Source organism: Colletotrichum siamense (genome assembly GCF_013390195.1).
Source record: "Colletotrichum siamense strain Cg363 chromosome Unknown KSG_Cg363_contig10, whole genome shotgun sequence".
Lineage (NCBI taxonomy): Eukaryota > Fungi > Ascomycota > Sordariomycetes > Glomerellales > Glomerellaceae > Colletotrichum > Colletotrichum siamense.
Window position 1 is genome coordinate 38,807 of NW_023501023.1, and position 53,681 is coordinate 92,487.

Genomic DNA, 53,681 nt, shown 5'->3' on the forward strand with positions numbered 1-53,681 from the left:
GCATGTGTCCTAATAATTACAAACCTGCTAATTAATGTTACGGGTCCCCTGCTACGCGGGCTCGGCATGCAAAACTACTCAACACGGAAAGCAAACGAGAATCTAAAGATCAAGACGGAGTCACTACACGACGAAGATTCTTAGTTGCGGGTAGAAGATTTATTCAATTGTTGGCCAAATCTGGGCACAAGCAAAGCAGGTATGGCCGATACGACCACCTCAGCCGGGCATGTGAGGACGAACCAGTTCATTTTCCGGGGACCTTCAGTATTCCGTATTCAGTGGTAAGATGCCGGTTCCATACACAATTCCCCGGGTTTGTTTCATTCATCATGTATTCGGGTGCTCATGTGCATGGCAAACGTCGTGGCTATGCTGCAAATGGCCCAACGAGGCCAGGTTCACTAATTTTCTTACAACTCTAGCCGGGATTCCTTCCACACCAAATGGCTTTAGCACTCAACGCAGTTGCAGGGCTTCGCCTCAAATTAGGTTGGGTCTAGGAAACGGTGGCCGTGATCACAAGCTAAATAGAATTGGCAATTGGACACACACTCCGCGTTTGTTGCCTTCTAGGTTGGTTGTTCAATACGGCAGCTTTAGGTCCAGATGCGTCTGAAAGTCGTTGCCTGTCATCTGACCACTGCATATTACGAGACGTCAGCGTCAGCGTCAACGTCAACGACGTCGGGTACGCATTTTAGGCATCAGGATCTGGCGATCAGATCCCAATGTGTTTGACTGCTGCCTAATCAAATTGTTATAAAGACTAAAAGAAGACATCATTTCGACTATAGAAAAGCTTTCCCGCATGCCAGATACTCCATTAAATGAGTAGAAAACCGCAACCTCCCGAAGACTACCACAATGACAGTAACTGAAGTAGGGTGCATGGGTGTCAAGCCCGGTTTGAGCCCCATGGATGACTCTACACCAGAGGGTTCGTTTCTCTCAGGAGCGTACAGGGCTGTGACGGTTGCAGAGGGAGGGCCTTATCGTGCATTCTGGGGCACGGAGATTGAGAATCCATTGCTGTTGTGGGGATTCTTCGACTTTGACTCGGTTGAACACCATGAAGTGTTTGCGAAGCTGTAAGTTGCACTACAGGAAGCGGTGAACAATGTTTGAGACTGATAATATTGGGCCAATCCTAGCCACGGCGCCGAAATTGTGAAGGACTTGCCTGCTTTGCTTACCCATGGGGAGTTCGTTAAGCACTTGTCTTTCACGCCTTCGTCTTCAGTCGCGCTTCAATGCCCTGTTACCGAGCTCGTTCTCGTGCACTTCCCCGGAGACGTCTCTGCAGAGGCGAGGGCAGAGTCGACTATAAGTGTCAGACAAATTTTAGCAGACAACTTCCAAACGTGTGTTGAAGTTACTGCCGTCAGCTGGGGATGGAGCGTGGAGAACGACTTCCCTATAAGAGGTCAAAGCGGTAATACGGGTGCGGTTCTTGCAGCTATGATAGGTTGGGGCAGTGCTGACGGGCAACGAGTCTTCTACCAGACGGAGATAGGGGAGAAGGCGAGACTTGGTATGAACTCGATTCAGGGCGCTATCACGGTGACCGGAGTTTCTGTTCGCTGCCGGTACTCAGAGAGGAAATGAGAACGACAGAAGAGTAATGATACAATAAGGACCTCTCAAAAAGGTCTATCTGGCGCATTTCAATTCCACTAAGCCAGCTTATATGCCTGCTTAGAAAAGCTGATCCAGTCACTCACTTGATTAATTTTAACCTGGCGACTAAAACCAGTTGATCGAGTACCACTTCATGTTAGGTCAAATTACTCTCGCAAAGTATTACGATGGGTTTTGGTTATCAACCATTGCGTGTTCTCGAAGAGAGCCTGGACATTGAGAATCTGGAGTACCCCGAAGATAACGAAAACGTGAAGAGGTTGAGGAACCGGCAGAGCAAAGGGCCACGCTACCCTGGAGGCAAATATCCAGAAGACGTACTGAAAAGGGACAGTCGTGTGACCAGCCCCTAGTTATTACGCCTGGTCTGCCTTCGGGGTATTCCGTCCTAAACGTTAGTTGACAACCTGGCGCTGCTTACTAACGGGCTGCGGTTGGTCTAGTTATCTATCGAGAGTTGGAAGGGGTCAGAGAAATGCTGGTAATTACGGATGCAGCACTGAAACCGAGCGCCCTGACATAATTGAACTGTATCTACAATTCGTCGACGTAGCACGTATTGTGATAGGTGCCGGCGTAGATTGTCTTCATAACCTTACTGTCGCCCATTCAAACTGATACATTTCCCGATTACTAGATAACATCAGGTGGCCCATCTGTAGGTAAAACCCGAGGCACACTGTTGGGGCGGTGGTCCGTCAGGCAGGTTGGGACTTGGGCCGCGGCTAGAGTGGGAATCCACAATGTCAAAGATGTTCAAATTGCGGATAGAATGAAAGAGCAAAAAAACAGGATTTATCTAAACGACTTGTTTATCGCATAAGCCGTGACGATTGCTCCAGTCCGGCTCATACGTGGCCCAGTGTTCTTCATCTATGAAGACCAGTGCGTGGTAGGATGATTATCAAGCGAACTGATTTCAGCTTTGCACCTGTACGCGTGGCTTTTTGCTTGAGATCGAATGTTGTCTTTCAGATTCAGTCTGGCATGTATCGATTCACTGCCGGCCGTATGCACCACCAAACGACGTGTTACCGGTCCACAACACCCCTTTGATTGCCGGGCTTGCTGCACGAATTTCTTCTGGGAGATGGTGCCTCATGGTATCGTGCTGTACCACTCTGGGCCCAAGCATTTAGCACTCGTATAACCCATGAGACGAATGGCGCTGGCTGTTTGCGGCGCAAGCGAACAAACCCCCATGAAGCAAGTTTCCATCCATTGAAGCATACATGATCTTCCTTTTCTTTCTAATCCTTGCGGGTATATCCATACCATCGAGAAAAGATTTAAACCTAGACGTTGCGGTGGGTTTATTGACAGCTCAAGTTCTGAGCCAGACTTTGACTCATTTCCAATCATGCTTCTTATGATTGGTTTGTACGCAGTCATCTCCTTTTTCGTCGTTTCAATCACAGGAAAAAGTCCAGGCAATGGGGCTTCAACTAATGGGCATGCAACAATGGGTTCCCGAATGCAGACTCGAGCAGGCGGGCATCAACCCGACAACTTTACATCGCTTGGGACCACGGTCACCATAAGATCTCCCTCCCATGCCTCATCAGTCTCCCGCCCTATTCTTGTTCGCCAGACGGCTGTCACTCCGCCAACATACTTTCCGGGATCTGCCACGCCGCTACTGGAACAAGCGAGACGGTGCCATAACGAAGCCGACTTCCCAGGGCACGCTGATATTCGTTCCCGAAAGCAGGAGGATGGCGTCGCCGCCTTTTGCAGATCCGAGAAGGGCAGGACTATTCTGAGAAGGAGTGTACACGGCGCTCAGCCCTATCCGGCTATTCGATTTCGTCACTCGGATCGATGGAGAATCAAACATGATTTCAAAGTTGAATGGCAGCCGGGGTGCGACACGGGGGAAATTAGCCAAGACATACAGCGGCCGCTTGGTGATGAGAGTCCAACATGTTACAATCTCATGAGGGCAAATTACTTGAATTGTGAGTGTTTCAGGTGCGGCTTTCTCCAGAAACTCAGCTGACTTTGAATTTCAGGCAACAATGGCGGCGTAGGCGGCAGCGTCCAGGTCGGGTGTTTGATATACACGTATAATGGAGGCAAAGATGGCGCATATTATTAGCAAATGAATCAATCTGCCCACTGGTGATGGACTTGGCACTTCCTAACATTGGAAATTCTCTTCGTCAATTTTGGCTTCAAAAGTCATACTGTTAATTTCAACATTTGTATCAGAACTCCAGACCACGATGAGGTTTTAATGATTTGGCGATATGCAACGTACGATATAGAATCAAATCATACTCTCCCCCAGTAAAATAAGTCATAGCGAGCAAAAGAAAAATCTTTCAGCGACTGTTCAAGTCCGAAAAGCGTCTCATGAACAAGCCTTCAGAAGGGTGTAGCAAATCCACGCTGGGAACACTCTTAACCCCAGGTCTCTTCTCTATTTCCCATAACCGTCGAAGTCCTTGCCGCAAGCCACCGACGGTGCTATTTTCTGGCGAAACGATCATCGTCATAGCTGTCAGTATCATCCTTCTCACAGCCTTGATTCGTGCATCGTAAACACGATGACTGCCTTCAAAGCAAGCCGTGTCGTACTCAAGCCGTATTAAGAGCGTATCATCGTCATATGCCAGGCACTCCACCATCAACTTGAACTTTGCGCCGTCACTCCATACCAGCTGTGGTTCGACACCATCACCCCAAACTGCATTATCCCAAGGACCACATCTGCTCTGCTGCGTCTTATTGGATCCATTACAGCGAGCATCGTGGAATGAAGTGACACAGTCGAAGATTGGGTGATTGGGAATTTGGCTTCCGGAATCGATGCCCAAATATTCCAGCAGCTGGTCCCACGGGACTGCGTGGGCCAAAGCACCTTGAGATGAGTCTTGAACGGTATGAAGGTAAGACCTCAGAGTCGTCGTGGTATCATCATGATGTACACGAACTGGCAGCGGCTCCAGGAACAACCCCACAGCCTCCATGTCCGCTTCGGAATGCCGATTGAGGAAAGGCGCGCCCAATGTCACATCAATCTTTTCGTCCTCGATTGTGACGGCCGCAGCGACTGCAGCAATCAGCAACTGCTGTAGGGTCACCCGGCACTCTCGCACGCAGGCTTGCATGCGGTGCCATAGGGAGACAGACACGCGTCCCACAAGTGATTTACCCCGGTAATCAACTCGTTCAATGTCATTTCCCAGATAAGGATGGCGCTTGTTCTTCACTCCATCCAAGTAAGCCGACCAGAACGCAACACATGATTCGTCAGATGATATCTGCCTGCCGCACACTTCTGGCGGCGATTTTGGGGGGGAAGGAGGAACCAATGGTCCACGATGATATTCGGTGGCCACCTCTTTGAGGACGATACCCAGGGTGGTGTAATCACACACAATGTGCGACCAAATAGCAATTATTGCATTGTGCGTCATTGTGACCCGGACAGGGGGCGACGTGCTCAGGTCGAAATTCCGATTCAATTCCCTGCGGATGTTGAGACGGCGCCGTTTGTTTACACGCGGAGGAGACAAAGACAAGACTCGCTGCAAGCCGCCGTCATGTTGCACATACCGAGATCGGAAGATGAGATGTCGTGCCAGCACAGCGTTCCATGCTTTAGCTAATTTCGGGCCGTCGATACTTGCGGAGTATTGAGCAACCCAGCTTACGTTGAAAGCCGAAGTGCCAGATCTTAGCTGATATTTTCTCCACCATTCTCTTTCAATCGGGCGGGTGTCAAAGGCTCCAAGCCAGGCATCATTTCTTCCCTCGGCCGCCATAGGGGGCAGGGACGTCTTGTCCATCTTATCAATTGCGGCTGCAAACTCCCGCAGAGTTGGGATATTCATTATCATTCGAAGCGTGATGAGAACTCCGAAGACGGATTTCAACTTGGCTGCTAGTCGCAACTGCTGTAGGGAGTGCCCGCCTAGCTGTATGAAATTCGAGTCGGGGCCGATTCGAGGGGACAGAGCTTCGTTCTCCAGAATTTGAGCCCAGATGGCAGCGACAACAGCCTCTGTTCGAGTGGTTGAAGAAATTCTGTTTGTTTCCGTCCGACTTTGATGACAGATGCTTGAGTCATTGGCCAGTTGCACAATAGTATGATAGTCCACTTTCATGTTTGAGGTCATCGGAAGCTGACGGGTAACTAAGGTGTGCTTGGGTATCGCAAATGGGGGAAGAGCGTTACGAATAGCCATTCGCATTCCTGCGAGATCTTCAGAATTTGTTTGGATCATGCAAATCAGTTGATCGCCTTGAGTTGTCACAGCCACGGCGCTGGCTTCATGCTGCTGACCACAAGCACGTAGGATACGGGCTTCCAGGTCTTCAAGATCCAGTCTGAATCCTTGAAGCTTGGTCTGACGGTCCGCGCGACCCAGGAAGACGATATCGCCGGAATCGTCCCAATAGCCCCGATCTCCAGTCTGGTACATGGACTCTCCCAACTTCATGAATGGGTCAGGAAGGAAGCGCTCGGCAGTGATTTCTGGTTGCCCGATGTATCCGATGGCGACTTGGACGCCGGCGAGGTAAATGTCACCGACCGCACCTGGAGGAGCCAGTCGCTTGCATTTGTCCAAGATATATATCCTGGTGGTTGGATTCGGCTTCCCAATCGTGACTGTCTGGCCCGGTCGTAGTTGCTTGATCGTGGCGCCACAAGTTGCCTCTGTTGGCCCATACATGTTGTACACGGTCTTACTGGAAGCCCATGTGTCACACACCGTCTGCGGTACCATTTCGCCGACCAGATACACAGTCCTTAGCTGTGGGAAATCGTCCGGGTCCAGCACAGATGCCAGAGATGGGGTAAGAATAGCACAGTCAACAGCACAAAGGTGGTGTACACTTGCTGGACTGTCTGTCCCCCGCAGAACGAGTGTAGCTCCGTATGAAAGGGCTGAAAACAGTTCATGTATGGCACCGTCAAAAGCCAAGGACATGACTTGTGCAATCCTGACCCCAACGGATGCACCCAAGCGGACTTCCGAGTTTCTCTGGAAAGCGACAAGACCTCGATGTGTGCATATGACGCCTTTAGGGTTGCCGGTTGAGCCGGACGTGAAGCACAGGTAAGCCTTGTCTGCTGGTCGAGGCGCCGTTCTTATTGGAAAATGAAGATCGTAGCACAACGTCGCCTCCACATCTTCCATGGCGGCGGCAACGTTTATTACGATCTCAGCTGCAGCCGGTACACTCGCCATTGAGCGCTTGTCTGTAGATAGGAAAACCCGTGCAGTCGATGCTTCAAAAAGGGATTCACGGTATCTTTGAGGATGCGATCTGTCCAAGGGGCAATAGATGCCTCCAGCTCGTAGTACGCCATAAATGGACACAACCCAGTTGACGGAACCATCTGCGTGCACGGCAACTACCTCTTGAGGTTGTATCACTTGAATAAGTTTTGAAGCGACGCAGCCAGAAAGCCTCTCTAGCTCACGGTAGGTGATCGTTTTATCTCCGCACTCGACGGCGATCGCGCCAGGGTAATGTGTTGAAATGTCCTCAAATAACGTCACGAGATCGTCTCTAACGGATGGAATTGTCGTTTCGAATGAGTTCCAGTTGCCCATCAAGCTCAGACTCCGTCCGCACGTCTGCAGCACAGGTTGCAATGACTCCAGACTTGCCTCGGTGCGGGAAAGTGACAAGAGCGATTCCCTAAAAATGCTTGCAAGTGTTTCCATCGCCTTCGTGGTATAGCGTTCAGCAGAGTATTGGATGACCATGCCACCTCCATCTTCTTTGACGATGGCGTTGAGAGGCAAGTTCGTCGTGTGTTTGTAAAAGGACTGTTCAACCCCAGCACCCTTGACCCAGGATTCGGGATTGGGTGTGAAAGCCATCAGATTTCCCCTTACTCTAGAGAATCCGTTATTCGGCGTGGTCCATGAAAAATAAGATAACCGCTGGATTCGAGCAAAGACATCCTCCACCAGCTTTCGAGATGAAGATTGCCAGTCAAGATCGACCTGCAGTGGCAATGTGTTCACCATGGGGCCTATTGTGTCGAAAATACCGGCAAGCCCAATGTTGCGACCGGACACAACTGCGCCGATGACAACACTCTCCGAACTTGCGTAAAGCCCGAGGCAAACTGCCCAGGCAGCATAGAAGAAGGCGGCCGGAGTGACACCGCAGGACTGTGCTGCAACTTTGACAGCAGCATGATCGGCGGAAGCAAGTTCGACAGGAACCTGCATCTCGTCCCTCTTGCCCCAAACATTGTTGGTGAATGCAGGAGCGTTTGGTGCCTTTGCAATGAGGAGCTCATCGCAAGCTGTTGCTAACTTGATACTTTGCTCCGCCCAAAATAGGTCTCCCTCGGCCTTTCGACTCAATCTCAATTCTTGTTGAAATCGGCAGAGATCTACGTAGGCTGGCCCAGGGTGCGCGGGTACAGGTTTCCCAGACGCCATTCGGTGCACTTTCTGGACCAAGAGGCCTGCAGACCAGCCATCAATCAAAGCATGATGAATCGCCCAGATCACAGCGGCTTTACTATCAGCTGGTCGTCTCGTACGGTAGTGTAGAACGGTAAATCGCAGGCCGAAATCGACTCCATTGTTGTCGGGCCAAGGCATTCCTGGCCCAGTTGCTTGAAGCAACGCGTTCCTGTAGGCTGTTCGGCTCTTTGTTTTGAACTCTCGCCAGCAAAGTCGAGGACGAATCTCCTGTCCATCGTCTGGGATACGGTACGCTGTTTGGAAAATAGGTTCTGCTCTGCAAACTTTCATCCAGGCTTCTCTGAGACGGAAAATATGGCTCGGATTGTGGATCTCGCTGTAGTAGATTATGTTCGCTCCGGGTGATTCCAGACTCCCATGAACAAGAGATATTTGAATATCTGACATGTCGCATACCGTATGGTTGCCGGTGCAGAACTCGTCTGTGAAAGTCAGGATAGGACGTAGCCCGCCGGCGTTGGATTCCAAGGACTCGTCGATTGCGTTGCGTAAACTGGACTCGTTTCTGTTTTCGCGCCATAACGCAGCTTTTTCGTCAAGTCGAATTCTGCTGCCGACCTCCCGAAAGTGTTCTCTTGGTCTCGTGGGCTCGTTGTCGCGAATACTTGCATCGTGGCCGGTCCGACTTTGCGGGTGCTTGCCGTTGTTGTAGACAGATACTGGTCGACATTGCCGCAGCAATTCCGTAACAGAGCCGCTCGAGAGAACATGATCAACGGGAAGAAATATATCATTCCGCTTGCACTCCATACAAAATCGAAGAGCAGCCATGGAGTCTCCGCCATTGGTAGTGAAACTCTGGTCCTGGAGGATCGATTCCACACCCACTCGCAACACCGTTGCTAGTAGTTGTAGGCCTGTTGTATAATCCATTCTAAAAGTTTCTGGTAAGAAGAACTTCCTTCAGAGTCGTATTGCAACCTCGCGATATCAGCAATCGAGCCTTCGAAAACCAAAAGCATGTTTTCGAATGGCTTTTCTGACACTCTCGCAGTAATCCTACCCGATTTGAGTCGTTCACTTCCGGACGCCGCCATAATGACCACGAAACAGTGCTTTTTTACTGAATGTAGAAAGGGATGAAGGGACGATGACCGGCAGTCCGATGGTGCCACCGGAAGACTCTTCGACTGCCTAAACCGGTAGCCACGTTAGGTGGGTAAGCCATAAGGTTTATCAACTGGCCTTCGCCGTAATCGCGATCGCTCGACTCATGATTCCGCCTGTATGGGTGGGCTCGCGTGCTTGATCCCGTCCAAAAGATGCCAAATTCCCACATTAACATCTTGACGTCTAGAAGTCTGCACATCGTCCTATCTTTGACAACAAGTTGACAGAAACGTTTCATGTCGTTGACACTGCGGCGGATTCAGCTGAACCTCTCAAACAACACCACGAAACGGGTCTATACTTTTCGCCGCCTTCGGAATTGACTGCCGAGTTGAGTGGACTTCCCCACCGGGTCGCCCCTGAGGGTTGCCATCCTTGGAGCGCTAGTGTGGTCGTGGAAACTGGTAAAGGTCAGCCGTCTGGCCGTCAGGACTCCGGTAAGGTCAACAATTATCCGAAGCAGGCGCATACACTCGATATTACAAGATGCAAGGCTACATCAAATACACCAAAGACTGTGATGACAACAAGTCGGAATCCGCTCGTCTGCATGATCAGCACGATGTGCTCTTGCACGCCATGGGTGGCCGAGCCATTCTTGCTCCCGTCGACTTCTCTCGGCGATACTTGCGAATCTTAGATTCCGGCGCCGGCGATGGTCGCTGGTTATTTGACCTGCGACAGTACTTGGACGCAAATGGAGCCGACGCTGGCACCTACCATTATGTCGGGACCGACATCAATCCCAGTCTTTATCCCAAGTCACCACCCCCACACATTGAGTTTTTAAATCAGTCCATCCTTGAATCTTTCCCAACTAAGTGGCACGGGACCTTCGATATTGTACATCAGCGCCTAGTCATGGCGGCAGTGGCGCCTCCAGCGACAACCATTACCTCTGTCGTTGCCGAATTAGGAGGCTTGCTCCGTCCTGGGGGTTGGTTGCAACTTGTGGAGCTTGACAATGACTGTACTCCTGAGAATGGGCCGGCTTTACGGCGATTGTTGTATTATCACCAGCAGAATTCGGAAGCAGGCGGCCTCGGCCCAAATCTTTCGGTCCACCTCAAGACTGCCATGGAAAACATCGACCTTGAGAATATAAAGCAGCATTCGGTAGACGTCTTTTACGGGGCGAAGAATCAAGGAGGTGAGGACCTCAAGGCGAAGAGTACTAGGAGTCTATCGCAAGTCGTAGGACCAGTTTTGGCCCAAGCCAGGGGTATGAATACCATTTTCCTACGTCGCAACACCATGTCGAATTCATCTAACGAAAACAGTGGCTTTACCTAACACTTATATCAAGTCTGATGAGATAATATTGCCTTCCCAACTGCAGCAGGAAGTCGAGGAAGTCGGGGCTCGACTACGTTTTACTGTAGTCTACGGGCAGAGACGCATCACATCCTGACACATGTGGGCCCCAGGCAACCAAACCGAAGTTAATATCAACTATTATACATATAAAGTCATTGCTGTAGGCTGTCAAATTTGTTTTCAATTGAGGCTTCATGGCACGAACTCGTCCGTCACGACTTGAGAGAAATTTCCTCTCGGTTCGTCTGGTTGTAGCTACTCTCCCAGGTTCAGTTCTGGATATTCGGGTACTTTCCATCCGCCTTTATCCTCCGGCATCATTCTATTCATAATCTCATCTATCCTGAGGAAAGATAGAGCTCCAAGCAGTCGATTGGCCGTCCACACGCTCCATGGACTTTCCAAGTAAATCATCCCAGGCCCGCTCAATGGTAACTTCTGGGCCTCGCTGATAAAGGGTCGCAAAATCTTCTCATAAGATTGTAGGGCGGCACTGAGATTGTTCCCATGTTCGTGTCTGGTGATCTCACCGGCTAGGACGTAGGCGCCAACAATACCACATGCTGTACCCATGCCACTCATCGGACTTGGACAGTATGCAGCGTCTCCAAGCAAGGTGACTCTGCCCTGAGACCAACTTTTCATCTTGATTTGTCCTAGTCGTTGAGCATAAAAGTCATCAGTGTTCAAGAGTCCTCTAATCAGGCGTTCCGATTGCCATCCTGTATTTTTGAATGTTTCTGCCCAGAGCTGCTTTTGCATGTCGATGGTGCCAGTGGTTAAGCCTCGCCAGGATGAAGCATTTCCCATAATTCCGAGGTATCCTTGAGCGGAAGGCCTCCCTCCTGTACGTATGGACATAAATCGCCGGTTCGGTACCAAGCAGGCCTGTGCTGTGGGAGTGTCGTTCCGGTCCCCGGGCATGCTGAAAAACGCAAAGTTCACCCCGGAGAACTCGAAGACCTCGCTGCTTAAATCCTGGCCAAAGGCAAGTCGTCGAGTCTTGGAAGACTGGCCGTCCGCTCCGACTACCAAGTCAAATCTCTCCACCTTCCCGTCAGAGAGTGTCACGCTCACGCCGTCTTCGAACTGTTGTATATCTGTCGCATACGTGCCGAATTTGTATGTCAGACCTCCTTGAGCCCTTGCAATGCGTGCTTGCTGAAGAGTAGCTTGGTATATCACGTCCACAAGATCACCTCGCATGATTTCATACTCGCTGGTAAAGGCCTGTCGGCCCTTGCCTGAGTCGTTCTTTCCAAACACAGCCCACTGCTTGCCAGAGCGGGCGTCAACAAAGGCGATGCCGTCCTCGGCAACGGCGCGAGCCTTGATGGCATTCAAAAGTCCCAGCTTCTGCATAACCGGAATGCCCTGCCCACGCAAATCTATTTGTTGTCCTCCCTTGCGTAAAGTTGGCGATCGTTCGATAATCGTAACATGATGTAGTGGGTTTGCGCGAAGCAGAAAGAGCGAGAGAGATGGGCCGGCCACCCCGGCTCCTGAAATGAGTATTTTCAAAGGCATTTTGTCGGTTTTATGAGTTGGAGCTATGTTATGGATAACGATGCCCTCGATCTGCCGTGTTCGGGCTTGCTTCTACCAAATTCCGAACTTCAGGTTCATTTTGCTGCCCATATGTATAGCTCCATGGAGGTGCCCTTGCTTTGCTGTGAAATCTAGACTGTTTTCGTCATCCCATTTACGCAGCAGTTGAGACATGAAAAGTACGGGAAATAGCGTAATGCAGAGGTGCACAGTTGTCATCTGTACCTTTCGGCATGGACATCCGCACAATGTACTTTCGGGTAGACGGACGTTGTGAAACCTTTTAGCGCCGGCCGTTATGTTGGCTTGACACAGACGTCTTGAGCTTCATATCGCAGTAATCATCTGCTGTCTGACTGAGACCGCATTGCGTGATGGCGCACAGGTGACAGCGTGGCGAACCTTGATTGAGCATTTGAGTTCATCTGATGACTTCAAACGTGCGCAGGATTATACAACAAAGTGCAATTCGACGTAATTCGACAGTTGATAATGTTCACACCACGAACTCTCGTTCTTAATATTGTTGATTCTCCGCCTTAAACGTGCACGACTGGATTCTTGCAGTCGTCTCCACCAACAAATTTTGCTCAGCATGGCACCATCCGACTCCAATATGCCAAACGGCACCAGCGATCGAACCAATACGGTGGAAAAGCTTACGTCTCTGAAAGAAGCTCTGTCAGATCTAATCAGCACTTTGAAAGAGCCAGCGACGCAGGTAGAGCTCAATGCCACACTCCACGATCCGGAGGCTCTGCCGCATAGGGAGATTGGAATAATAGCGGCACAAGTGGTAGATATCCTAGATGACGCCAAACAGATGCTGCAACCATCGCAACTGGTTCTTGCAGATCACTTCATGGGTTTGTTCCTATCTTTGTCATTTACAAAGTCGTTACTGATCTGTCTTGCCTTAGGTTATTACTTGAGTAGTAAATCCCTCGTCGCTGCAGTCTCATTCAAGATTCCAGACATTCTTGGCCAGCGCCCCGGTTTGACAGTTTCTCAGCTAGCGGAGAGCGCTGGGGCTCGTGAGGACCGGTTGCGACCTGTGATGAGATTGCTATACAACAACGGCCTGTTCGTCTACGATGCCGCAAGTGATACTTATACCAACAATTCGCGGTCCAATCTCCTGAAATCCGATCACTGGACTCAGTGGCATACCTGGGTGGAGTTGTATGCTACTGAATTCTATGACATGGCACGCGGCATTCCAGACTCACTACGCACTGATTCCACCCGCACCGCAGCTCAAATCAACTACGACACTGATGACGATATTTTTACCTATTTTCAAAAGCGTGGTTGGTTACCGCGGGTCCACCGAGCCTTCAACGCAAGTCAAATTGCACAGGCAGCTGGGATTCTCGCCGACTACCCCTGGCATGACGTGGCCGACCGAGTGATACTGGACATTGGCGGCGGCGGTGGCGCACTTCTTGCTTCTTTACTACGAGAATATCCGACTAGTGAGTGGTCATCATGTTTTCCTTTCGCACGTTGGGGGCTAGTCCCGGCCAACTATGCCTCTCAACGGAAATGAGTTCCATCTGACCATGACCTTAGTGAGAGGCGGAATCTTGGACCTACCTGCGGTCATAGATCACACTCGACCATTTTTCCACTCTGATGATGGCCAATTCTCCGATGTCGGCGATCGTGTATCAGCAGAAGATCTTGTTGCAGGAGACTTTCTCGCCGGTCCGATTCCCCGTTATGAGGTCTACGTCATGAAGTGGTGTCTACATAACTGGCTCGATCCAGACGTCAAGAGAATTCTTCAAAACATACGCGATGCCATAGTAGTTCAGGAAAAGTCTAGATTAGTGGTGCTAGATGCGGTGTTGCAAGATGGGGCAATGGGGAGGTTGGCGCAGTATGGGGACGTACAGATGCTGATGACTGCTAAAGGACGTGAGCGGACTGAGAAAGAATGGAGGCAACTGGCTGAAACTTCTGGTTGGAAGGTGCAGAGCATATACACCCTGAGAAACGCCTGGGTTAGTGCGATTGAACTCAGGCCATGAACGAACTATGTCTGCGAGACTTTGAAATCTCGTTCCGCAGCAACAGTCTACAGTTATCACATTTGAATTTCCAGCATAAGTCATAATGTTTGTGTAAGTTCCCCATGTCTACCTGGAACTTCAACAGGCACCGACAACTGTGTGGGATGCAATTTGATTTCGGCATCCAGAGTGCGTCATGTTTGAAGCGGTGGTTGTCCCACAATGGTTGTTCAGACGATCTCGAACAGAACCTTATCCGCATGCGAAAATCTTAATTCGTCTAAAAAGAAACGGCACTCACACAAATTCTCTTCAATGCGGCAAGTATGGGGAATTCCGGACTTTCAGCGGCCATGGGGAATCCGTCAGTATTTTGACTTGCCCGAATAGGAAGCCTGGTCGTGAGATTGAGCCGGACTCACCTAGAAATGTCACGTTCTGTTTTTGAAGGCATAGCTCGGGAGTTCTGTGGGAAAAATTGTGGGTGGAGTCAAACAAGATATGTTCATTGACTACAATTGCGTCGATCATGATTATGAGCCTTTCAGTACAGAATGTTGCAATCATATGCGCCCTAGCACTTATCGCGGGGATTTTGGATGTTCTTTTCCGCAGAAGATCTACGCAATGGTCACGAACTCTACTTTCCAAGATAATCAATGTAAGTAGCCTTCGACTTGGAGTGGCAATCTAATTAACACGAAATAGCAATTTCTAGAGTTGAGGTTTCCCGTGTTGAATATCGCTGGCAAACGCACTTCAATCCCTTCCTGTCCCTACGTGTGGCCAAACGGACAAGGAGATACTGCGAAATTTCTACACGGTATTGAGAATTCCAAAGATTGGAGGGAGCAGTATGGGGGCGTGTACCGCATCTGGTCTGGGATGCAGCCGGAAATGTGCGTCTGCTTTCCTCTTTTTGGGGCATTACTTACATTTAAGTCCGCCAGTGTGTTGACAAGACCTCATCAGCTCCAGGAGGTGTTCAAAGATTCGGACAAGCATTCTAAGGCGCCGGCAAACAACTCTGGTTTCTACATGAACCAACTTTTGGGTCAGTGTCTTGGACTGATCAGCGGACCAGACTGGCGAGCTGTGCGCGGCGCAATGGAAGTTCCTTTCCAGCGCAACCATGTGGCCTCGCAAGTTGAAAACTTCCAGCGCCTTGTGCATCAGCACTTTGCAGACTTACATGCTCAAGGCGAGAGCAATTTGGCGAATGGATTATTGCACCCTGTCAACGATCTGGCGATGCTGCCTTTCCGGATCATTGCTGAAATGGTATGATGTTTCCCGTTTGCCATTATTACATGTACCTGCCATCGACTTCCGGCTGGATCTCCGGGTCTAACGTACATCTCCCATTAAGTGGAGACTTCTTCAATGCGATATCCGCAGAAATAAAGAGCAAGTTCTGACATGAAGTTACTTCCAGTTTTATGGTCGGCTCCCGCCTGAAGTTATCAAGTTGCTGGAAGACCTGGTGCCCCTTCGCACTCACATATTCAACGATCATGTCATACGAGGAGGCTTATACAGATTCTCTTGGGCTCGCTTCTTTCCTACCGCCGCGAATGCCGATCTCGCGAGGTTCAAGTCGTCGTGGAAAGAGTTCAACCAGATGGCTTTGGCATATGCGCTTCAGGAAAGGGGTCCGCCAGCGCCGATTATCGCCATGTACGACGCTGTAGCCGCGGGCAATATAAATGAGGACCAACTACTGCAGACATTGGACGAGTCCCTTTTCGCCAACTTGGACGTAACCATCGGTGGATTATCGTGGGTGCCCGTCTTCTTGGCGGCCCATCAACATGACCAGGAGCGCTTGAGGACCGAAATCGACGCAGCGTGCAGCCATGAGAAGGATGCTAAAGCAATCGCCCGCTACCTCAGCGAGGGGCGTTCTACGTTTCTAGCCTGCTGCACCCTCGAGTCAAGTCGCCTGCGACCTTTAGCTGCATTCACCGTTCCGCAAGCAGCACCAACTTCGCGTCGAATTGACATTGCGCCCGGGAAAGCATACGTGATACCTGCTGGCACCAGCTTTGTTGTGGATACGTACGCCCTCAACGTGCGCAACGAGGCGTGGGCACCTGACAATGAGCACTTTCGCCCGGATCGGTTTTTTAACAACACATACAAAGACACTCGGGCAAGACGATACTTGTTCTGGAGGTTCGGCTTTGGCCCGAGGCAGTGTTTGGGACGGTACGCCGCTGACTTGATGATCAGAATGATTGTGGCGCACCTCGCACGCAACTACCATCTAGACCTCTTGCCTTCCGAAAAAGGCACTGACTATAACAGTTGGTCGAGAAGTCAAGAGTCATGGATCACCCACCCTGATTTAACATTGCGTTGCGTACAAAGAACTCGGATTCACAATCTCTGAGATATAGCCGCAATAAAACGTCAGACTTCTGCAATAACCCAAGCATGTTCCATGATACTCTTGCCGCAGTGTAAACGGCATCGCCCTCCAAATTCATGAGCCCATCACATGTTCATTCTGTAGAAGCTGCCCCACCTCCGCTGCACACTGATCACAGGAACCTCAACCTTCTGTCGGCTATATGGTCTGTGTCACAAGAGGTTATGGGGAGTAGAAGCACTTTGTTGAATTTGATAGAGTCATCCTAGGTAGCTATTGTGATTTCCAACATGGCACAATTTGCCATGAAAAGTATGCTTCGTCCCGTCATTGAAAGTGGACAATAACCGTCCGCTCCCGTCAGGCGGTGGGCGTTCACAACCGTACCTTACTATTGCCGTCGGTACTGAAGACTGCTGAAGGTGTCAAACTCAAACTCAATACAACGGAAGACTTGAAATCCACGTACGTTGTCGTGTTAAACGTCATTTAACATCTGCACCAAGGAGCAGGGTCGCCGCCGGGCCAAACGCAGCATCCGGCTCCACACTGGGCGGAGAGAACCCATCGGTTGCCGTTGCAGACCGCGATCTGATTGAAGTCGTTGGTGCAGTCATAGGCTGCGCCACTGCAAGAGCTTCCAATAGTCGCCGTGGCAGAGCTGACGGCGACAAAAGAAGCAAGAACGGAAACAACTTGGAGGAGCTGCATGGCTGCGATTTACTTGACAATGAAGTTGAGGAGTAATGTGTGTGTATTGTGTGGCTTATGGAGATGATCGGTCTCCTTTGCGGGAACATCGCAGCTTATTTATACTTCAAAATGCTAGTGTATAATCGACAGCCTCCGCAAGCTTCATTGAAGAAGCCTGGTCTCAAACACAGATGGCAGGCTAGGCCCGCCCAGCCAGTACTGTGTACGTGGGACTTTTGCGGCAGGGGCAATTCTAGACTCTGGGCTTTGAGTAAGATACCGGGCTTGAAGGAATTGCACGATGCTACGATGACTGCCAGGAATTACCGTCAGTCCCTCAAGCAGAACCCAATAGCGGCCGATACAATCCCCGCAACATGTGGGCTATGTAGATGTAAGTGGAAGCGATCAACCACTTAGCACAAAGTCCCCTTGGACAACTTAGTGGGACTCAGGATGCCTGGATGTCCGTAAGCCAATAAAGATTCAGACACCGCAGTAAACTCAATCCCACTCACATGTTGTCATCGTTCACTGAGACCCCTGGAACCAGAAGCCCGGCAGAGTACGAAGTACACAATTCTTTCACCGCATACTTGCGCTTCCATTCAAGGCCGAGCGTTGCCGCACATATTGGGTGACATGGAAATTTCTACCTCAAGCAACGCTACTCTCATCCGTCGAGATCTACGGACTCAAACCCGAGTTGTTATATTAGGTTTGAGCTGCACCCTTTCGCGCTTTCAAGTCATCGACTCATTAGTCTGCCTCCCATGTTTCGACACCCGAGCTCCTCCTGTGGCTTCAATGATGAATGCTCAAGAGCTCGCATCAATTTCCACGCTGACTCTCGTACAAAGTGCGGGTCCTTAAAAGGCACCTCGTTTAGCTGTTCCGGCAGTGATCGGCACGTTGTGCACAAACAAGTCTGCGGTGTACTTCAGCAGGCAGAAGCGAACAAGACACGTACGTCGTGTTGCTTTTACGACATGATCCTTCAGGGCTGAAATGCACTAGTGCGATCCTACGGCCCGGCACATGCAAACCATGTCTACCCGGCAGCATGCCATTGGCGGTTGCGGGGCTCAGTGGTGCGGGAGTTCCTGAATTGACCTGCGCCGAACATCCGACCGCCGAACACCCGACACAGCCTGAGCTGACATTTGGAGCTGCCCGAATTAAACAAAAGTACTAAATTGAACTCCACACAACCAAAGTCCCAAAAGCATGTCCATTCAACTGGTGATCCATGCATTCCATGCTAGGCACGAATGAAGATTCCCCCGGACGCTCGGATGCTCCGGCTGAGGTCTCGACGTCCAAACCCACTCTGAGACCTTTGATGACAAGTTATTAAATGTCGAATGCACCCGTATTCGTTGGTTCGAGATTTGTCTGTTCAAATTGGTGTTTTGATTTTGACTTGGTTTTTGTTGCTGTTGTTTTTTGGAGAAGACAAAGCGTACTGGTTGGCACAATGACTGATAACGTGTCAATTCATATACCCATCTACTTGTTTCGTCACCCGACTGCGCCCTCTGCTATCTCCCTCTAAGGAATTCCAAGACCTGCACCAATGTATGTATTGCGAAACCTGGTGACTTCAGCAGCATCGGAAGCTCTGTTCTAAGTGCTTAATAATAATTCCGGGTCGCATTTTCCGAACTCTTATCGTCAATTCTTTGCCTCAGTCTTGTGTTGTTTTTGCAGAATGAAAAGCCTAGATCGGAATCATATTCCCATAGTTCATAACTTCATACATCATACAGGAATTAGTTAAATGAGAAGGCCAGTCATTAACTGACCATTTTCTGATTCTATAAGTGACACTACATAGAGGTTTCTGCTCATTAGAGTCGCCAAGTGGCATGCACATTGGAGCACGATGATCATATATGTTGACATGCCCGGCATGAAGCTGCACGCAGCTTTTGTGGGCTCTACGGTAGACGAGCGCAATAGGGAGAGCTGTCTAAACCGCCGCGTGAGAGAATAGCCTTAACTGATAGATCTCAATCACGCATGGAATTATTGAGTCTGCGTTGAGACAGCCATATTATACCTAGCCAAATAATGTTGGAATCGTCTTTTAATCTATTAATATAGCCTTAGGTGCCCAGGTATCTATCAACAACTAGCTTTAGGCATAGGTACGGTTCCTTTTTAGTTTGAATTTATTTCTTTACTCTGGCTCTAATAACCTGTGAACAAGTGTCTTCTCAGGGATAGCAGTATTAATGTTGGGCACAATGATCCTTTTCCTGCAATTATGGGGCACATAACATCGTCTCCAATTTTGCCCGGGGTCGACGTTCCAGGATTTTGCCTTGACGTGAGTGGCTCGATACACAAACCTGACGGTGTACCTTACCGAACAAAGGAAGCGTCGGGATTGGAGGCAGCTTTCAACCGGGTATTTCCTAATCCTGTGGCTGGTTTTCTTAGTTATATGCTGCTCACCTAAGCATTCTTGGCGTGCTCTAACTTAGATCAGCTCGTGAAGTTTCGCGCTTGAGACATCGAATTTGCGCCGTCGCCAACGGTCCTCGTACATCATCGATTACATGAAACACTTAGCGCCCCGTTGAAAATTTGTGTAATGACAGAACGCCACAGGGGGCCGAACGTGGTGGTTGGGGGAATTACGTCTGTTCGTCTCTCGACGTATATGTAGCACGACACCTCCCGTCGCATATGTCCTACGATTATCCCGCAATCTCTCCATCTAAACTTCGTTATTGTGATCTCTTCACGACGCATCCCTTTCTACTTTACCCGAAGTCAGCCCAGAAGCTCATGCAAACAGCCACTCGACAAACGCCCAATACCCCAAGCTCAATCTGCCCGGTTCTTTCCAGAATGAAAGCCGCATCGCCTATCCCAGGTTTGCCATTCGAGATTGTTTTGGCTATAGTTGGGGTAATTCAGGATGTCTCTACTCTCAGTGCCGTGTCCCAGACTTGTCACGATCTGTACGACGCGGCGTCACCGCTGCTGTACCGAAATGGACTAGCCAGAGACGACACGGAAGTTCAGAGTAGCATCAATATCCACACAAACTACGACATTGAGGAAATTCCCCGCGACTATACGCTCAAGCCTTACGCAAATCCTATCGTTCTCTGGGCGGCAGCTGCAGATCCTGTCGTTGGCCTGCCGGTTCTTGAGAAGGTTTTGTCCCTTCGACCTTTGCATTTGTGGGCGACATTCCACCTCCCTGGGCACACCTGTGAACCACATTGGCCCTGGACTACCAACACAGAAGAGCCATTGTCAGCTGGTCGTATCACGTCATTGCACGTCGCTGCCTCGGTGGGAAATTTTGCAGCCGTTTATTGGCTGTTAGAAGACCATCTTTCGCGAAGTACGCTCGGTCTCGAAGTCACAGCCACTTATGCTTGCATGTGCCCATCTTCTCACCTGAACATTCTACGACAAAACCATGGGCTCCTTGATGCAGAAGACTGCCCCGACGCCACCCCTCTTCATCTAGCGCTGGCGCATGGACATACTGATGTGGCTAGATTATTGATCCTCTGCGGTGCCAATTGGTCTGCATTCACGGACGGCTGTCATGGTGTGACAGGCTTGATGATGATTGCCTCGAATGGTCAGGTGGAACTCTTGAAGTGGCTGTTTGACAATGGGCTGCTCACCAAGCAGGCTGTGGAGCACGAAGACAATATGGGTCTCACCGCCGAAGACTACGTCTGTAGTTGCGACAGCGAAGTAGAGAGGGGTGTGATGAAATCTTGGTTAACCGAAATAAGGACAGGACTTCAGATCGACAAGTCTTTAGGTGTTTCATGCGGCATATCAGATTTGTTCTTGGGCAAAGACGAAAGCTCGCCAACGCAAAAGAGCATGACAAGTCCCGAAGGCCTCGTTGATTAGGATTGAATCCGAATGACTCAAGTGCTAGATCCGATAGATAAGACTTTGCAAGCCAGACCATACTTCACGCGGCTCTGTAGATCCTAACCCATTCCTAAATGTCTCCCGACTGTGTTGATTGTAATAGCTCGCCGCCGTAAGGTATTGTTATCAACACTGCCCGCAACTCAGTAACGCACCACTGAACTTACCTTAGTTGCCTGATCTCATCATATGTGCTGGGTATGATCATTACTGGCCGGCCCTAGTCTATCCCCGAATGCCAACTGTTGGACTCGGAGAATCTGACCAATCCCCTCCCTGGAAGTATATAGAGACTCGTAGTCAACTTTCCAGGCTTAGCCGCTTCAGCGTGATATCTAACCGGGCATGTAAAAAACCTTTTCGCAAGCTCTTGATGCTCTGCAGTAAATTGTACGAATGCGCAGTATAAGTTGCTAGACCTTTGGATGTGCGGAGGCTGTGAACTTCTGATCTGTTCGTAGACTGCTGCGTCTTGACAGCACCAACATCGGGTGGAGTCTGTGTGCTCCACCCCGCCGAAAGCGCCGCGCATCTGTTGTTATCATGGCTCCGCCGATCTCCGTGCTATGATTGGCTTTCAGGGCAAGGAGCCCCGTGCCGTTGATAACGCCCTGTTCCAAGATAACAGCATCAAGACCCCTCAGACCCATAGAATAGTTGTCCCCTTCTGTCTTTGGCATCATCCGCATCTTTCTGGCTTCCGTCACAATATTGAGGCCACCACGTGGGAAAACCTTGCGCGATGTCGGATAAGACCGTCACAAACGATGTCGCGGTGGCAACCGGCCGTCTTGGCGGCGGACGTCCTATCACAAGACAGCGCAGGGGCTGTTTAACTTGTCGTCGAAGGTAAGTAAGTCTAAGCATATCTCGTCGTCGCCTGGGTGCGGTGCTAAGATTCTCAAGAAAGAAGAAATGCCACGAGCAGTACCCAGTCTGCAGTCATTGCCTTCGTTTAAACCTGGTTTGTCGATGGGAGGGACCTCGCGAGGTGACTGTTGGCACGGAATCCTTCAAATCGACATCGTCTGTCGGCAGTGCCAACTCCATCTTGAGCAGTGGCCCACATCTTGTTGATATCAACCGACTGGGAGTTTTTGCGTTGCCTAAATATGGTCCAAGCCCCTGTGGCGGGGCAGGAGAGGATGACTTAATAAGCAGCCGACGAATGATGCTCCGGTATTACACAACATCGTTGGTTTTCATGTTGACGAACAATTTGCATAATAACTGCTTTTTATCCGGTATGTTCTAAAGTGCATAATATGAGTTAGATATTAATGTTGAACAGTCTTGCTACCAATGGCCTTTGAATGCCCCTCGTTGATGTACGCCTTGGCTGCTAGTTCATCAGCTCACTTGGCACTCCAAGATGACATTTTCCAAGTTAGGGCCTTGCAGCATCGCGGAAATGCGATGGCTGAACTGAAAAGCTCTATGACTAAAGGCTCACTCACGCGCGAAATGAGGCTGGCTACGACATTGGTCCTATGTTCCATGGAGTCTATCTCTTCTGGCATAGATGACTGGATACATCATCTCTCTGGCGCCGCTGCATGCCTCAATGAATGCAACAATATGGATACCGCTTCGTCAATCGATGGTCAAGCCTTAATCGGGGATGATATAAAAGCATTGTCCCAAACCTATGAGGGTCGATGGCTTCTCCGAAACTTTGCGTATCACGACATCATCATGAGTGTATCACTCAATTGCAAGCCCCATCTTGCCGGAGATTATTGGCTCTCATCAGAAGACTATGATGTGGCGGATCCGTATTTTGGACATGCCGCAGAAATAATCCATCTAATCGGAGAAACCAGTCACTTAAACCAGGATTTCTCGATGGCTTCACAGGAAGCCACACTGTCAAGCAACACAATATCGGGGGTTTCCGATGCAACAGCTCTAATGGCAGGTCTATGCTGTAAAGCAAGGCGCTTAGAGACGAAGCTTCAGGACTGGAAGTGCCCGTCTCAGTCACAGGACGCATCCTTAATCATCTTAGCCGATGCTTATCGACATGCTGCTCTCATTTACTTGTATCGTGTTCTTCGAAAGCACATTACCTCTCACCCGGAGTCGCTTGAGTCAAATTTATCAGAATCTGTGACCGCCATTTGCAAAATCTCCAGGGAAATACCCAAGGGTTGCTATGCAGAGACCTCCATGATATTTCCTCTATTTATGGCCGGTGGTGAAGCGACTTCACAAGTGGAAATTGTCACAATTCGAGAAGGGTTTGCTTCGCTTAACCATCGTCGGCGGTTTCGCAACGTGGACGCGTGTGTTTCAGTTTTGGAGGAGGTTTGGAAGTGCACCGGAGCAGGGTCTGGAAGATTTAAGATGGATTGGATGGATGTCGCAAGGACTCGAGGCTGGAAACTTGCCCTTTTTTGAAATCACAGTGTGATTTGGAATGTTAGTTTGCGCAATGCACTGCATCAAGCGAGCAAGTTTTTGTTTCCGTACGTTTCGCTCCATGTATTTGATATGATATAACTGAAAACTCCCGCAAGGTCTTGTAATGACTGGACGAAATATCGACGTGCCTAATTACACATGTATGTGGTAAAATGATCACAGTCGTGACGCACTAGCAGCACTTGAGAGTGACTCCAAAACCTCAGAAGCTGCTCGCTCACCGCTCCTAACCGCACCCTCCATATACCCCTTCCATTCTCCCGCAGTCTCGGTACCGGCAAAATGCAGGTTTCCACTTGGCTTTCTGAAAGAATCGCCACCGAGTGCGTCAAGAACGCCAGGCGCAAGAGACGTACACGGGCAGCCCCATCCGGACCACTCGTCGTTGACCCACTCATAAGCGGACATGCCAACAAACTGGTCATGAATACCTTCGTGGCCAAAGAGCTGCTCTAACTGATTCAGCAACCTCTTCTCCCTGTCGCTTTGTTCAAGTGCAGACCAAGCTCTGCCAGCATCACCGGCAAGGAAACATGTAAGCACGTGCTTGCCGTCGATTGGAATGCTGGTATCGCGAATGACGCTTGCAGGCCCCACGAATGATTGTGCGAGACCACAAAACCCCTTTTCAACCCAGAACGGCACTTTGAACTCCATCATTGCTTTCGTATAGTAGCCATAAGTCAGAGAATCGATCCAAGCCTGCTTGGAAAGCGGCAAGGGTGGCTCGAATGAGATGCTCTTGAGAGCTGGGCCTGGAATAGTTGTGATCACTTTGCGTGCTGCCAATACCCCTTTCTCTGTCTGAACCTTCACTCCTTGGTGACCATCAGAGATCACGGCACGGACGGGTTGATTGAGGCGCACTACTCCGTCAGAGAGAGAGGAGGCCAGGCCCTTGGCAAAATGCTGCGTGCCTTGGCGTACGCGGAGATGCTGGCCGCCACCCTTGCGATCGGAGCGCATCTGCAAAAGTCCACCACCAGATTTGCAGTAGTTGAGGAAGAAAAGAGCCGATATATCGGTCGCCTCCTGACCAAGCATTGCGCGGGTCCATACATTGGCCGTTGCAGTTGCAGTCTCGCTGGCGCCCCGAGAGCGCAAGTATGCGTCAAAGGTGAGACTATCCAAGCTCGTGTTCGTTGGCTTCCAAGTGTCTACGGCTTGACAGTCGGCTTCGACCATGTCGCGAACGGCACCGAGGTGTTGACGAGTAATCTCATCAAACTGTTGGCGATTAGTATCGTGCCACGAAGATATGATTGGCATTCAAACGAGCAGAGGTCTTACCATGGGAAATTCCCCATACGGGAACGGCGAGCAAACTCCGTCAAAGTCCTGCATGACCACGTTGCCGTTCGTGTTCTGCTCAATCAGCTCGGCCCCATATTGCTTTGCCAACGCATACATCCTATGTTGGTTGGTGTCGTTGATCCATGCAGCACCAAGGTCAACTACTCCGGGCTGGCTTTCCTTCAGAGGCTGACTCCAAGTCTTTCCGCCAACGCGGTCTCTTGCTTCAAGGACGATGCAAGAGAGGCCGGCGCGTGTGATGTCGCGCGCAGCGCTTAAACCAGCGAGCCCGGCACCGATGATAACGACGTCGACTGACTCCGATGATTCCGGCAGAGTCGCTCTGTCCAAAGGCACTGAGGGTTCGGGAACTGCGATTACGGCGTCAATCTCGAACTTCCATGTCGGCATTGCCAGCTTAGGCACCGGCACGAGAGTCATTGCTGGCCGATGGCCGGCGAGGAAACGTTGGATGTGGCGAACGTGTTTCCGTTTGGTGCTATCATAGTCGACGATGTACAGTGTGAGCTTGGCAATGTCTTTGATAGATGCGCCAGCAACGAGAATGATCTTGCGCAAGTTGAGGAGAGCGAGGTGGATCTGGGACTCGTAATCGTCGGGGACTTGCCCGTCTACGGTCGAGCCGGGCTGGCCGGCCACGTGAATGAGTTTCGATGATGAAGTCACAGTCGCTGGCGCAAAGTATGCCGACGATGTGCTGTTGAGATCGAGCGTGCGAATAGACGGAGCCATGATGATTTGAAGGGCCGCAGGATGTGTTATTATCACAAGTTTCGCGTAATGAAGGCGCCCAGGTTTACAACCTTTAGTTTGATTTCAAAGGCGTTCGGCCCCGACTTATGTACTTTTCCTGCTATTATCAGTCGCGTAATACTGTTCAGATGTTGGCTCACAGCTTCGTTCTTGGCTCCTTCCATTGTCGCTCGGCTTTCCGCCGGGCAACCTTAGCTTCTTACCCCACTTCAGCGAGTGAGACCATTCATCTCTTCACCGTCCCGCTCAAGACTTCGCACCAGCCATCCCCGCATTTGTCCGAGCCAATAATTGGAATCTCACTGGCTGACGCCGGTTCTGGGATGTCACTTCTGGCGCCGGGGAAGTGGGGCGGCGCATCTGCACGGCGCTCCCGGCGGGGTGGGGCCTGCAGGATGAGATGTCCTCCGGTTTGTCCCCGATATGGACGGTACCGGCGAAAAGCGAATCAGCCGATCTCGGTGCCATCACAAGTGTCCAGGCGCGTTCGTAGTATCGCTCCGGATGGGATTTGTTCATAAGACCTGGCCTGCGATGACCGCTTTACGCAAGCCCTTCGCTTTGACGGAGGAAAGTAACGTTTGATTCCCACGCAGCGTTGACAAAACACTATGCCTTTCAAACCCCAGCTCCAAGACGAGTCGTTGCTCATTGGAAAAAACTTCATCAATGGCCATTGGGTGAATTCCGTCTCTGACAAAACGTTCAATGTCACAGGTGAGTTCATATATGCGTTTTTCCCCGCTGCTCCTACGGTCTACCAGAGAGTCCTGCCTTGCCCCCCATTCGCAGTGTTCTTCGGCAGCTGACCATAGATCAGATCCCGCTACGGGCGAGCTGATCGGCTCGTGCCCCGAGTCTGTGTCTGAAGATGCGGAGCGCGCCATTCTCTCGGCAGCTACGGCGCTGCCGGCTTGGAGATCTCGATCCGGTCGAGATCGAGCGCGCATACTTCGTCGATGGTATGACCTGATCATGGAGAACAAGACCGACTTAGCCACCTTGATTACCTGGGAAAACGGCAAAGCAAAGGCAGATGCGGCTGGCGAGGTGGTCTTTGCTGCCAGCTTTCTGGAATGGTTTGCCGAAGAAGCAGCACGAATCTATGGAGACGTGATACCCCACAGTAACCCGAACATGAGAGTGTCTGTGTTGAAAGAGCCGGTCGGTGTTTGTGGTCTCATCACCCCGTAAGTACGATCTTCCGTTAGCACGACAAGTTGAATGGATTGTGCTGATCGACTGATGGAATAGCTGGAACTTTCCTGCCGCGATGGTCACAAGGAAGCTAGCGCCAGCACTGGCTGCCGGCTGCACTGTAGTGGTGAAGACCGCTGGCGAGACACCATTCACTGCCAATGCTGTCATGCAGCTTGGTCAACGGGCGGGTGTGCCAAAGGGCGTAGTCAACATCATCTCGGCCCTCGAAAACACTCCAGAGATTGGGGCGACATTGTGCCAATCTGAGATCGTCCGTAAAATCTCCTTCACGGGATCAACACGTGTCGGAAAGCTTCTCATGCAACAGTCCAGTCAGACGTTGAAGAAGATGAGCCTGGAGCTAGGTGGCAATGCCCCTTTTCTGGTGTTTGAGGATGCGGACCTGGATCTCGCAGTAGCCGGTGTGATTGCAAGCAAGTTTAAGTCGTCGGGACAAACATGCGTCTGCGCGAATCGAGTATTTGTGCAAGAGGGTATACACAAAGCGTTTGTTTCCAAGTTGAAGGAGGAAATGAGCAAGTTCAAAGTTGGACACGGCTTCGACGAGGAAGTCACTCATGGACCTCTCGTCAGCGCCGAAGCTGCTCAGAGGGTTGCGGGTCTCGTTCACGACGCTGTTCAGGGAGGCGGCTGTGTCGAAATCGGAGGGAAAGCAAGGCCGGATCTTGGTAGGTTTCCGGACAGCGATCCCAATACCAAGAATGGATACTCACTTCGCTCACCAGGGCCAAATTTCTTCGAGCCCACCGTCATCACGAATCTTAAACCGAACATGAGGATTTTGAAGGAGGAAATCTTCGGCCCGGTGGCTCCCATCTTGTCATTTGAGACGGAGGAAGAGGTGGTTGATGCCGCCAACCGGTGTGACGTGGGCCTCGCATCTTACATCTTCACCAACGACCTCAACCGTGCGACGCGGGTGTCCGAACTGCTGCAGTTTGGGATGGTGGCCTTAAACACCGGGGTCATTTCCGATGCAGCCGCTCCGTAGGCGTCCCCGATGTCGATTTTTATTTTGACTTTTGGCTGACTCGGGATTAGGTTCGGGGGTATTAAACACTCTGGGATTGGGCGAGAAGGGAGCAAATACGGCATTGAGGACTACTTGACGACGAAAACTCTGGTGACGGGTAATGTGCGGGTAGCCCATAGATCGCATCTGTAGGGAGAAAGAGACGAAGTATGAATTGAAGCGTTGCTCTTTGCCTCGAGCTGATGATTGTTGAGAGCTTGGCCAGAATTTGGCTGACGCAGCGACTTGACGGAGCAGAAGGTCCGCCAGAGGATTTCGTGGTTATGTCAGCAGGGAGACGGACGGCTTAGATAATGTCCGCTCACGTGATGGAGCATCGAGACCCACCGTCCGGTCCTTCCGACATTCGACCGGGCAGCCCATGCCGCAGATTTTCCTCAGGCGGCCGTGTTGGGAATAGCGTCAGGGGCACTCTGCCAAATCCGAGGATGCCTCACTTGAATCAGCCCGAATCAGTTGGCATCACCCCAGCACATCACGAACGCGAAACCGCAGGGCTTCGTCCCAAGTCCAGAACCCGGCGCCCATCATTGCTTAATACGGCCGACCCGAAGAACAAGTTGGGGAAAAATAGATGAGACCAACCTTATGAGAATAGATGAGACCAACACGGCCCTTCGTCTGAACTCTTTTGAACAGTCGACAGCCGCTGCCGCCGTCGCCGCTGCCGCCGCCCCCAGGACCAGGACCAGCCTGCGTACGGATACCTATCAATTCCCTCTAGCCTCTAGGCGTTGCGCGCTGCAATGCAAACATGATCCCACGAGGAATGGGGGCGCGTCTGGACGTGCTACCACTGACCAGAGACTGCCGTCCCTGCCCCCAATGCCCCCAATGCAATGGCCCAGGCATCTGCAAGACAAGACGCAAGACAACTGGCATCCAGACTCCAGTGGCCGTGCAGACACGAAGAGGGACAAACAGAGACCGTCTTGGGCCGGCCGCATCGCAATGACCCCGCCAACAAATCGCGCCGGCGCTGGCCGGCGAGTGGTGAGCAGACAACACCTCCCCAGAATCCGACGCGACAGGGTTTATGAGTCCGTGGGCTGGGCAGAATCACAACTCGGCGATTTTTCTCTTACAAGGTCAATCCATCCCCGTCGTCTCGCGCAAACCCAAAAGGGGGACTTTTCTACCGATTCCACCGAATCGAGACGGCGAGAATGCAGAGGATTTCAAGGTTGGTCCGTAGGGTGATCGGGCCCGTCATTTATTGGCTACGCGGGCGGCTAAAGCCTTCGCCCACCACCTCCTGGATCCAATCAATGACCATCCCAATTTCCAGTGGCTGCGAATGATGAGAAAATAACCTTATGCACCCTCCAGGGATCATGCATGAGTCCAGCGCGACCGACCAACAGGACTGCCCTACCTGAGGTTGTTATCTTGACATTTACCCGTGCGAAAACACTCGTCTCGCCCTACCTTGCCCTCATCCTGTCGCCATGCCGGACGAACATGGCATAAAGGGGCCACCAGCTCGTCCAAAGTTGCATCAATGTATTAATGTTCCCAACCGTCCCCGCTGCGGATGTCCTCCACGAATCCTCACTTATCTAGCCCAGACTCCCCTTCGTTTTTGTCTCCTAGTCTCTAGAACACGTTTCTCATTCCACGCCAGTCGTTACTCTCACAATTTCCCTTCTCTTTGCTGCCAGCCAAACAAACCAAGGCGCAATGTTGCCCACTCTGAACCCCACAGCGCCGGCTTTCAGCCCTCCTGTGTCGATCCCCCAGCTCGCCTCCCCTTTCATCTCCACATCCGGTGCCGCCTCCGATTCCGACCCTGACTTGCTCGGCCTTGACCTCGATCTGGACCTAGACTCCGAACTCGATGGGCCTCTCTCTCCATCTTCCGAGGCCGGTAGAGTAGCTTCCGCACTCATCGGCGAGTCCCTCTTCAAGGCCGTGTTTGAAGCCCCGTCATCTCCGTATTCACCAGTCGTTGACGCCGACGACGACGATTACTTCACCCAACTCCCTTCATCTCCGCAAACCACGTCATCAACTCCAAGCTCCGGCCGTGACATCTGGAGCCCGACTTCGGCCTTCCGCTCGACTTCTGAAGTTAACTCTCCTTTCTCATCGGTTGCGTCGCTTGCCGACAAGGAGTCATGGTGCACAGGCGAGCTTCCAAGCTCTCCGGCGGAGGCAGAGATGGCATGGGGTGAGGACTGGGCTCACGACGACGATGTCTACCTCGGCCAAGGCAGTAACCCGGAGCCGTTCAGCGCAACGCCTGCGCCTGCCGAAGCATCCTTGAAAGTCGCGCCCGCGGCGATGACGCCTGGAGTCATGCTTACTCCCATCCAAATCCAACAGCTCCAACAGCTCCAGCAGCTCCAGCAGATTCAACAACTTCAGCAGCAGCAATTGTGGCAGCAACAGATGCAATACCAAGTCCCGATGATGACTCCCGTCCTTCAAGCTCAGGCTCAATCTCAATTCATCCTGCCGTCCATGCAGTTTATCACGGTTCCTTCGGCACTAAGCACACCAAGCCCACCAAGAGTCGGGCTTGCTCCTCTTTGGCCCCTTCTCTCTGCGCTGCATCGCAACCTGGCGCGCAGCAGACCCGATCTCTACGGCGCAACCTACCTTGGACCTATGTCTTGAAGCGATGAGCGGTCGTCAAGAAGACAGCAGAGTATCTGACACGGACACCACAACGCCGCCGGTCCGGGGCATTCCGCTCGTGAAGCCCGTGTGCTGTGATGGGACGAGGGCGCCGCTGATGGTGAGGCCACCAGTCAGTATTGGCTACCACGAATAAAGGTATGAGCAGTGCTTCTCAGTCACGCACAAGGCTTGTACAGGCAGGGAAATGGGGCGACGACGTCAGTGCCGTCCCGAGGACACAGGGTCTGGCCATTAGCCAGGAGAATTTGACTCTTGCCGAACACCAATGGCCGGCCGATGGACAGCTGGAAGCGCATCAACGTAGCCCAAGAGGCCGAAAGAGACTGCGTCAGGCCGCATTTATAGATGCTGATATTCTTCATGATTGATTGTGGTGGACAACGGGACATTGCTACCAGATAAATGGTCGCGAAGGGCGATGATGGCTCGCCGAGCAAGTCCCGCGATCAAACATGTGCCTTTTTGATAGGCTAGTACTACTTTTAGTGATACATAATCAACTTCTTTTCGACTGGCATATTGTTTGATGTCGTTCAGAGCCTCCTTGATGACCACTACCTCAGTGAGCGTGTCCTGGCGAGGAAGTAGCCGATGGATTTTGGCTGCTCCTTCCTTGCACCTTGCTTTGAATCCAACCCGGCCGCCTGCCACCATTTTCCCGACAACAATGGAAGGAGGTACCTTCCTACCTACTTCATCTAGCTACCTCAGGCAGTCCCAAGTGTCTCTTTTCACTACCTTACTCAAACCTCCTCCTCCGCCACCCACCCACCCATCCGCTCCGTCACTTGACAACTCACATCTCTCGAACGACGACCGCGATGAGCCCTCGCGAGACCTTCGCTCCGGACTCGCGCAAGGTATGCGAGAATCCGTCGCCAAATATATCCCCATTGGATATTTTCGGCTAATACTGCCAGTAGGCCACGACCGAGGCACCTTCTGCCCATGAGACCGGGATGATCGACACCTCGGCGGCGGCTGGCCTACAAGCACAGCCTGCTTCAGACCAAGATATCGAGTCGCGAGGTACCCATTACCACTTTCATCCTGCAGCAACCACTGTCGATGGTCCATTACTGACTGATGCCACAGACGTTGCAGGCCCCGCCCACCGCGATCAGCCCAACGAGGAGGACAGCGCAAGCGCCAACCCGGCAAGCACCATTTCCGTAGAATCCGACGACTCGACTGGAGGCACCGATATTTTCTTACATCGCACTTCCATCCCTACACCAGATTCGAGGACTTCGCGGGAAGTTTCTCCTGGCAGAGGCATTTCCGACCGCCTCGACCTCAATGCTACGCCAGGGTCGCTTTTGGAAGACCCAAGTGGCAGTGGTTCTATGCTGGAGAATAGCCCCAACGATGCGGTTGAGACCCCCGTCTCTGTTTTCGCTAATACTCTTCTTGACTTCGGATTGGTTTGCGGTCGACGCATCGGACTACTTGAGGGGACCAAGATTCTCGTCGAGACGCGGATGATGGACCTTAGGGATGGAATGGACAAGGCCTGGTTAAGCATCAAAGAGGGCCGGAACTGCGAGAGAGGTTTCGATGCTATTGAGTCTGACCTCAAGCTACTGGCAGAGGCGAAACGTAACGTCGATGAGGCTGTACAAGACGCCGAAAACGAGTTCCAAACCTATCGTTTGGCTTTCATTGACAAAGTTCAAGCAGCGAGCAGACATCTGGCACAGGTTTAGGTAGATATTTCACGAATGGTGTCGTCATTTTGGTATTGGCCAGTCGAGCATGTCCGGGCTGCAGGACGGAGGCTTTGCTGGGAATATTGCGTGTGCGTACAAGAGGTTGAAGCAAAATACGTCTGTCAAACTCGGCTTTTGGAGGAACGCGTCAAGAAGCCCTCACGAATACAGCGGCGATACCGCCTTCAATATCCGAAGTAATCCCCATGATAATGAGAGTGTTCAACGTGCTTCTCTTTGGTTTTTCTGTCTCTCTATTCGTGGGTCTGCCTTGATAGTCTCACCAGTTGACTCCTTGATCGTTTCCAATTTGCACACGCTCGGATCGGCAACATCGTCTAACGGCCTCCACGTTGTGTGTCGTTAAAAGCTTCTTTGCCGGGACGCATGATCGAGACCAAAGGGTCGTGATGTTTAATTGGAGAGATGGCTGACATGCGACAACGCCCCAGCAAGATGAGGGGTCAGAGTTGCGGATAAAAAGCATCCCTTGGACCTGGCTTAGTTGTTGTAGAAGGCAAGGCGCCCTTCGGCTCTACCCAACTACCAAGGGCGGTTCGGGCCTAAGACGACATCCGACTTCACACACCTAAAGGCATCTACATGGACAGATGGTTTCCCTAAGGAAGGAGTTCAAATTTCCCTGCAACAAGATTGAGGAGATCTCGCCTCACGCAGCTTGACGGGTAGCGATGAAAAACGCTCACTTTTTGAGTTTCTATAGAAGACATGCACGAGCGACCAATCGCCCAATGGCGCAGCTGAGCGGTTGCGCAGCCGATGACAGGCACCTTAACCCACTCGCATGCCTCCAAGATCGCTCGAAGTCACCTGCAGATGCAGCAGTCGCCGAGTTGGAGGCTCTACGGGAAGGCCCGGCATATGACGGCATCCTCTTCGCCGTCGAAAACGCAGGGTTTTCACTTCATTTCGACTTCTATGGAGCATAGCGTGTGACGCAAGAGCTCGAATCCCATCGCTGGAAATTTACCGGAGAGTTGTTCCAGAAGCAGATACATCAGAATTCTCGTGCTCAGGTCACGGCACCCAGCGAGCGGTGCGCCTTCCACTTTTTCGCGACGTCGGTCAAAGAACATAAGCACGAAAGCGCGCGGTACATCTTGGCAAGACTCTGAACGAAGGAAAATTTCCGGATGCCGCGATACCTCCAGGCCGTCTGGCAGCATTACCAATGTGGACGTTGTGGGTGGCCTACTCGATCGGTGCAATGTCGGTCTTCTTACGGTTCTCCAAGTCCGGCGTCATGTGGAGTCCGCCCATACTACCGAGCGCCGACAAGTGCTGACGTCGACATCGTGCAAGCGCATCATTGTCAGCAGGAGACGATACGGACTGAGAAATAGTCATTTATATAGATTCGTTCGTCTCAAGACCTCATTAGGTCATTGCGAAAGCTACCAAACTCTGTAACTAAACTTTCTACAATAGTCCCCTGTCATATGCCACGGAAATGACTTTGACTTTCGTTCCCCTGCTTGCCGCCACATCGGCAGTCTATATACTGATCAAACTCTACCAGGTTTGCCTTGCACAATCCCAAACTTAATATCTTTCTTCTGACCTTCCTCAGATTTTCACCAACCCCTTGAACGCAATCCCCGGTCCTTGGTACGCGAAATTTACCGGCTTGCCTGGCACTATCGCGACCCTCAAGCGGCAGCAAGTTCAGTATTACCACCGTCTGCACCAACAATATGGCCCCTTTGTACGTGCATCACCAGGCCAGGTCTTTGTGTCAGACGTGAAGGCCTTCAAGACCATCCACAAGGTCGGAAGCCAGTTTACGAAAGCCGAATACTACCACTACTTCGGGCCAACCGAGGCCGGCAGCCCTCCGTACGGCTTGTTCCAAATGACCGACCAGCATGCCCACTCTCAGAGACGCAAGCTCCTGGGTAGGGGCTTCACATCCTCCTCACTCCGTGCAGACTGGGAAGACATGGTGCGTGAGAAGGTCACAATGGCCCTCGAGGGCATGACCATCGACGCAAAGATTGCCAGCGGTGAAGTAGATATGCGCAAGTGGTGGATTCTCATGGCATGCGATGTTGTCTCGAAGCTCATGTTTGGAGAGTCTTTTGACGCTTTGAAGGCCGGAAAGGTAGGACATCGCCGATCCTCTCAACCGGGCTTCAGTCTGACGATTTTGTGTAGGAAGACCCATGGTTCGAGGAGGTCAACTTCGCCAACACCGCGGCCTTCACCGCATTGTCTTTTCCATGGCTTTATGCGGTCACCAAACGGCTTCCTTTCATTGGAAGTCTGAGAATGTTCAGCTCCTACAAGGTACTGCTCGACAAGGGCCGTATCGCCGTCAAGAACAGCAAGCAAGCAGCGGCGTCGCAGGCCTCGAATCTCTTCTCCAAGGTCCTCTTCCAAGCAGAGAAGGACGAAGGTTCTCTGACAGATATGGACATCTGCGTCGAAGCTGCAGCCTTCATGATCGCCGGTACCGATACCACTTCTAACACCTTGACGTACGGTATTTGGGCTGTCTTGTTGCGCCCGGAGCTGCAGACTGCTTTGGAGAATGAAGTCCTTGGGCTTAGTGACAATTTCACTGATGCGGAATTGGAGAGGCTTCCCGTACTTCACGCTGTGATAGAAGAGACTTTGCGACTCTATGGCGCCGCGCCTACGCCACTTCCGCGCGTCGTTCCTACCGGCGGCATCCAGCTTGGCGGCTACCATCTCCCCGCTGGAACCGATGTTGCAACCCAATCGTGGACTTTGCATCGAGACCCAGAGAACTTCAGTAATCCAGAAAGGTATGAGTTGGTCCCTGCCGGCATGATTTTCAAGCATTAACACGATTCCAGTTTTGACTACTCTCGATGGATGCCTGACGGGGAGAGCACCAACTCGGAGACCGCCAAGGCCGCGTTCACGCCGTTCGGAGCGGGGTCCCGAGTGTGCATTGGTAGGCACTTGGCAGAAATGGAGCTTCGCTATGGAATCACCATGTTCTTTCGCAAGTTCCAAGGCGCCAAGCTTTCGCCAGCGACAACGCCTGAGAGCATGGAGATGGATAACTTGGTCCTGATTGAGCCGCGGGGCAAGACGTGCAAGGTTATTCTCTCTCATAAGCGATAGTACGCAGGTGCATTTACGGCAGCAGAAACCGGTTCTGACGAAGAAGAGGTCGCAACTCGTGTCTCACCAATTTCGTTCGATGGATCCCCAAGCACTCAAGTGCCACATGTGACTAGACAGGTCGCGCTGATTAATAGATACATATGCACGAGTACAAGATTGAAAAGAAGTAGTCTAGAAATTGAAACTTTGGTGATCGCCTGCATGTCTCGCGTCTTGCCGCAGGGCCGAAGATCGAGGTGTGTACACCATCGCCGGGGTCCGCACGACACCATGCGCCCCATCAAGTCTGTGTGTCTCGCCAAGTAGCCGCCACCTCTTCACAAGGCCCGTCAAAATCAGCCCAGTCAAGTTTGCTCCATTTCTCGGGGTTCTCAGAGGCCTGGACGAAGTGATTGATTGCCAGGACGGCCTGCGAAGCCCACTTCTCGGGGCTCACACGTCCTACACCCGTCGCCAGCGGAGTCATGAGCACGCTGCGAATCTCCTCGCCCTCTGCGGTCTTGCCTTCTCGGACGTCGCGGTTATGGTTGTCAATGGCGCAAAGCAAGCTCCATACACATTCGTACACGATTTCCCGGTCCCAGGTGACGTTCGTGGGCGTTCGCATCGTGGGGCAGAGCGCGACGCGACGAGTGCCCCAGACGTTGCGAGAGCGGGCGCGAAACTCGTCGGGGATGCGGACCAGCGTGCATGTGCCAGGGGGCGCGAAGCCGCGCCATTGTTCATAAAGCTGTCGCTGGGCGACGTGCGTCAGGGCGAGGTAGTCGTCGCGAGGCGACAAGGCGCGAGAGATGGCATCGTCGAATGCGCCGTCGAGGCGGCCGTACGAATTGGCAGGGGATACGATGGTGTCGAATTGGACATCTTCTGATAGATAAATGAGAGGGCACTCGTGAACATGGACGGAAACCGACTCATGCAGCTCCCAAATCTTGCGTGCTTTGGCGAACGCGACAGCGAACTGCTTTTCCATGCAGAGCAGCTGGATCTGAGGGACGTGGGAGATCTTTGCAGTCGTCATCGTGAATTGAGAAGAGTTGAAGAGGAGGTGCAGTCAGTGACAGTAGCTCCTTGGCTGGCTTCTTCTCATCAATGTTAGCTACCAATATTCAGAGGCCAATTCAGAAGGCTGCCTAGTCGCACCGTGGCTGCCTGCCAATGGCTTGGATTGTCAGCAGCCTTCTGTGGTCATAACAGACAAAGTACAGGCCGAAAGCGCACCTGTCCAAATTAATTCACTAGCAGGCAAGCAAACGTCTTCGAATTTTGGAGAACGTGTTGTATGAAATTCGAAAGAAAAACAGGGAGAGGTAGGAGGTGGCCCAGCGATTCACACAAAAAGATTAAAATGTTCCGAAACCGAGAATCGAACTCGGGGCTATGCCTAACCTCTCATTTGAGATGAGAGGGCATCATGTTGGCCACTACACCATATCGGATGTGGATACCGAAGCCGATGGTAGTCCAGCTCAAGACCCGCAGCGTGGGGGGTCGGCTGGCCACGAACTCCTCCTGAACGCGATCGTAGCAGCACGCTGGGTGAACATCAGGTAGGTGACGCGAAGCGAAACGGGTATTTCAAAGACAATTAGGCTTTCTTACCCGATCACGAATATGGGCTTCTAAGGCGCGAAGGACGAACGTGACGCAACTTGCGAGCCTGAGGCGTGGGCTTCTAGGAAGGTCACAGTTGTGTCGGCAGGATCCATGGGGGTGGAGTGAGGTAGGTACTTAGCCAGGAAAACCGGAGACAATTCCATTAATGAACCATCATAAGTCTTTCGGGGATATTACTTGGGATCTCCAGGACGCTGAAAAGACACGCATAGAGTGGCTCGTTGAGTTCTTCTCGTGGAGGTCCATCACGTCAGGAAGCCACCTCGACCTCAAGGTTGACGAAATTGCCGAAGCTTTACCGCCGGGACCATTACTAATCCCCAGCGCGGCTCCCGCCGGGATGAACGGCTTTTGCCTTTGATGCCGCCTCTCACGTTCATCCCATCAAGTCTATCAATCGAATTATCGCAATGGCTCACCACCCGTCTTTTACTCTTGCCGGCCTCTGTGAGTGATGATCTCCCCGACTGACAATAGTGCATATGCCTAACATGGTTTTCAGTGGCCGTCGGCGGCACTGCCGGCTTCCTGAAGACGCAGTCCAAGCCGTCGCTCATCGCGGGTCTTGGACTTGGAGCCGCCTACGCGTACTCTGGTAAGTCGCGGAGTGTTCCCCGTCACAGCTGGTGAGCAAGAAGTAATGCTCTGCCAGGTTACCTCCTCAAGGAGAACAAGGACTACGGCGCGGAACTCGCTCTCGGAAACAGCATCGTGCTGCTTGGCGCCGGCGCCTCCAGGGCCATCAAGACTGGAGGGAAAGCACCCATACCACTGGCCCTCACATTTGCAGGTGCAGCGGCGACGTTCTACTATCAGAAGAAGTACCGGGAATTCAAGTTTGGGGTCTAAATCACAAGAATTGTTCTGTATGAGTATGTGTAGGTGAAGGTTTTCACGAGGATGCACATGAAGAATCTCCCCTCGCAAGTTTTTCCAGTCATCCCGTGCATCGGTCTGGCTGCAGCTTTCGTTTGAAGGATAGATCCGAGATCTTCTACCAGATCTCTTGCTGCTACAACAGCACTGGTATAGGTTGAGAGGCCATCAGAGTACCTTGGCCGAAGGTCACATGTGGACACGAAGAATATGCGAAGCTGGCATGTGGGGAAGCGTCGGCTGCAAACAAGATGCTGTCCACGCAATAGTTCAGGCGACTCGGGCAAGTCGGTTCACGACGACAACTACAGAGAGCGCTGAGAGGTCGGTATCGGCATTCGGTGCAGCAAGCTGTCTCCCCGCCGATGCGACAACCGACAGACATGTTGCCCCACGCATTGTTGTCGAACCAGAGAGGGCCTGACGTGGGCTCCTTTTTATTGTCGCCATCGAAGATCGAACATCGAAGGTCTTCCGGTGTGCCGCGGTAGGAGGCGTCGAACGGTTTCGTCGACTGTTTGTCGATTCCCTAGCCAGCGAAATCGCACGTGGCTCCAACGCGGCGCAGAACTTCGATTTCAATTGCTTATCTGTCATTTAGTCGGAAGGCGATTCGCGCTCGGTGTTCCAAAAAAGCCACTCGAAGTGCATATCGACAATCAAGACTTCGGTCGTGGGCTGGTCGGTTCAGTGGGGATTCGGGGTGCATTCGACGAGCGCACGACGGTCAGGCCGTTTCGAAGAGGAGCGGAGGTCGGGGTACATCGGACATCTCGACTGTTTCTGCATTGGTTGATTGCAGAGGGGCCGGCACCGAAAAAAGGTGCGAGGGCCGAGGAGTCGAAGGATGTAAGATCGGCAGGGCGGTAGCGAGAGGGAGAGGATGCAGACGGAGATGGACGCCTGGAGCACTCACCGGACACAGGAAAACCCGAGAATCCCTCGGAGGATCATCGGCAAAGCACAAGACGCCCAGGGCTGACGGCGCTAGTCCCTTTCAGGCGACTTACAACGCCAGGCCGCTGTGGATCCATCGGCGCCGATACCCGGAATCATCGGACGGGATTGCACTTTCCAAAAGAGTGCAGTGTGAACATGACCAGCATGTGTTCCCTTGTCCCAGTCGTCTCGAGCCAAATTTTAGCTATTCTTTTCATGTCAATACCGTGATAAATTGGGCAGAGATGGCAGGTTCAGAGGGGAAGACCGGGCAATAGAGGGCCTCTAGGAAAGGAAAGAGATCTCGGGAAGTCCAGGCTGGTCCTGCCCAAAGACGGACCTTCCTTCTGCAGTATACCTAAGGTAAGATGAGGAAGGTACACTGTAACAACTTGGGTGCTTTCTTCCCACGACATGACAGCCTCTGAGAGTACCTGCACTGTGCCGGCAGGAGCGAGACGAGAGCCTTCCTTCTCAGTGCCAGCAGGAACAACCTTAGGTAGCTTACTGCAAGATGCAACTGCCTTGAATCCTGCCCCCAGGGGTCCTTCCATTTCCACATGACTATACCATACCTTATGTGAGCTTTTCATTTCTTCGACGACGTGGTAAATCTCAACTTCCACTGCGCATCCCCCTTCCGAGACCCCGTATCCGCAACCTGGCCCATGCCGCACACCGTGGGATCGCGACCACGAGCTGGAGTCAACGAAAATGAAGTGGGATACCCCCTCAAAGGTCCGTGGCAACGGCGATTTGGCGCTTCCCACGCCAGAGTCTTTGTCGACGCCCAAATCCCAGCTGACAGAGCCTTCCAATGATGACACCAATGGTTCTCAAGCAGGTATGCCTTGTTTCTCGCCTTCATACGACACCTTTCCGTGAATGCTGACAACGGTGATGCCGCACCAGACGATTCGACCTACTACGCCTTCCAAAGCATCCGCAGCCACCGAAAAGTCGACACTCTCGATGGCACCGACGCCTTTGAGATGCTCGTTCAATGGGAAGATAACTCGACAACATGGGAGTCTGAGGAGTGCCTCCACCAGGACGCCAAGTCTGCTGTCTTTGAGTACTGGGCCTCCCAGGGCGGCAGGCACCTCTTCATGAATAACGATGGGATGTGGTTGGTGCACGAGATCATGGACTTCAGGGCTTCACGAGCTGGTGATGATCGATATTTGGTCGAGTGGGTGGGACATCCGAAGCACACATGGGAGCCAGCGAGCCTACTTCCGGCCCATCTAATTGACGAATATTGGGCTCGGCGGGAGGAACAGTCCGGAAAGCGACCTACAAGAATGAGGCGTGACGCAAGGCTGTCGCTCCTGCGAGGCAAGTTGAACAGCGAGGCTTCCCGAATCGAGAAGCAACAGGCAGACGAGGACAACGACTGGATGCCAAAAATCCCCGACTATGTTCAGGATTAACAACTTTAGGGGTGCCAGGGAACTTATCTTACTACAGGGATTTTAATTTCTACAAGCGCCCATACGGGCCAGGTCGCGCATCGTCTCTTTACGCAGACGCATATCTTCATATGAGGGGCTGTGGGAGAACCATGGAGCGGAATGCAATTTTCGCTGTCGCCGCCACGTTCAGAGGAGATGGAACTTTTCTAGTCAACTTTCCAATTGCTTTCGAAATACAAATACATAAACCGCATTGACTTGATCCCGGCTTGTTATTTTCTCCTGTGATATTGGCCGCGCCTCTTATCATGACCAGGAGTGAAGGATCACCGATATGATTAGGGGCCACTGTAGAATCTAATATCTAAATTTGTCTAGAAATCTATGTCTAGAAAACAAATCTGCTAGCCAGACACCGCCAAATTTTATACTGAGAATCGGCCAATATAAGGCTCCAACCACAAACTCCCTCTACCGACGCCCATATTCCCACACTTTCACCCTCAGCACTAGTAGGGCTTTTGACCAACACTTCATCAAGTTAGTGGAAAATCTCAAGGCAAATGAATGGCGGGAACTTACATGTTACCAGCTGGTGAGTAGCGAGCGACCACATAGGTCTTACCCGAGGCAGACTGCGCAGTAGCCATTCCAACCTTGGTGGTAGTCTTCCAGACGCATTGAGCTGGATGCTGTTAGAAAGTTGCTCTTCGTTGAGATGACAGCTGCTCTTGGACGATGTAACTTACTGTAGTGACCATAGTCTGAGAACTGCTTTCCGTTCGAGCTGACCAGAGGGATAGCCTGCCCGGTGTAGTATTGCTTCTCGTTGAGCCACCAGGTGGTAGCAGCAGCATACGGGAGGCTGCCGCTGCCATACTGGTAGTAGAGGTTCTCGCCTTCATTTCCTCTGTTCGCGTCGTGCTGTAGCTTGTCGATGCTCGCGAGGGTCTTGGCGTATACTTGAGCGTCGTTGGCAAGACCGGCGTCCCAGGTCAAGGGTGAACATCCAACAAGCTTTCGCGCCTCATTGTGAAGGTTTACGGCATTCTGCTGGTCGGCGGTAATGCCTGGAATCGATGTAGGCGAGGTTATAGAGGTAGCGGAAGCAGTTCTGCTGCTGGACGATCTAGTGCTGGATGTTCTGCTGATGGTCGAGTTGGCCAAGCCCGTTGAGCTGGTCAACTTGACCGTGGTTGTGAGGATGGAAGTTGACCGGATGATCGTGGTCTTGTCAAAGATGGCGGGAGTGCCGGCTGCTGGGAGCAGACTCTGGACATCAACAAGAACAGGGGCTTGCGCCGTGACGCTGGTAGCAAGCAGAGCCGCTGAGAGAGTTGCACTGGTCGAGAAACGCATGGTGGACAGAATTATCTAATCTCCGGGATTCGAAAGTCGGGCAAGTGTCGAAAAGAAATAAAAGAACAAGAAAATGGTTCCTGCCAAATGCAAAGTTGAAGGATACCCGTAAAATAACTGGGAAGATGGACACGATGTGTCAAGGGAGAGTAGCAAAGGTGAGCTGGAGGACTGAAGAGAATCCCTTGAACCTGGATGTTCCAGCTGCCATATATATCATTCCATGTTTCCCAAGTGCCCTCCGAGTTCTCCAGGAAAGGCCGGTATTTTTGCCGTTTTCGTCCCCATCTCATTCGAGACCATTGGCCATTCTTTGACGCTCAAGCCACGACATCAGGTAATTAAACAGTAAGACAGAGTGTCTCGCTTTGGTGCGGCAGGACGGCAGTCAAGCCCCCTCAGCCTCACCCCATCTAGCCCACGAGCTCTTTGTTGAATATGCGAAACACCTTTCGTCGCTTTTGGAAGACTTGAGGGATTTTGTCGCTCAAGTATGGCCCAGAACTACGCAGTAAAACCACGCAACAGTAGTGTTTGCAGCCATTCGTGATCAAGATGCTGCAAGCCCAGACAGCTTCAGCGCGCCTCCGTCGGAAGAGTTCAATTACCCCTGATCGCCCAGACACACGCATTCCAGCGGTTCTTATCGCCCGTCAGTGGCGGCAGAGTCAGCGCAGTATCATATGGCCCGGGCATTTTCAAAAGAGAGGTGTCTGTGATTTCATTGGCATGTAAGGGGCGTAGAAATGCAATCCTGTTTCCCCGTCATCTCCCCCTCTCTTGGCAATAAGCTCTTGAACATCAATAACCTTATTTGCCAAGTACGAAGTCGGCGATGATAATTTGTGCAACGTCAGCTCCACCGTGATCCGCATCTCGTTTTGATCGGCATCTGCTGGTCCTAACTAGCTCAGGGAAGCTCTCCGGCTTTAGTGCGATGTCGACGCGTCAAACCTTTGGCGGCCTTATTCGCACTTGGCGATCTTCAGCGACGTGTATTCTGCCGACCGGTGATCACGCTAACCTTTAATAATTGTTGACAGCTGATGGCGCGAAGGAATGCACGCCGAGCTGCGAAGGATCAGAGCATGCCAACCCCATCCCACGAGCGTTTCCCAGACGGATTGTGTTGCGTTTCGGGAGCCGCGCCAAGCTAAGCGCCCGGCAACACCGCAATCCCGACTGCCCACGATGATGGAATAGCATTAACTCAAGTTTGGCCGTCGGCACAGCAGTATTTCCCGAACTGTCAAGTCTCCGACCAGTCAGCACCAATGCATGTGCAACGTGCTGTCTACGCTAATGCTCCGCGTCTCAGCTGTGGAACATACGTATACAAACTCGTGCAACACACGTCATCGATGTGATCCTGGAGCGATTCTGACGCTCACAAGAGAGAAATCTGGGCCTTTCAACTAACTCCAACTCATCGTTGCTGGTGCGAGATTGATAGGCAAACTTCATGACCAGGAAATGACATCTCAAGTCTGTCGAATTTCAGGGTCCAGTGGTGGCAGAATCTAGCTGCTGTTCCGGGAACATGGACGAGCTAGGTTGTACCAATCCAAGCCTCACGTTGAGTTCTAAGCCGCGGGACCATCCGTAGCTCCTCATGGTCCGAGTGGCTAACAGGCGAAATCCTCGTTGAAGCGTACTACGGAGACGCTAGAAACAGCCTCTGCTGACGCGGCTGCGGCCTTAGAGAAAACCTTTTTGTTCATTCTGTGACTTCTTTTGACCCTCTCCGAACATCAAGAGCTCTCACCTGGACAATGGCTCCAGAAAGCTTGCGTCGTTCGCCGCGTCAGCTCATGTCTATGGCAAAGGGCCGGCCGATTGAGTGCGTGTTATCAAACTGTTCGATGTAGGACGTTGCAGTCAGTGGCTCTTCTTCACTTCCGGCTTCAGGCATCAAGTGCTGATCCAATACCCAAGTGTAGATCTTATTCGATGCGAATCGACACGGATGTGCGTCAGGATTGGACAACTGCTCATGACCAAACCCTTTTGTCAACGGCTTTTCATTTGTGAATCGGTGGGTGGAAGAGTAAGCAGCCAGCAACTGTGCTAGTCGGTGGTCTCGCCGGTCCTCGTCTCAACTCGGCGGATGCCGAGTTACAAGAAGCAGTTCCCAGCAGTGAGTCCAACCGGGTGCTCCGTCACGGCGCATACTACAATCGAAGCACATAAACTAGCCAATTGGGGGTCCAGTCCAGGCTTTCCTCTTCGGGACATTGCCGGGCAAAAGTCTTCCACTTTTGGCGCAGACGCCGGAAGTGGGGGGTTGCCAGCCGAGACACTTTAGACCAAGTGAACCTTTACATGCGAACCGGCCGTTGTACACCGCCAGGAGAACCTTCAGTTAAAGTACGGAAGTTCTTTCCAGCGAGACTTCATTTCCATACATGGTCGAACGTTTGCCAGTCGCTGGAATAAGACTTCCATGAACCCACGGCAATCAAAATATCTGGGTGCATTGGCAGGTGAGGTCAACGGCCAAGCAGTGTTCAGCTGAGAAGCCGAAGGACACTGAGATCCAATCTAAAACGGCTAGACTGTATTCTTCAGCTGCCAGCCTGCCAGTGGAGCAAGGTGTACCAAGACATTATTACCCCTCGAGGTTGCCGAGCGCAATTGGTCTAGACCATGTTCTTTGTTCTCAGACGATTCTTGATCTCACTCCGGATGCGGAGATCACGTCCCGTAACACAGCTCAAAACCCTTTCTCAGGCCGGAAAGCAAAATGATCATCCGGCAATCGTCATCGGCGCTGTCAAAACAGTCCGAAACATTAGCACTAATCTCATCATGAGATTCTTGGCTAAGAAAGTTACGTCAGAACGTGCCGTCATGCAGCTCAACATCGTGAGGACCAGCAAAGTTATGACATCCTCAAAAAATAACGGCGATGATCAGTATGAGGCTTGAACTCATGACCTTGGCATTACTTAACATGTTAGATGGCATATTAGTACCACGCTCTGACCAACTGAGCTAACCGACCAGGTTGATACCCGCTTGAGTGGATGTCGATGCTCCACGACTTCCACTCGAGTCTTGAGATTGCACCTACTTCCATGCATCAGCCATTGAAATCTCAATGATTCGCTCATGATTACAGCTGATTCTGGAACCCTTTTAGGGCCAAAAATGCGTACCAGCAGGGGGTGGTCAGTAATTTAGGAGAGAGAAAGAGAAAAGGGAGCAGCTTCACCAAATTGGTCGCCTGGCTGAGGCTATCAACTGCTAATAGAAACGTAATCGACGTATGTCAATTGAAAATGAAGTTAATGAAAACAAACATTTAAGGATTGACACCAAAAATCACGCTGGGCTCAACTTGAAGGCGCAAAGGCAACGGCTGCATCCCATGTAATGACTGTAAATTTAAGGATAATAATCAGATACAAATAACTATTCTATGTATGTCGCTCGTCTTGTAACGTCAACCGGAACAAGCCGACTAAATGCGTGTGTGCCGAAAGGCAGGGTCCTATGCCGTGGCTCTAATACTACTTTTGACGCGGCTGTACGATCCGTAACATGTACATCAAAGTCCCGCAGTAAGGACCAGACCGAGACCAAAATGGTGTTTTTAGCTAAAGTTTCACCCGGGCATCTCCACGCGCCGCCTCCGAAAGGGAACCAATGCCCTCGTAGACCACTTGTGCTTAGTGTTGCTGTTGAGTCATCTGTTGTCGTCTTCGTGTCCGAGATAATGGGGAATTGATCAGCAAGTGGGTAATTGTCTGCTTTACGGAGAGGTCCGCTTCCGGGGTCATCTGGATAATTCAGAAACCGCTCAGCCCAGAAAGTGTCAACAGGATGCTTCGGGACACTGTCAACGACAGCTCCTTCGTTCCAAAATGTTGTATCAAGTCCACCAAGCCAGCTTGCTGTCATCGTAACAGTACCAGCTTGGTGTGAACCGAATCCAGTTTGAGGAGATGTACGGCCTGTAGCGCCAGCAACGTGAAGTCTGAGTGTCTCTCGATAGACGGAGTTGAGGAGGGGGGCGCTCCCCAGACTGGGAAGATCCAGGTGAGCTAGATTGTCCATTGAGAGTTCATGGCGCATACGATACGTGAGCGACTCGTCCGAAAGCGTGTGCAGAATCATCCATGCTGCCGCTGGTATTGTGTTTGCGGTTGTTCTGTGAGTCCGGTAAGCAGGTGAACGGAAGTCAGGACCAAGTCTATGGAACAAACTTACACAAACAGGTAACCCAGGAGAGCTGAAGCAATTCCATCATCCGAAAATCCAAGCTTTTCGTGTCGTTGTACCATTCTTCGGATATAGAGAGTCCCACAGACTGGTTCATACTCCCCACAGTCGAGATGACCTTCGTCTGAAGAATCATGCTTAGCCTTGCATTGAATGCGCCACGCGTGGAGATTTTGAAGCATCTTGTCTCTCTTCTGATACTTTGTCGGAAACAGCCACCTTGGGAGTTGGCGGGAGATGACGGGAAACGCATCATAGAAATCCCAGAAATCTTGACAGAATGACGGACAAATCTTGAAAATCATCTCCCCGTAAAGAGCTTCCACTTCGGCTTTGAATATGGAGTCCCTGATGAATGTGTAGAGATCCGGGATATGGGTAGTTGGAGCATCGAGTAGTTGTCCTTGGAGTTCATTGCAGAAGTTGTTCTCGAATCTTTTCATGATGGCCTTCAGACTATCGCCGTTGAGAAATGAAGTGAAATCCCTTCGCTGATGTTCAATGATTCTCCGCGACGGGTCTACATGATTGGTTCGGTGGCCTTCGCTGTCGTGAAGCTCGAACCTGGTGACATGACCGTGGTCGAATACAGCATGGTCCTTGGCCGTCAACCCGAAGAAAACAGTCAAAGCGTCAAATAATCCAGGAACAGGAACATATTCCTTCGATTGTCGGAATAATGCTCGTGTGCCCTCTCCAGGCAGAGCTATGCTTAGGTTTCTACCAGGTAGAGAGACAGGGAAGACCTGGCGACACCCGTCTCTGCGGAAGTAATCAGAAAGATAGATGTAATCAAAGCGTTGAGAGATGAACGTACTGGAGCCGACGGAGGAAGTTTTCCGTAGCAAAAGCCAATGCCAGTGGATCCGTAATGAAGGAAAGAGTCGTAGGGAACTTGATGATACTCCGTTCACTTCCACCCTTCACCCGCAGGTGTTTTCGGTTGAGCGAGGAATACAAGAGGTATGTGAAGACTAATGGAATGGCAAGTACCAGACCGTGACCGAGGAAGCGTCCCAGTAATTGGGTAGCAACATGGCCAAGAGCAGGGCTGATTGTAACCTGCGAGGCAATGTATTGAGAAAGCATGTTACTGTTGATGAAAGGTTGGATTGTTCGGTTGACGACGAGGAAGACCCAAACTGCCAGGCATTTCACACGAAGCAGCCGTAACACAGCGTCTCTGTAATCCTTTTAAATATGCAATGCACGGCAGACCGCCAAGCCGGTCCGAAATAAGAAGCAACAGGGCAAACACGGCCTCTTCCTACCCATCCTGATAATCTGACTTTCATTTGCGTTTGCTGTGATTGGGGGCCCGAAAGCAACTCGAAGCCAAACGCACATGCCACTCGGATGCAGATGGCGCTGGCATGCCTGTCCGTGTAATTGGGCTGCCAAGTCTCTTTGTACCTTGGAAAAGACATCACCATGCATTGGGCCAACCAGTACCCATGAATCGACCGGAGCTACACCCCGAATTAGGATATATGCCGTCCACAAACAGTGGCTTATCCCTCAACCCCCCAACGTGAGATTCTCGTCGGCTGGGATCGAGACAATGACAACAACCCATGGTGTTGATTGTGTGAGTGCGTTGAGGTCCAACAGCATGGAACCGAGAGTGAAGGACAATTTCATTAGCCTGACTTGTTCTCCCTCCCTTGGCCACTTCCGACTGCTTCGTATCAATCATTCGGGGTTAATCGCGTTGGACCTTCCGCCCCGCAATCACTCCCACCATTCTTTCCTCTGTGCAACTACATATGCAAAAGCTGTAAGCGCCCGATGCCACCCCCGGGAGGGCTGTGAGGCTCTGCGGACGTTGGGGGCTCCTCTGCGCCGTGCTATGTGCCGCGGTAAGCTAAATGCCAGCACATGTAGCGCGCAATTGGCTGCCATTTTGGTGACACGTCGTGTGGAATGTCGTAGTTAATATTGAAAATTGCCCCCGGTACGTCTTTTGTCCCTTTCGGGTGCAAGTTCAGGTCAGTCGGCAGCCGTCGAGCATTTCCAGTCATATTGGTCGCACAGTCCCTTCCGTAGACACGAGACTGAAGTGATGGGCAGTGGCTGCAGTATGTCACATGCATTGCAAACGTCGCGTGTAATATGGCATCAACGCCGAGCCGGATCTGAGGGTCCTGCAGCCATAACGGCACGAGCAGCGGGCTCTCGGGTCCTCTTGTGGCCAGTGGCTTTTCGGGTGGCTTGCCGGTGACCCCTTCTGCATAGGACACGTAGATCAGATCCCTGCCATGCTGGCCACTTGCCAGTGGACTGCGCCGTGGTCGGAACTTGGCAATTGGCGAGGTTCCAACGGGCGGTTGCGCCAACAAGGCCAACAGGTCCAACACGGGCTCCCGGTCAATCATGTTCAGGAGCCGGGCACCCATTCTGCAGCAAACAAGCAACGGATTATCGGCCGTAACAACGGCCGTAAAGCATGTCTGCCGACAGTTCTAGTTCCCGTTGTGCGACATTTAACCGTTTTGAATGGATCATCTGTATCTTCCATTTTACACCGCTAGAGTGATTCGAACTGGTGTGGTGTTTCAACTGTGACAGGAAATCGAGATGGTGGGTGTGTTGAATGTTACCATGTTTTCGTGCAGAGCAAGTCGACACGTTGCCGGTCGATAATCAGCTCAGTATGCAGTTGCTGAGCTGAAAAAAAGCCAACGAACGAAACCAACACATCATTGTTGGAAGCGCGCGCTGCAAGATGCCTGCTCTTATCTCGAGCATATTCCCTTTTTGTAGTTGTTGACAGGGGTTTTGAACCAAAACTGTGTTGGTTAAGACCCCGCCACCCATCTACGGCGGCAGCGCAGTTGCTAAGTTCGTCTCATTTGAGTAGTAGGAATGTGCGCCGCACGCATGCTTTGCCGCTTGGAAAATGGACGCACGTAAACCGGCTTTTCTTCTGAGATAGTGCACCTCAGTGACATCGTCATTATCTACCCTGCAGATGCCTTCTGTTGCATGAAGGATTGCGGCGCAAGATCAGCCGACCCCACTAAGCTGAAGATCCCGACATCTAAAGACCTTGCAGGCATCCTTCCCATAGACTTTGAACAAAGAACTACCGTATTTTCTCAGTTTTCCCGCTTCAGCCTTTCGACTATCCGTGCGGCTGATATGGCAGATGGACCAACACCTACGAATCAAGACGGCTTGGGGTCTTTTGGACGAGTACCATCCCAGCACGACTGTGGCAAAAGACTCGGATCTGAAGTCGAGAGGAAGAATTAGATGTATGGCTGTGCCGAAATGAAACCTGGTTCACCCACGTACAGTTGTGCAGTCTCACCTCTACGCAGAGTTGAAGACTCGGCAAAACGCTGGGGCAAACCCCTTGTTGACGAAACTGGCGGCGAAGCATAGCTTTGTTCACGAGTTAGCTGCACATGGCAAATGATCTATTTCCAAAGCAAAACCGGAAACAGCTTCAGTTGCGAGGCCAAGCTTGAGCTTTCAGAGCCTAGCCTTGACACCTTTTGCCAAGTGACGGAAGTGCTCCAGTTTCAGGTCAACGGCACTCGCCACTGCTTGCCCGAGGTGCAAGCACTGGCGAAATCTGGGCTGTGGTAGCCCAGTTGACAAACAATCCCTCGGAAAGCCGGTTTTCCCAATGTAGCAAAGACTCCGCTGAGCAATTTCTTGATCAAGCAAACATTGCGTATGTGGTCGATCCGGGTTGTGGCGTCGCTTTCTCACACCACGCATGCCCTTCGTCTGCAAGTCATGACCAACGATTATACTGTGGGCTGACTGAAGTTGGCTGGTTATGTGCCTAACGTAACAGCGCGATAGTCTCGAAGGTCACCCATGCAAGTCCCAGTGATCGCCGGGCCAAACATGTTTAGCTTACCATGCACCCGGAACCACCTCTCATGTGTCGGGCGGAGGGGCCGTATAATCATCGGCAAAGGCCCGGAAGGCCGTTCGCAATAGATCAAAGTTGGCCAAAAACGACAATCATTAGATGATCTATCTAGCCAGTCCTGTAACTGCGGATGTCTTTTCACGATCCGTTATCCTCTCTAATGGAATGTCGCCCGTCACCCATTCCCTGACGTCTTGTGACGCTACCTTCCCACTCCTTTCCACGTGAACTTCTCTTTTCACATGTATTCCATCCTCCGCACCAAGATCTCTGCGAGACCCAGAGCTTTCGTTATTCACGTACAACTCGTCGGTGGATCCCTGCAGACTATTTCCGTCCCCAAGGCGTTCAAAGGAACCATCGAGGTCATCATCGTTGGAGCCTTTGCGGTGCCCCACCCCACGATTGGAAATCTTCCCAATCGTTACGAGGGTGTTGAAGTTTTTCGAGTTGCCGGACTTGGCCGCTCCGCTGGGCCTCGAGTTGTATCGGTCTCCGGAGCTCACGACGCTGACAACGCCACCGAGAAAGCGACGGAAGAGAGGGGCGCATGGCGGGAGGCATGCGCCAATGATAGCAAGGCATGTTTCGATTGCAGACGCCGCATGAGGAATGATTACGGTCTGACTGATGTTGTTTCCAGTTGCTCCTTCTCCAGGTCGATAGATGATAAAGAGGACCAGTCGGGCAATCGAGGCGAGTACGACGCTGTGGGTAATCGCGTCAGCTTGCATCCACCACAAATGACACATAACCTTGGATCATACCTGCCGCCAAGTAGAAAGACGCCTGTGATGGCGAGCTTCTTCTCGCGCCCCATTTGTAGTCTCCAGACTTCGTGAATCGGAACAGCTACCGTAAGAATGTCGAAGATGATGTTTGGTACAGTGATGCCAATGTAGAATTTGCTCGAGTCAATGCATGTGCCGGGGATAGTTTGGTCCCAGAATCTCGCGATGGGTGTACAGGAAAAGACTTGAGCAAGACTAGATCAGAAAACCGTTGACTACTTCATTCTTAGCCGGTTTCCGGAGTACTCACTACTGACACCAACCACAGCAATTCCCCACCCAATGAGTCCGAAAGCGATTGCCCACACGCAGTACCGCAAGATCTTCGAAGCCGAGAAGATACGGTAGAACATGGTAAGCACAGCCAGTTTCGATAGGGGGCATGCAACTCCGTATGCTATCTCAATGGAGAGGATACACTGTGAGGTCAGACGATTGATTTGCACCAGCAGACGTATGAAATACCTTGAGAAAGGCAGAGACTCCGCCGGGGAATTCTGTCAAGATCTGGGTCATTTCTGTTCCAAGCCCATAATTCACCGCTGGGTATGAAAATCAGCATTCTCTTCTGAAGTTCATGTGTTAATCGCGAAGTGAAAATCACGTACCGATGCCTTCGCTGATAAGCATGATGTGGTTCGCGATCTTCGCAATCAAAAGAGTCAGTTTAAGGTCGGGACAAACTAGTGCAGAGGAGATATGAGCATACCAACGCCGCAATGGCAACATGTTCGTCAAACGTCCATGGTGATTTGGTCACGACTCGGGCAGAATAAATCCGCAACCCGACCAGAAGGGTTGCAATTACGCTGAAGACCGCATGCGGAACAATCAGAATAGAAGCAACACTGTTTTCTGAAGAGTACGTCACGTCGTCCATGGTGAAATCCGACTGCCTGAAGACATTAGACGGTTAAGGAAAAATGAGAAGTGAACAAAATGCTCCGAGGCTAGATTCCCTAGAGAGATGCAGCTAGCCCTTTCATATAACCCAAGCGAAAACATGGGTTCTAACCCGGCAGTCGAAGGTGGAATCTTCTGCAACAGTTCTTCATACGGACAGACAGGGAACCGTAGTTGGACGCCGTACCTTGCATGAGTCGTCACACTCGCTGGAAACGTGATCCCTCCATTGCCATAGTAAGTTGTGCATCCCACGAACATTAACAGCAGAAGTAGAGTGAATATCTGCTCATGTCGGCCGCAGGGCTCCACGATTGACCCTCATGAACACCCACAGAGACTCCACCCAATCAATCCGTACGGCCACTAAACTTCATCCGCTAAGATCCTTCCGACAACGTAGGGAGCCCATGACTCGCTCAGCTACAAAACTGTTGGTTGGAGTTCTGTTCGCTCGAATACAAGACGTCCAATTCGAATCCGCCTCCACCTTCCGAAGAACCGGATGCCGGGGAGCCCAGCAAGAAGATCGGGATGTGGAGTAACATTGAGCTTCATAATAGTTCCCACAACAGGCCACTTGTTGCATCCTCGACCGTCACGAAGCCCCGCAAACGCGAGAGACTCGCACTCGATAAAGGATCGTCTGCCCTCAATACAAAGTCCCGGCGCCCTCACTCACGAGGTCGCTAGGGTCTGCTCACAACAACCGAAGTTTACAGTTTTTCAACTCAACCTTTCGCATAGCAACGCCAAAAGAATCGTCAATCATGCCCGCGGTTAGAGCTCCCAGGTCACTGGGCGTCGTCTTCGTTCACGGTGGCTTCCACAAGTCTTCATGTTTTGACTTAGCCAAGGCGCAGCTTGAGGCTGCTGGTTTCTCTCCCATCATCGGAGTTGACCTCCCTAGTGTTGGCAATGATCCTAAGGTCACACTGGACGACGATGCGCGCAAGATCCAGACCGATCTCGACTCTTACCTTGACGAGGGCAAAGAGTTTCTCGCCCTTGCACACTCTTACGGCGGAACGCCACTGACCATCGCGTCAAAGGGCTACTCGGTAGCCGAGAGAGCCGCACAATCGAAGAAGGGTGGCATCCGCGCGGTCGTCTACGTGACCGCCAACATGCCTCCTAAGAAGGGAGCCAGCGCCCTTAGCGTTTTGCCTCCCGGACTGGACATTGTCGATGTCGCCGACGGCCTCGTCACGGCAAACTCCAAGGCTAAGGCAGCTTTCTACGGACCTGATATGCCCGACGAGCTTGCGGACAAGTGCATGGCGGCTTTGTTGCCCCAGTCTCAGGAGGCGCTATTCGGCGGCGCTTCCGTTGGCCTGGACGAGCTGACAGTTCCCGCGTACTACATCTTTTGCGAAAAAGACCAGACAATTCCTCCAACGACACAAGAGCAGATCATTGCCACCATACCGACGCTCAAGAGGGTGCTTCGCAACCCCGGTGGCCACTCTGCCTTCATCACCGAGGTCGACAAATTCGTGGAGCAGGTCACTGAAATTGCGGATGAGGTTGAGAGAGATGGGGGAGTCAAAGCGTAGTGTGGAAACCAAAGCTTGGGTTACATGACTTCGTAAAGCCGTTTCGGCTATCGTCGCCAGACGCCGATTGCGAATGAGTCGTAGTCGGGCGATCAAATGCCACAGAACAATGTCGAAACTGCTACGTAGATGACTCGGTCAAATGAATCAATTCAGTAAGATACCAATATACCGAATCACTCGGGTGGAAGTTATAGAAATGGCTCATGGCTTCGGCTCTCATCGTCGCCAATTCCTCTTTCTCCGTCAAACGTGCTACCTAAGCCCGTCGGTAGCTGTGGTTTTGGGGCCATTGATACTTTGGCCGTGCCGGGGCAAATTTCCCTTGTTGCGCACGAATCGGGAACGACTCCGAAGTGGACCAACTCAGTTTGCTCAATAACACGGCAAATTGTTTAGTTATCGTTCCGAGCTTTGTCAGTTGCTGTGTTCGAGATTCTCTTTTCTGCAGCACTTATGTTGATGTTGTGCCTTTCCCCAGAGTCTACCTCAAGGCTCAACATTCGATCCGTCAAGTCGCCTAACGCCACCTTGGCTGTCGGGTCTCTCAGTGAGCTCGGACGCCTCCTTGTCGCGGTATGAGTCTTGTTCACTCTCCCGCTACCCTTGCTCTGTTTATTCATGAACGATTCGAAGCTTCGGGAGCCATATCTCGGTGAATACTCCAGCAGGGAATCAGCCGACCGATATGCAGGGCTTCGAAGAAATGGAGGACGCTTGCACTTGGATGCTGGGTCGTATGATATGCTTCTGTTGGGTGCCGCCCCTTGAGGCAGTTGAATCAAGTCGATAGACGTGGTGTTGCCAGCTTGTCGCTGTCG

At 51.6% G+C, this 53,681-nt stretch overlaps 18 protein-coding genes across 18 annotated transcripts; 11 read left to right on the forward strand and 7 right to left on the reverse strand.

The window, feature by feature from the left end:
* Positions 1–867: 867 nt before the first annotated feature.
* Positions 868–1,608, forward strand: CGCS363_v013916 (uncharacterized protein; the record flags this gene model as incomplete). The annotated part of the gene is made up of 2 exons (XM_036645765.1): positions 868–1,091; positions 1,155–1,608. 2 exons carry the CDS (start codon positions 868–870, stop codon positions 1,606–1,608), a joined length of 678 nt encoding a protein of 225 aa, XP_036488752.1.
* A 2,357-nt stretch (positions 1,609–3,965) lies between these two features.
* Positions 3,966–8,876, reverse strand: aclP (Nonribosomal peptide synthetase aclP; the record flags this gene model as incomplete). Its single annotated transcript, XM_036645766.1, has 3 exons — positions 3,966–4,696; positions 5,203–5,251; positions 5,301–8,876. The coding sequence occupies 3 exons, from the start codon at positions 8,874–8,876 to the stop codon at positions 3,966–3,968; spliced, it is 4,356 nt and encodes a 1,451-aa protein (XP_036488753.1).
* Positions 8,877–9,701: 825 nt separating this feature from the next.
* sirN (N-methyltransferase sirN) lies at positions 9,702–10,626 on the forward strand (the record flags this gene model as incomplete). The annotated part of the gene is made up of 2 exons (XM_036645767.1): positions 9,702–10,437; positions 10,496–10,626. The coding sequence occupies 2 exons, from the start codon at positions 9,702–9,704 to the stop codon at positions 10,624–10,626; spliced, it is 867 nt and encodes a 288-aa protein (XP_036488755.1).
* A 161-nt stretch (positions 10,627–10,787) lies between these two features.
* Positions 10,788–11,894, reverse strand: CGCS363_v013919 (Uncharacterized protein; the record flags this gene model as incomplete). Its single annotated transcript, XM_036645768.1, has 1 exon — positions 10,788–11,894. One exon carries the CDS (start codon positions 11,892–11,894, stop codon positions 10,788–10,790), a length of 1,107 nt encoding a protein of 368 aa, XP_036488774.1.
* A 781-nt stretch (positions 11,895–12,675) lies between these two features.
* On the forward strand, positions 12,676–16,441 carry aclM (O-methyltransferase aclM; the record flags this gene model as incomplete). The annotated part of the gene is made up of 7 exons (XM_036645769.1): positions 12,676–12,946; positions 13,001–13,555; positions 13,653–14,086; positions 15,068–15,376; positions 15,531–16,180; positions 16,240–16,303; positions 16,403–16,441. 7 exons carry the CDS (start codon positions 12,676–12,678, stop codon positions 16,439–16,441), a joined length of 2,322 nt encoding a protein of 773 aa, XP_036488242.1.
* Positions 16,442–21,377: 4,936 nt separating this feature from the next.
* On the reverse strand, positions 21,378–21,766 carry CGCS363_v013921 (uncharacterized protein; the record flags this gene model as incomplete). The annotated part of the gene is made up of 2 exons (XM_036645770.1): positions 21,378–21,568; positions 21,625–21,766. 2 exons carry the CDS (start codon positions 21,764–21,766, stop codon positions 21,378–21,380), a joined length of 333 nt encoding a protein of 110 aa, XP_036488241.1.
* Positions 21,767–21,819: 53 nt separating this feature from the next.
* UGA3-0 (Transcriptional activator protein UGA3) lies at positions 21,820–23,477 on the forward strand (the record flags this gene model as incomplete). The annotated part of the gene is made up of 3 exons (XM_036645771.1): positions 21,820–21,926; positions 21,984–22,321; positions 22,369–23,477. The coding sequence occupies 3 exons, from the start codon at positions 21,820–21,822 to the stop codon at positions 23,475–23,477; spliced, it is 1,554 nt and encodes a 517-aa protein (XP_036488244.1).
* A 180-nt stretch (positions 23,478–23,657) lies between these two features.
* CGCS363_v013923 (Amine oxidase) lies at positions 23,658–25,547 on the reverse strand (the record flags this gene model as incomplete). Its single annotated transcript, XM_036645772.1, has 2 exons — positions 23,658–24,728; positions 24,792–25,547. The coding sequence occupies 2 exons, from the start codon at positions 25,545–25,547 to the stop codon at positions 23,658–23,660; spliced, it is 1,827 nt and encodes a 608-aa protein (XP_036488243.1).
* A 632-nt stretch (positions 25,548–26,179) lies between these two features.
* Positions 26,180–27,780, forward strand: davD-1 (Glutarate-semialdehyde dehydrogenase DavD; the record flags this gene model as incomplete). Its single annotated transcript, XM_036645773.1, has 4 exons — positions 26,180–26,285; positions 26,389–26,758; positions 26,823–27,457; positions 27,515–27,780. 4 exons carry the CDS (start codon positions 26,180–26,182, stop codon positions 27,778–27,780), a joined length of 1,377 nt encoding a protein of 458 aa, XP_036488744.1.
* Positions 27,781–29,502: 1,722 nt separating this feature from the next.
* Positions 29,503–30,441, forward strand: CGCS363_v013925 (uncharacterized protein; the record flags this gene model as incomplete). Its single annotated transcript, XM_036645774.1, has 1 exon — positions 29,503–30,441. One exon carries the CDS (start codon positions 29,503–29,505, stop codon positions 30,439–30,441), a length of 939 nt encoding a protein of 312 aa, XP_036488245.1.
* Positions 30,442–31,286: 845 nt separating this feature from the next.
* CGCS363_v013926 (uncharacterized protein) lies at positions 31,287–32,171 on the forward strand (the record flags this gene model as incomplete). Its single annotated transcript, XM_036645775.1, has 3 exons — positions 31,287–31,325; positions 31,389–31,494; positions 31,561–32,171. 3 exons carry the CDS (start codon positions 31,287–31,289, stop codon positions 32,169–32,171), a joined length of 756 nt encoding a protein of 251 aa, XP_036488996.1.
* A 1,474-nt stretch (positions 32,172–33,645) lies between these two features.
* cypX-1 (Cytochrome P450 monooxygenase cypX) lies at positions 33,646–35,288 on the forward strand (the record flags this gene model as incomplete). Its single annotated transcript, XM_036645776.1, has 4 exons — positions 33,646–33,714; positions 33,766–34,296; positions 34,350–34,963; positions 35,015–35,288. The coding sequence occupies 4 exons, from the start codon at positions 33,646–33,648 to the stop codon at positions 35,286–35,288; spliced, it is 1,488 nt and encodes a 495-aa protein (XP_036488246.1).
* A 283-nt stretch (positions 35,289–35,571) lies between these two features.
* CGCS363_v013928 (uncharacterized protein) lies at positions 35,572–36,312 on the reverse strand (the record flags this gene model as incomplete). The annotated part of the gene is made up of 1 exon (XM_036645777.1): positions 35,572–36,312. The coding sequence occupies one exon, from the start codon at positions 36,310–36,312 to the stop codon at positions 35,572–35,574; it is 741 nt and encodes a 246-aa protein (XP_036488247.1).
* Positions 36,313–37,318: 1,006 nt separating this feature from the next.
* CGCS363_v013929 (TMEM14 protein-like protein) lies at positions 37,319–37,757 on the forward strand (the record flags this gene model as incomplete). The annotated part of the gene is made up of 3 exons (XM_036645778.1): positions 37,319–37,355; positions 37,411–37,503; positions 37,561–37,757. 3 exons carry the CDS (start codon positions 37,319–37,321, stop codon positions 37,755–37,757), a joined length of 327 nt encoding a protein of 108 aa, XP_036488160.1.
* Positions 37,758–39,437: 1,680 nt separating this feature from the next.
* CGCS363_v013930 (uncharacterized protein) lies at positions 39,438–40,156 on the forward strand (the record flags this gene model as incomplete). The annotated part of the gene is made up of 2 exons (XM_036645779.1): positions 39,438–39,567; positions 39,636–40,156. 2 exons carry the CDS (start codon positions 39,438–39,440, stop codon positions 40,154–40,156), a joined length of 651 nt encoding a protein of 216 aa, XP_036488423.1.
* A 491-nt stretch (positions 40,157–40,647) lies between these two features.
* Positions 40,648–41,497, reverse strand: PR1C (Pathogenesis-related protein 1C; the record flags this gene model as incomplete). The annotated part of the gene is made up of 3 exons (XM_036645780.1): positions 40,648–40,669; positions 40,721–40,823; positions 40,888–41,497. 3 exons carry the CDS (start codon positions 41,495–41,497, stop codon positions 40,648–40,650), a joined length of 735 nt encoding a protein of 244 aa, XP_036488598.1.
* A 3,414-nt stretch (positions 41,498–44,911) lies between these two features.
* CYP7A1 (Cholesterol 7-alpha-monooxygenase) lies at positions 44,912–48,117 on the reverse strand (the record flags this gene model as incomplete). Its single annotated transcript, XM_036645781.1, has 4 exons — positions 44,912–45,650; positions 45,710–46,483; positions 46,539–46,776; positions 47,754–48,117. The coding sequence occupies 4 exons, from the start codon at positions 48,115–48,117 to the stop codon at positions 44,912–44,914; spliced, it is 2,115 nt and encodes a 704-aa protein (XP_036488564.1).
* Positions 48,118–52,074: 3,957 nt separating this feature from the next.
* On the forward strand, positions 52,075–52,860 carry MES7 (Methylesterase 7; the record flags this gene model as incomplete). The annotated part of the gene is made up of 1 exon (XM_036645782.1): positions 52,075–52,860. The coding sequence occupies one exon, from the start codon at positions 52,075–52,077 to the stop codon at positions 52,858–52,860; it is 786 nt and encodes a 261-aa protein (XP_036488422.1).
* Between the last annotated feature and the right edge of the window lie 821 nt (positions 52,861–53,681).